At 56.3% G+C, this 66,154-nt stretch overlaps 6 protein-coding genes and 1 long non-coding RNA gene across 17 annotated transcripts; 4 read left to right on the top strand and 3 right to left on the bottom strand.

Moving 5' to 3' along the window:
• Positions 1–746: 746 nt before the first annotated feature.
• IKZF3 (IKAROS family zinc finger 3) lies at positions 747–32,182 on the top strand. 8 transcript variants are annotated; one of them, XM_062629946.1, is made up of 8 exons: positions 747–899; positions 5,914–5,967; positions 6,420–6,530; positions 18,513–18,773; positions 19,450–19,617; positions 21,267–21,383; positions 26,985–27,104; positions 30,752–32,182. In XM_062629946.1, the coding sequence occupies exons 1-8, from the start codon at positions 893–895 to the stop codon at positions 31,453–31,455; spliced, it is 1,542 nt and encodes a 513-aa protein (XP_062485930.1). In that variant the 5' UTR covers positions 747–892; the 3' UTR covers positions 31,456–32,182. The 8 variants fall into 8 exon arrangements, with proteins under 8 accessions (XP_062485930.1, XP_062485934.1, XP_062485929.1 ...); XM_062629943.1 differs by lacking the exon at positions 747–899 and adding an exon at positions 2,323–2,740; XM_062629944.1 differs by lacking the exon at positions 747–899 and adding an exon at positions 2,328–2,740 and having other exon boundaries at positions 26,988–27,104.
• On the top strand, positions 8,170–8,662 carry LOC134169448 (uncharacterized). Its single transcript, XR_009966891.1, has 2 exons — positions 8,170–8,401; positions 8,481–8,662. It is a non-coding gene; the product is annotated as an uncharacterized LOC134169448 (long non-coding RNA).
• A 5,890-nt stretch (positions 32,183–38,072) lies between the features above and the next one.
• Positions 38,073–41,240, bottom strand: LOC134169436 (retinol dehydrogenase 8-like). Its single transcript, XM_062629938.1, has 6 exons — positions 41,111–41,240; positions 40,864–41,025; positions 39,758–39,937; positions 39,571–39,664; positions 39,301–39,484; positions 38,073–38,312 (listed from the first exon to the last, which is right to left on the bottom strand). Exons 1-6 carry the CDS (start codon positions 41,205–41,207, stop codon positions 38,073–38,075), a joined length of 957 nt encoding a protein of 318 aa, XP_062485922.1. The 5' UTR covers positions 41,208–41,240.
• Positions 41,241–42,199: 959 nt separating this feature from the next.
• GRB7 (growth factor receptor bound protein 7) lies at positions 42,200–49,605 on the bottom strand. Of its 4 annotated transcripts, XM_062629934.1 has the most exons (15): positions 49,467–49,605; positions 46,819–46,960; positions 46,574–46,718; positions 45,970–46,126; positions 45,257–45,378; positions 45,087–45,164; positions 44,841–44,996; positions 44,657–44,767; positions 44,428–44,526; positions 43,391–43,471; positions 43,190–43,306; positions 43,039–43,099; positions 42,850–42,937; positions 42,477–42,570; positions 42,200–42,390 (listed from the first exon to the last, which is right to left on the bottom strand). In XM_062629934.1, the coding sequence occupies exons 2-15, from the start codon at positions 46,950–46,952 to the stop codon at positions 42,244–42,246; spliced, it is 1,590 nt and encodes a 529-aa protein (XP_062485918.1). In that variant the 5' UTR covers positions 46,953–46,960; positions 49,467–49,605; the 3' UTR covers positions 42,200–42,243. The 4 variants fall into 4 exon arrangements, with proteins under 4 accessions (XP_062485918.1, XP_062485920.1, XP_062485919.1 ...); XM_062629936.1 differs by lacking the exon at positions 49,467–49,605 and having other exon boundaries at positions 43,039–43,096; positions 46,819–47,005; XM_062629935.1 differs by lacking the exon at positions 49,467–49,605 and having other exon boundaries at positions 45,087–45,161; positions 46,819–47,004.
• A 913-nt stretch (positions 49,606–50,518) lies between these two features.
• MIEN1 (migration and invasion enhancer 1) lies at positions 50,519–52,248 on the top strand. Its single transcript, XM_062629981.1, has 4 exons — positions 50,519–50,624; positions 51,408–51,505; positions 51,595–51,671; positions 52,142–52,248. The coding sequence occupies exons 1-4, from the start codon at positions 50,560–50,562 to the stop codon at positions 52,223–52,225; spliced, it is 324 nt and encodes a 107-aa protein (XP_062485965.1). The 5' UTR covers positions 50,519–50,559; the 3' UTR covers positions 52,226–52,248.
• A 961-nt stretch (positions 52,249–53,209) lies between these two features.
• ERBB2 (erb-b2 receptor tyrosine kinase 2) lies at positions 53,210–62,714 on the bottom strand. The gene is made up of 27 exons (XM_062629933.1): positions 62,516–62,714; positions 60,503–60,654; positions 60,224–60,410; positions 59,996–60,133; positions 59,830–59,898; positions 59,394–59,506; positions 59,147–59,288; positions 58,951–59,067; positions 58,720–58,846; positions 58,570–58,643; positions 58,397–58,487; positions 56,937–57,136; positions 56,726–56,858; positions 56,563–56,653; positions 56,325–56,485; positions 56,176–56,223; positions 55,908–56,046; positions 55,694–55,816; positions 55,508–55,606; positions 55,234–55,419; positions 54,978–55,133; positions 54,807–54,882; positions 54,572–54,718; positions 54,378–54,475; positions 54,107–54,277; positions 53,757–54,027; positions 53,210–53,670 (listed from the first exon to the last, which is right to left on the bottom strand). The coding sequence occupies exons 1-27, from the start codon at positions 62,598–62,600 to the stop codon at positions 53,348–53,350; spliced, it is 3,717 nt and encodes a 1,238-aa protein (XP_062485917.1). The 5' UTR covers positions 62,601–62,714; the 3' UTR covers positions 53,210–53,347.
• A 2,316-nt stretch (positions 62,715–65,030) lies between these two features.
• LOC134169456 (post-GPI attachment to proteins factor 3-like) lies at positions 65,031–65,398 on the top strand (the record flags this gene model as incomplete). The annotated part of the gene is made up of 1 exon (XM_062629980.1): positions 65,031–65,398. A coding segment is annotated over exon 1 (307 nt), but the record flags the coding sequence as incomplete, so codon positions are not given.
• Between the last annotated feature and the right edge of the window lie 756 nt (positions 65,399–66,154).

Here is a 66,154-nt window from a genome sequence, read left to right as displayed (position 1 = left end):
ACCCTGCTACGCTCTCCATATGAATAGCTGGTGTCCCTTGAGTGACCTAACCCAAGCCATCGCAAGATTTCCAGTGCTATTTTGGGGTAAAGGCGCTTGCTGCAGGCTTTACAGATCAAAGGCTCCCTAAAATAAGTATTCTGGGTTAGCTGCCCATGATGGGCTGTGGATCTGTGCACACAACCTGGGAGCACTGCAGGAAACAGAGCAGCTTCTTGTCAGATCCACTTCTGAGGGGAACTGTGGGTTGAAGGAGACCCTGGATGTCGTAGGAGCATGGTGAGCCCTCAGGGTGAGGTTACTCCTGTCTTGTTGGTTTACATCCCCTGGAACTGCTCCCCTCAATCCCATTCCTGCCTGTATCCCTGCCCAGGGACTCGCCATGGCTTTCTCACTGATGGAGCCATGTCTCATGGTGGGGACAGAACTTATCTCCAGTGATGCTGAGGGAGGTTTCCTCTAAAGCACAGGGCTTCCAGGGTTTCCTTTTGGCCCCTTGGTGCTTTGTGTGGGATTCACCCTCTGCCCATCCCATCTCCCAGCCTCTGGGGGATGGCCGAGTGATGCTGCTGCAGAGACCCCGGCGCTTTGCACTGCTGCTGGCCTCCCGTTTCGGAGATGCATCCCTCAGCCCCTGTACCTCTTTTCTCCCCCCGCTCCCGAGGGGCCTGCTTCTGCCTGTGTCATCGCCGAAGCACCAGCAGCGGCCTCCCAAGGGAGGGCAAAGCCCCCGGGGCCAGGTCGCCTCCTCCGGCCGCCGCCCGGCGCCGCTCTCCGCCCGCCCAGCGCCTCCGCCGGGCCGGATGTCGCGGTACCCGCGGGAGGCGAGGCCGCTGCGCTCTGACAGCCCCGAGCCCGGGCGGGCAGGTGGAGCCGGGACCGCGGCCGGAGCATGGAAGGTGAGAAACGATCCCGCTCGTTCCGCGGGCCCGAGGCCGGGGAAGCGCCGCCGCTCGGGGGCTCGGCCCGGGCTCCACCTCCCGGTGCTCGCGGAGTCTCCTTCTGCAGCCGTGAGGAGAAACCTCAGCGCGTGGTGCAATTAAACAGGAAACGAACGGGGCTCTTTGCCCCCTCTCTGTTTAATTTCAGCACCGTCACAACGTGTAGGATAAAGTCGGGCTTTAGAGCCTACTGTATCCGCTGTTCATATTGCAGGTTTTAACGAATTAAAGGGGGTGTTGGTTTCTTTTTGCTTGGAAAACGTGCAGGTAACTTTCAGAGCCAGCAAACCCCAAGCTGTATGTTAATTTTGGGCTGCAGTGTAATTTGATTTGGGAGAAGAGGAGCATTAGCAGAGTTTGTAACAAGCCTGGCAAAGCATCACTTGGTTTGTTGTGTCAGAGTTGAACGGTTTTATTTCAACTCATCATTTGAAGGACTTGAGTTTAGGTTCTTTTCCGTTTCAGTGCCCTGAGGTCTTTGGTTATTGTCAGTTAGATGCAGTTGCCTCTTTAAAAAGTGTATTCTCCTTTGCTAAAAGCTTTAAAAATGTTTGTATTTAAAGAATTCTTCTCCTAGAATCTGACTGAATCGAGAGACATAACTGATGTTGAGACAGACTGGGTCTGGTGCCAGTTGGGCAGCTTCATTTTCTTGGTCCCCCTGGGTCCACTGTGTGTCTATGGGAGAAGGAAGATCTTTAGGTGTGTCAGTGGAGTCTGGTTAGAATGGGAGCATGTTTTTGGCATTCCAACTGAGGTTATTGAAGTCTCTTTTCTGTGTTCCTGTTTCTTATATGCTTAAAGTTAACATGCAAATAACCCTTTGGGTTTTGGTTCTGTCCATGGGGATTAAGAGTATCAGAGGATCAGTTAATGTGCCTGAGCTTGTTACATTAACTTCATGCAGAAGGTGAAAGTGCTGTTCTGTGTATCTCAGGCTACAGTAACTGAGCAGTGTCTCTGTTTCCATGGGTCTTGGGGAAACCTGAATTCCCCTGGATGAAGGGGGATTTTCTGTTGAGGAAAAAAGGACACCACTTTTGTCCTGGATTGTCAGTGTGAGGAGGCCCCGTATGATCACTGCCCAGGACACAGGCACCAGCAGGAGAAGCTATTTGAGACCTGGGGCCAGGAAGCCAAAACCTGTGATCAGCTTGGTCGTGTTGGGGGATTTGCTGCACTGGGATGGACGTGTTGATCTGGATGTCAGAGTTACTCTGCTGGGTTTAGAAGGTTGCATGCTACAATGTGAAAAAAACCCCAACATTATCTTTAGTTACTGCTGGTCAGGATTTCTTCCCCAAATGGCTTAAAATGCCCTTGTCACTTCGAGCATTACATGGTGCTTAAGAACAGGAAAGTGTAAGAGACCATGTAAAGAGTTTCTTTGGTGCCTTCTTCAGAAAGCCATTGAGAGTGGAAGTGCTGGAGAAGGCCATTCAGTGGGGAAATTTCCTTTTCCCTCTGTTCGGCCTGAAAGCGAAAACCACATTGGGAGAGAGCAGTTGAGTGCTGCACATCACAAAGGTGCTGGCTCTGCTGTGAGCATTTAGGGGTAAGGCTGGAGGGGGTCTACCTGTAGGGCAGAGGCCAGGGTTTGGTGTGTGTTTTATTTTGCCTTGCTTGTGCCTCTGAAGATGGCACGAACAAGGAAATGAGCTGTGATTGTTCCACGTGCTGTGCTAGAACTGAGAGCACACAGGGTTTGAAAAGAAGTCCCCTTCGTGATGCTATTGCGTTGAAACCTGCAGCTGGCAGTAAAAAGACAACGTTCTGGGTTTCACTTTGGAGGCAAACAGGTAAGGTTAGAATAATTCAAGGCATCCCTCACGTTTTGATGTCTGCACTGGTGATGGAGGGGTATCAGTGTTATCCTTTATTTGAAAAACATCCTGTTTGGGGGTGTTTAAAATACGGGTAGGTTTTGCTGCTTCTATTAGCTGGTCAAATACTAGGATAAAGCGTGAGTCCAGTTCCGTGTTATAATGCCCCAGTGCTTTCTTTGCGAGTGATTTGAATATCTGTGCTCACTTTGGCTGTTGGGAGGACACAGGATGCCTGAGGATTGCTCTCAAAAGCACACGGACTTTACTTCTGCTTTGCAAATGCACATCGAGCGCCCGTTGCAGCACACACAGGCACGCGTCTCCTTCCCGTGCACCCGGGTCAGTGCATCCCTTTGAAGCTCAAGAAGACTTAATGTGTTCTGTAAGTGATCTCCTGCGATGTTGTCCTCTGAATGCTGGGTAGGAACATGGTCTTATTTGTACAGCATCAGGGCTGGAAGTTTCCTAGACCTCCTTCCAGCATGCTTATGTGACATAGTGAAGGATCCGGCTTAAAATACTTTATTCAGGAAAGAGACCTGAGCCTGAATAGTAAAAGACCACTAGGGCTTTAAGAAGCTGCTTGGGACTAATATAAAGAAACCAGACTCTGATGGGTGGATGTTGGAGGCTTGAAAGTGATGGGAAGTCTGGTTTATTTCTCAACAGAAAAGAGAGATATCATACGGTTGTTCTTATCTCATCAAAAGGAGGTTTAGATTGGATATTGGGAAGAAATTATTCACTGAAAGAGTTGTTAAGTGTTGGAACAGGCTGCCCAGGGCAGTGGTAGAGCCACCATCCCTAAAGGGATTTGAAAGGTGTGTAGATGTGGCACGTGGGGACATGGTTTAGTGGTGGACTGGGCAGTGCTGAGTTAACGGTTGGACTCAGATGCACTTAAAGGTCTTTTCCAACCTAAACGATTGTGTGACTGTGCTGCCCAACAGCCCATGATGGCCAGGAGCCTGTTACACTCAATAATAAACCCAGAGGCCATCCCGCTAGGAAGCAGATGGGAAGCTGAGGGCTGAGCAGATCCAGCTCTGCAGTCGCGTGGGTCAGGCAGTGCTGATCTCTAGCAGGTTGTCCTGCAGCTGCAGGTCAGAGTTGCGCAGAGCAGGATGGTGCTTGGACTGTTCAGGGCACACAGAATCTTGTGTGATGTGATTTAGCAATGCAGCCTCCCTGGTGGAATGCCTGTGATGTCCTGGGGAATCCCATGGTTTCTGAACCAATAGAGCTACACAGGAACATGTGCAGAACTATGGACTTTGAATCATCATTTAGGGGCTCTCACTCTGCCTTTCAGGACCTCCTGCAGCCCAGGGCAAGGCAGAATTGCTGTGTGTTCCCACCCACACCTCCCCCTGCCCTGGCTGGCACCTTTTGGGCTTAATTTTGGTTTTGGCCAGTTCAGGATTTTCTCAGCCCAGGATTTCAGAATGCAACTAAACCCCAACTCAAGTATTCCAGAGAGATGGGGAATTGTCTTGCCCAAAGCCTAATTGTTTGCACAGTTCCAAGGGTTTGTGCGATTGAAATGTCTATATTCTTGCAATGTAAAGTTAAAATCGAGGCTAGAGAGAATTTTGGTTGTGTATTTACTGATGTTTCCCCATCGGTATTGGTCTGTTTGCTGCTTTGGATCTCACTTCTACTGGTGTGATGATAGATGAAACAAGGACAAATGAAGAGCTCTAACCATGGACTTCCTTCTTCTAATGTGTTGATTTTAAAAATACAAATTTAGTAAATACTTGAGCTTTTTGTCAGTAAATTCCAATCCTATCTTTAGGCCCCAAAGCGATGTTCTTAGCTCTAATAAAAGCCACTTGATGAAAAGCTCCCACTCATGCTGTATTTAGTGGAAGGAGAGGAGCTCTGGTTTCATTTTAGGATACGTTTCATAAGTGCTAATGGCTTAAACCACTTGTCTCCAGTCAGGAGTTCCACCCTGAAGAGCTCAGGCCAGCTCTAGTCATTGTGTTTGGTTTTCCTTGCCCTTCTTTGGTAACAGCCAGTTAAGAGTAATGGGAGCTACTGCATAATGTGACCCTGAGGCCCACTACTGAGAGATGGGAGCTGAGTGCTTTCAGTTAGGAAACAATGAACCAAAGAAGGAAAAGCTCCCTTTGGAGAGTTCTGTTGTCTTGGCGTTTGCCTTTATTCTGTTGGAGGCATCAGCCCCTCCTCTGCTGCTGCAGGTTTTTGGAAAGCCTCCTCTGCTACCAGGCTGCTTTGCTGTACTTAACAGAGCTGTGTATTTTGACGTTGCAGAGACCACAGAAATGTTCCATAGGCAGCGAGGGTAAAGAGAGAGAGCTCTGGGTAAATGTCAGTGGTGGTTAACACCTCGCAGCCACTGTAAGTGCACTGCAGTTACGTAACTATCAGGAAGGAATTCTGCCAGGCTGGGAGCTGCTATTTGATATGGTCAAAGATGAGAAAAGATTTTATGGCATATAAAAAATAGAGAAGGGAGGAAGGAGGCAGGTAGCTGTGACACTGAAGAAAACCAACCCTTGCATCAATGACATCTCAAGACATCAAGGTGCTGAGTAAAGCCTTCACTGGACAGGTCAGAGCTGTCTCCAGTTCACCTCACCACCCTGAATTCAGGCACTGCAGTGGGAGATGGAAAAACCTGCAGCTTGTCTTCAGGCGTTCTTTTGAGTGCTCAGAGCTTTTGGAAACCACACATGTAGCCCTCTAAATTCCTTCAAAAATCCCTATCAGAATCTCTAAATGGGAATTAAATATCATGGAAGGTGTCATGAAGATAGGTTTTCCCTTTGTGTTGGAAAAGGAATGTAAAACACCTTTGTGCTTTATAGAAATTCACTTCCTACAGAGTTACTACCCCTCCACTGTACTTGCAGGACGGTACATTGCAAGGGTAAGTTACTCTGTTCTGCAGTAGTTCAAAGTCAGAAAATAACATTTAATCCCTTTTCTGGGCACATGCCACTGCTCAAGGTTGTCCAATGAAACAGAACAATGAGTTGGTATTTATTTCTGGGGAAGTTTTGCTTTTTCACTTTTGCTTTCAAGCAAGAAAATGGGAATTTATAGGCTTAGAGCAACTGTGTCACAAATGGTTCTGAATATTAAACAAATCCGGTGGCTTTTCTGTCCTTTTGCAGGTTCAGAGGCAGGTATGGACCTAAGTAATCCTCAGGAACAGCCACTGGCTGCAGGTACAGTGCTTTGAGTTATGTTCTTTCACCCTCTTATATGGAGGAAAATGTCTGCGTTGCAGCTTATTTCAATTCCCAGGACACTGAATAGCACCAGGACAAAGATGGGTGCTGAAGGCAAAAGGGAAATTGCAGAACTGAAATAAAACTGTGGATATTCAACATAATATTGGAAAATTATACTAAAAGCCAGGGTGGGGGGAAGACTGTAGAGTAGGGAAGGAAATGTTTCGGGAGACACCTGGAAGTTTGGATTAGGGAAGCAAGAATAATGTGATCCTATGTGAGAGTTTGTCCATGACTTTGAGAAGCAAATCCATCTTAATGCCTCTGCAAGCAGAACACTGTGGCCATGATGAGTAGCACCAGGAATTTGCAGATGCTTTGAGGGAATCACTTGGAAATGCTCTTGGAGCATAAATAACAAATTGTTGTGTTGGGGTGTTTTTCAGAAGGACAGGAGGTTTTGACAGACTGTAATCTGAGCAAATCCCAGGAAATGGAAAGGATGGATAATGCAGCAGATATGAAGGAACACAATCAGTCTAATGAAGAAGCAGAAGGTAAAGTGGAGACTGAGTTCTGAAAACTAACAGTTATATTTTGTCTTTTGAATTATCTGGGCATGCCCTGAGAGTGATTAGGAAGTTTATTTTGGATCATGGCTCTGGTTTTCCTGTATGGCTGCAAAAGGATGTACAATGCAATTACTTTAGAGTGTTTCAACATGCTCTGGAGGAGGAGTAACTGTATCCCACCAGGGAACCTCACGTGCATTTCCTAAAGGTCACTTTTACAGGAGCAAGATAAAAACCCTGTGCGTAGGGTGAGCTCTTCAAGATGTGTTGGAGCATACAAGTTCTTAAAAGTAGTTTGCATATGACAAATGCACTTTTTATTAATGTTGCTGAGCCACTCTGATATCTGAAAAATAACATGCTTTTTGTTTTAAAGAAAGGATAAATTACCTCAAACTCCTAGGACAACCCAGCTCTTTAACATGTCAAACTGTGGCAGTAATCCTGTGCTTTAAACTGTGGGTGGACAGAAGGTTGGCCAGTTTACCATGGTGTTTAATTTGAGCAGTAAACCCTTCCTATACAGCTCTGAAATAAGACACAGGTATGAACAAAATGTTAAACCAATTGGTACTATTTCTCATTGAAGAGGTCCTACGTAAGTGTGTATTTATGTGTAGCTTTAAAAACTAGTAGCCCACCTTCATTTAATAGCTAAAAGGTAAAAGAAGCAGCTCCTGGATATGGCAGTCTTGCAGCCACTCAGGGTTCAGGAGCTGTGCAGATGACAGATGTAGAGCAAGAGACTTTCAATCCCTTCCTCAAGGTAGAAGCTGCTAAAGTGAAATCACAGCATGAATAAACCTTCCTGCCAGTTAGCTGAGCGTGTTCATTTATGCCAGTTCTCAACCACAAACAGTGAAAGATGCTGCCTGGTGGAGGATGTGGTGTCCATATCCTGGGGAAAAGGCAGGCTCATGTGGCCTTTCAAGTGCTGCATGGCCATGGCACTGTGGCACTGTCAGGACAAATGAGGGCTGTGGCTTTGATCAGTTCTGAGGTAGCATTTATGTATCACTAAGGAATTGTCTCTGTCTTGGATGCCCAAGTAGCTTTGGGTTGTGTCCTGCAATGGAAATGCGATTATTTTAGACTAACATGAAATGTTCAGGATTAAACATTATTAAAGCTCTATTAAAGATGGAACTTTTCCTATTTATTAACAAAGTAGAAAACATGAAACCCTCAAGGGAAGTGCTGCACTAGCAAGAGCCCATCAGGAGGGAGAAGTTATCTCCCTTGGGTATCTATGACCTTGGTGTCTAGGTGAACTGCACCAGTGTCTGGCCTTGCTTGGCAGTTGGTGCAGTGAGAGCTCACAGGTTCCTCACCAAATCTGGCTGTGTGACAGGGTGAAATGCCTCCTGTCCCCAGAGCAGCTGCTTCTCGGCAGGACTCCATTTATAGTCAGTGGAGAGTAGCTTAGTGTACGTCTGCAATGTGGGATGTAGCTTGGGCAGGTGAGTTCTGCTCTGCTTACCCCAGAAAGAGAAGTTTAATGTTTTTATCCACAAAATGTGGATGGGTTTGAGCCTTTTCTTCATCCAAGGCGCCTGATCTCTCTTTCGGATCTCACAGCACATAAAATCTTTTCATCCGTGTTCCAGCTATTTGTCCATCCCACTCATATTCACTCACTTCCACCTCTGCTTCCCCAGTGTCCCTGCCCTTCCCTGTCGCCTTCCTCCATCCCTAAACTCTGCATGGAAGAAGCCAGGGAAGGGTTTCTTTCACAACCTCCTCCAAGAGGAACTGGGAATATTGATCATCCAAGAGGAATTGCTTTAGCTTCTCCCCGCCTCCCCATTCCAGGAGCACTGTCTATACTGCTTGCACACTCAGCATCATGGCATCAAGTCTCTTTTTCCATTCCTTGACTGTCCTATGTCACCTTCAGCACCTTTCCTCAGGCTCTTTTCCACACACATACATCAGGTGCAACTTTGACACTTGTGAGAGAATGTTGATGCTGACACTGCTCTTGTGCACCATTCGTTGTTCTGCATCACTGCTGATCTCTTGCACTCTCTTTGCAATTTGTTCTGGAGTGCAAATATGGAGAATTCACATTTCAAAGATAACATTGTAAATACCAACAAAACCTCATTTCCCTCTGATTGTCTCCCTTACCATGAGAGCATTCCTTCATTTTAAAGTGAGTATGAACCTAGTACCGTGGTGCTCAATTCTTTGATTCTCACTGTAGGAATAAAGACACAACTGCTGGGAGAAAGCTGTTAGAAATGCACAGAAAAGCTGCAGTATCTCAGTGTGAAATGGCACAAACTAAAATCCATGTGGTGCTTACTCCATTGCTTCGCATACAGTTCTCCACAGTCATTCTGATACCAGAAGCACGATAAATCTGATGTCTTTACGTGTGCTGAAGTCCTCGAGGCTGTGTGAGCAGCAGGAGCTGTGTCCAAATTCCTGACAAAGCCAGGATGCTAGAATTCCCAAATAATCTTAGTTGACATGTCATGCCTACTCAAGAGCAGGAGCAGCTCCGTTAGGAGCAGTGCTTGTGGCTCAGTAACTATCTGTTGTGCTTCTGGGTAAGTGGAGCCACGCTCTGGTGGTGCTGCCCGGGTGGGAGTGTGATCTTTCAGGATCACTAACCCTGGTACAAATGAGTATGGAGTATTCTCCAGAATCACAGGATAGAAATCTCAGGATGAGTGATTGCTCTTGGGAAATGGATTATGTCCTGTGTGCACCTGAAAAGTCTGTCTGTTGAAAAACCTAAAAGCTCTACTTGTCCCTTTTCTTGATGTGATCACTAACACCCTCCTTGCGTGTCAAATGTATAGAGGAGTCTTGCAAAGATGTTGGTGTGGTTCTCATAAATGTTAATCCCGGTATCCATGATCCATGCCTTTTGTGAGTAAGCAATTCCACTTCAGCATCCTTGCAATTCATTGCAGATGACAGCCTGCAACACTGCAAACTCTTTAATCCCAAATCCCTGCATATGAGCTGTGCCCACAGGGTTTGTTCCGTCTGCTGAAGGTGAGACCACTGACTAAGAGAGAGATCAAGCATTTGATAACCTGGTTTCCACTGCCTTAATATGTCTGTAACGTGTGTTTCTTCAGCACGATGATGTGTTTTTTCCATGTTTTGCCAGCCATTCAGTAGTGATCTTCCATTCCTTGGACTATATGCTTTTTGTGAAGCTTCCATTATTAATGGCTGATGCTCTAAATACACTGTGAGCTTTATAGAACCATAGAATGGTTTAGGTTGGAAGGGACCTTAAAGGTCATCTAGTTCCAACCCCTGAGACTTTAAGCAGAAGTTGGAGCCTGGTCATATCTAGACGTTGCCTGACTCTAGTTTGGTGGGGTTTTATGCTAAGCTGCAGAAAGTGGTACTCTGATCCCTTCAAAAGGCTACAGAAATTTCATAAAGGCACTCAGTAATGGTAGAGGCTTCAACCTGTCTTGCTTTTGAAAGGACTTCAGCCATGCTGAGTGCTAAGTACAGGGCAAACAATTAGGCAGAAGGCTGGAGTAATATGTTAATTAAAAGCCTGCTGGAGAGCAAGGAGGAAAAAAAGAAAGAGCCCCCCCCTCTTTTTGCCTCAGGGGAATGAAGCTGCATGCTGTGGTGCACATGGTGCACGCTTGCCTGCAACCATAAAAATACACTGTTCCCATGGTGCTTCCTGTGGCTGGGCTGAGAAGAGGCAAACCCTGAGCCAGAGAGGGGAGGAAGCACTGAATTTCTCTGGTCTTTTTATGTGTCCCCAACACTTACCTTTGGAGGCCATAGATGAGGCATCTTTCGTTTAAAAATGAAAGAAAAAGGCCACATTCTTCCCTATGGGAGTCAGAGTCAAGTTTAATTATGTCTAAATTCCCTCCTCTGTTGAGGCTGCTGATTTTGGGGGTGTTCTGAATGTTAGTGAGCTTTCCTGGTTGTGAACTAAAAAGCAATAGAAGCCACATTCGTGGTTTCTGGATGCTGACTGCTGCTGCATTTAGGTGTGTGAAAGGGGGGGTAAAAGGCTGAAGGGAGCCAGGAGGGGATGAAAAGCCCTCGCCTCGATGCACTGAGGTTCCAGTGGTGCTGCTCACACACTCACTTATCTGCTCGAAAAGGAAGTGCCGTTTTTTATCAGCTATTACATCTCCCAAGCCCAGATCGAGCCTGGCTGCTCATGGGACTCAGGGCTTATCTCACAACATCAGCAGAACCGTGCTGCAGAAGTTCACTTAACAGGGGATTTCTGTAAGTGTTAAAACCAGGCAAGGAGTCTGTGCTGCTCTGCTGTGTCAGGCCGCTGCTTTGGTGGCTACACATGAACCCAGAGCTGTGTCTGAGTCTTATCACCAGAAGATCCTCTTGACTTTGCTTTAGCTCTCTGTACTGTACCAGCAGCAGCAGGGGTGCACCCAAGAACATTCAGTGACATCAACAGTGGGTTGTCTCACCGCAGCCTTAAGTGACTGACATCAGCTTGGCCTGTCCTGCACGATGGGAAGCCCAGAGCTGATCCAGGAGCTCAGATATTCTGATGGCCTTGAAACAGCCAGAAAAATGCAGCTATTTCTTATTCCAATTAACCTGTCATTGTCAGCAGAAAGTGGAATTTGCCTGGGAGATATCATGGAATCCCACAGAGGTTTGGGTTGGAAGGGACCTTAAAGCTCATCTGGTTCCAAGCCTTCCCCTCTGCTCTGAGTTTGGGTTTGGTGGACAGGCTTGGACATTACTGAGGAAACACTGAGAAGAGCAGGCTAAAAGTAAATCACAAGTATTTAATTATGAATCCCTAAATTTGGAGAGAATGTCCTTGAAATCTCAAATTCAAGTCTTGAAATCTAGTTATATACTGCAGACAAATAGTTTATAGTTGAATCAAATCAATACACTTGGGTTTGTGAAGTTTATATTGTTTAAGGAATTCGAACAACTTCTTAACCCACCTCTTGTCTTCAGTTAAAACTCGGTTGAGATTGGTCACAGATTTCCCTGTTCTTCATATTATTAGACTATGTTTTCTTTTCATATGATACTTTTTTAGTACCAAACACAAGAGGATGGTGGATTATAAGAAAAGGCTGAATGAAACTCTTCAACTTCTTAGCTTTGATGTTCATTTGCAGAAGCAGTTGACCAGAGAGGCTCGTGCCTGAGTGGTTGCATTAGTAATAGGTCCCCTGATATAACTAATGAAGGTGATTATCTGCATTTAACATGTGCCCTTTCTCAGTCTGACTGTTGGGTCCAGATGTTCTCTGATTAAGTGTCTAATTGCAGCCTGATTTAACGGTTGTGGTTGTATGTGGCTTTCTGGACTTCAGGAATTGTCATTTTACAAGTGTTTTCTGTGAGTGTGGTTCTCTTCCCTGGCACAGAAGGGGAGAACTCATCCCGTTTCATATTGTTACGTGTGGTTTTTAAGAGGCAGGCTTTCAAGCTCTTGAGATTTGAAAGGGTGATGTTAACAGGTGTCAGAAATGAGCCAAGGTTCAGCTGGCCTTTGGAAAAACTGGGTGCTGGTAGGCCTGGGGATGGGGGGTGGCATTCCCCCGATCCTCTGTGCTCCAGTAGAGACAGCTGAGGGAAACCAGCAAGCTCTTGGTGCCTTTTGTAAGTAAAAAAAACCCACAAGTAAAATCCTATGGGAGTTACAGCACGGCACTGACCATATCCAGCCCCTGGTCACGTTGTCTCAGGTGATGGCATTCTGCCTCCCCAGGTTTTGTAGCACCAGTTAAATGCCCTGAGCCATGACCTGGGGCTGTGGGTTGTCCTGCTCAGCTCCAGCTCTGGTAGTGCTCCCTTTGGAGAACGTTTCATTTCTCCCTGTTTCTGTTAGTAGAGTTTTAATTCCTGCAGCAACATTTTGAAAGAAAGTCAAATAATTCCCACTAGATGATGATTAGGCAGAAATTGGGAAGAGATGGGAAATACTGGGTGTGAAATGATAGATTTATAGAGGAATATACATAATTACAAGAAAAATCTTTGAATACGATGCTTGAAGGCCCAGTTACACAATTCAAGTTTCCTGGCTCACATAAGCTTGGAGATGATGTGTGTTGTTTCATTATGTTTTATTGAGTTTTGCTTGTGATGAACAGGACAACTAGAGAAATTATTCTGTGTTTTAATGCTAGAGAGACCCTGGTATTAATGAAGTAGAAAATATGCATCCGACCACTTGGAAAATGATGCCTGGGTCAGGTTCTCTTTTTTCCTTTCCAATCCTCATGCTGCATTTCAATTTTGTTTGTTTCTATTTTTTGTTTCAAGTCACAATAAACCCAAAGAAGCACATTACCACAGAGTATTTTTAGAGCGACATTTCCACCAGGTGCATACCACATGGGTTCCTTTGGGAATTACCACCCAAGGGTGCTTCAGACAGTGTCTAAGCAGCATAGTGCTTGGGTGTTGCACAAAATGGAGACTGAACAGCAGTACTGGAAGGCACAAAGATAAAATAAAGCAAATATAGGATCCCAGACTGGTTTGTGTTGGAAGGGACCTTAAAGCTCATCCAGTTCCAACCCACGGGCAGGGACCCCTTCCACTGGAGCAGCTTGCTCCAAGCCCCTGTGTCCAACCTGGCCTTGAGCACTGCCAGGGATGGGGCAGCCACAGCTTCTCTGGGCACCCTGTGCCAGCGCCTCAGCACCCTCACAGGGAAGAGCTTCTGCCTGCTTTGTCCAAGTAATAATAAGTGGAGGCAGTGAAATCTGTGGATTTCCAGTGATTTCCTCAACAGAACAGAGGTGGTGGATGCCACACTTGGGATTTTTGGTGCTAAAGACCCTAGCAGGCCAAGCCTGGTGCTGTACTCACCATGGGTGGGAGCACATGGTTATTGCCACTGTATCTTTGCCACCGTTGTGGCCACTGCTGTCTAGCTGGAAGCTGATAGTGCTCCTGGGTGATCCCTCCCTCCCTTGGTGGCAAACAAGGCTTCAGAAAAGCTTCAATCTCCTAAAAGCATTGTTGCGGTTGTAAAAAGGGAGCTTATCACTGGAGTCCATGTGAGAAACAAGGCCAGGTTGGGCCACGGAACCTGGAACTCCTTTTGCTTCCCTAGAACTGAACGCTGCAGTGGGGTGAGACAGACATGGAGAAAAGTTCCCTTCTCTCTGTGTTGCCTCTATTAAAACCCCAACAATCTCACGTTGCTCTTGTGTCACTTTGCGTGTTATAATTCCCCATTATAGTCTCCAGATGTTCAATATACACATGCATGTGTGTGTCCTTGTTTTCTTATTATTTAAGGAAAACCCCTTAGGTACTGCATTGCTGACTATTTTGATGTTTGTCATTCCGATGCAAACCTCTCTCTGTTCATTGAGGAATAGGGTTGGGTTTAATTCATGGCAAATCTTCCCCCCGCGGTGTGTTAATTCCATGGCAGAGGTGTTTATTGTGACTCGAATCTGGAAATTCTGCTGCCTTTTTCAGTTTCCACACGTAGGGCTGTTGTGTTTCAAGCTGCCTTAGGTACAGGAGTCTCACATCCTGGGAGGAGAGCAGCTCTAGCAGGACTACGCTGGGTTTGGGCTTTATACTGCTGTTTCTGGGGATGATTTGTGAAGGGAACAGTGCTGAATCCAGCAGTTAATACCTGTCAAATCCAGGTAGGCACCAGAATCCTTCAGTATGTGCCTGTATCTACTCCCTTCTTGTTCTTTGGCATCTGACTCCTATTAACAGCTGTCAAAACCTGGTAAACTATTTATGTGCTTTCACAATTTGTTTAATTGCATAGTTAGGAAATGGCATACAAGAAAAGCTTTCCCTTTTTCTTTTCCCCCTTTAGTCTGCCTGAACATCTGTAGCATTAGGGGCTCATTATCTCGGAATTGGCACAGCAAATCAGCAGCAGCATTAAAGTGCCACATTAAGATGATGAAGTTTCTTTGTTACCCAGCTGACTTCTTGCATGTGCTGAGGATTTCACGATTATGACCCCGCTCCTTGTAAAACACTTGAGTAACATCACCCTTTTGTGCTGTTGTCTTTAATAGCTTCTGCTTTATATTCTTTGTGCTTTTCAGAGCACTGCTGGTAAACTTTGCTTAACAACAGGACCAAACTGATGTTCTTTTCTCTAGGTTTGATGCCAAGGTGTTGGATTAAATACAGGACTTGGAGGGGGGGGGTTCCTTCCAGGGCCTCCTCCTGGGGGGAATAGCCAAGATAATGCTATGGCCTGGCCTGTTTGCTGCTGGTGCCTCCTCTCTTTAGTCATGCATTTTCTAACGTACACAAGCACTGTTCATGTGGTGACTCAGTCTGCAGTTGCCACCACAGCTTTATTTTGGATTTTTTCCAGAACCCATTGTTTTTACAGTGTTTCGGGTGAAACAAAAATATTACTCTGGAGTAATGCCTTTCATCTTGTAATCATCTCCCCAGGAAATGAAACCATGTGCATCAGCCTTAACACATCACACTGGTGCTTTGTTGTGTCAAATCCACAACAGCGCTGTGCTGTGCTGTTATTACCTTCCTGAGCTGCCTCAAGAAAAATGGGCTTGGACACCATGGATGTTTTTTCCCTCTTACAAGCTCTTTGCTCTCCTAAGCAGGGAGAGATGACAGCACTTTTGTTCAACTGGGGGAGCTTTGTGTGTGGTGTTGGGGATAATGGTGGTTTTCCTCTGTCAAATTTCCCTGTTCTGCTTGAAGTTACAGCCACTTTCCTCTGGCTGAAGACCCTGCTCTCTTTGAAATACGAGTTTTGAGTGACAGATACAAACCTTTGCATGCAGCTGCCAGTTTCATGATCTCCCAGGGTTCCCTGTGCTGCCAGTGTACAGAGCAAAAGCCAGGGCTGCCAAAGGGTGCTTCGGACCTCTGCAGCTACTTGGTTCTGTGACCTGTACCGAGTTGGCCTTTCTTCTGAGTGCTTTGTACCAAAGCTTCCTTTTGTCATATTCTAAAGAATAACAGGAGCGTTAGGAGAGAAAAATCCCAACCCTTCTAACACCTATCCCAGGCACAGCTACAGGTTGGGCAGAGAAGAGATTCAGAGCAGCCCAAGGAGAAGGACTTGGGGGTGTTGGTTGATGAGAAAATGAACATGAGCCGGCTTCAGTGTGCGCTTGCAGCCCAGAAAGCAACCGTATCCTGGGCTGCATCAATGGCAGCGTGACCAGCAGGTCGAAGGAGGTGATCCTGTCTCTCTACTCTGCTCTTGTGAGACCTCACCTGGAGCATTGTGTGCAGTTCTGGGGTCCTCAGCATAAAAAGGACATGGAACTGTTGGAACAAGTCCAGAGGAGGCCACGAGGATGCTCAGGGGCTGGAGCAGCTCCCGTATGAAGACAGGCTGAGGAAGTTGGGGCTGTTCAGCCTGGAGAAGAGAAGGCTGCGTGGAGACCTCAGGGCAGCCTTCCATTATCTGAAGGGGGCTATAGGGATGCTGGGGAGGGACTCTTCATTAGGGACTGGAGTGACAGGACAAGGGGTAATGGGTTCAAACTGAAACAGGGGAAGTTTAGATTGGATCTAAGGAGGAAATTCTTTCCTGTTAGGGTGGTGAGGCACTGGAATGGGTTGCCCAGGGAGGTTGTGAATGCTCCATCCCTGGCAGTGTTCAAGGCCAGGTTGGATGAGGCCTTGGGTGATATGATTTAGCGTAAGGGGTCCCTGCCCACGGCAGGGGGGTTGGAACTGGATGATCTTAAGGTCCTTTCCAACCCTAACGATTCTATGATTCTATTTGGTCAAAAACCCACCTCTTCCCTCGTTCTTTCTGTTGTTCTCAGTCAACCAAAGGTGAGATTTTTCTATTGAGGCTCTCCAAATGCCTACATGGAAACTGAAAAGCAGGGGAGCTTTGGTGGGACAGCACCACCAGCTGAAGTGGGGGTGAGGGTTGCTGGGGGAGGCAGTGGTGGGAAAGCCTTGCTCAGAACTGGGGTGCATCCTTCTCTGTTGCTGTCAGAACACACAAGTATCATGAGCAGTCAGTGATGCGGAAAATGCAGAGATACTCATTTTCCAAGGGGGAGCTGTAGGATGGTTTGCCCAGTTTGTGCCAGTCAGTAAGTGCTTGCCATGAGGAACTCAAACTGGTGTTGGTGCCACGCTGCAGGAACGCTGGCAGGACTGTAAAAGAGTGAAAACCTGTGAGCTTGTGGTGAGAAACAGCAGAAAACGGTAGAGAAGCCTGCTCTGGTCCTCCAGCACTAAGCAACTGCCTTTGATGCAGACCAAAGGTGAGACGTTAAGTAGAAAGTGGGAATTGAAATTGCTTCTGAAAGTACCACCAAGGTGCAGCTGCAACGTGCACTTCCTTTCACCATGCTCTGCAGGATGTAGCAAATTAGTTTGGAGCTGCCTCCTTTTGAGAGGGGAAAAAAAGACAAGCAACAAACCTTGGTTTGGGGGTGGGGGAGAGATTCTTCTGAAAGCTGCTTTCAGGAATTGGTAGGAATTTTTCCTAAGAGTAATGGAAATGGGTGTATAACCTAATTTTAAAGGAGTCTTCAAAGCAGGATCACTCTCGCACCCTCGGACATAAAGTTGGCAGCAAAGGCACCTGCAGAGGAAAGCCTGTTTGAGAGGAAGCAGGAATCATAGAATCATGGAGTGGTTTGGGTTGGAAGGGACCTTAAAGATCAGTCCTGAAGCCAAACTCTGAAACCCATCTGAGATAGGGGGATAAAACCGCACAGAATGGGTGGAAAACCCACCCTGATGTGGGTATCATCATCTAGGGAGAGCACCGAGAGGAATCTTGGAGTTTTCCACACTGCTGTGGATTCTCACATAGGCTGAAGAAATTACCACTCGCCTGTTTCTTCTGCCTCATTTCAACCCAAAGGGGCTCAGTGCAAACATCTGAGCTTGAGGAGGGAATTTACCCCTGAAACATAGTTGAAAATGTTGATTTCATACAGCATGGCTTGCCAGATCTTTCTTTTTCAGGGCTGCTTTCATGTTGCCACCTCATTTTCGCTGTTACCCATTGTTTGTTCTCTGCATTTGATGTGGTTTATTACTCAGAACCAGAGTTAATACATATTCAGCAGTCCATGGTCTGTACTTTGGAGAAAGGACAAGTGATTCAGTGCCAGATTTAACTGTCTAACCCTCAGTCTGAGTGAGGAGCAGGTGGCCAGAACAGTACTTTCAAACAGGAAGCTTTGTATTTGATCTCTTGGTGCTTTTCTTCGATTGGTAGCTTGAGGCATAACCTTCAGCTCTTGTCTGGATGGAAAAGTCAGCTTCAAGCAGAAGGAAAAGCTATCCTGGCTTTTAATAAGGATTTGTGTGCAAGTGCTGGTGACGCTGGGGTTAATGGTGGAAAGGAAATCCAACAACAGGACTTGGGAATCCTCAGGTGTTTATATAGTGGGACCGAGATGGAGCATTATTGCTACGTGTTGCGTTTGCCTCTTTGTCATGAAATGATAGTCGTTTAAGGCAATGGCTTTGTTTTCTCTGGACATGGCTCCAGAGCCAGGAACCTGTCTGAAGGCCACGGATCTTCAGGAGTCCTTGGGTTCTTTACTGTGTACTTGCAATATGACTTTGGGCAAATCTTTTCCTGTTTCTGGGGGGCATTTATTTATCGGGAAATCGCCTTTCAGGCACCAGAGGTTCCAAGGGAAGATATAAATATCCTTTTTCATTCGTGTCTTGCTAGATTTCCAGTTCACAGGAACAGCCTGGATAGTGCCCTGTCACTGCAGGAGTTTATATTGTGATACACTTTATACAGTAGAAGGAAATTATCCACCAATGGTAAATAACAGGCAGCTCAGTGTTTTTAAAGGTTCTCTTGCTGTGACTATCACGAAGTGTACGTGACCCATGAAGATTCACATCTCAACTGCATTTCCTCATCTACGGGGGTTTAAATGAAACTTTTAGGAAGGTTGATAATGTCATTTGCTGCAATACTTGTTTTTTTCCTAAGCTACTTCCTTGTGCCTAAAGATGAGCGTTTTTCACTTTTGTGCTTTGTTTTACCTGCAGATGATGTGGTTAAAGTGAAAGGTGAATACAGTGAAAGAGAGGAGAGTGCTTTACATTCAGAGCCAATGGAAACCCCTGAAGAATCTGAACTGCCTTACACCTATCCCAGAGAATATAATGAATATGAAAGCATTAAACTGGAAAGACATTCGGGTTCATATGAGAACATCAGGCCAGCTAGTGGGAAAATGACTTGTGATATCTGTGGATTAGCATGTATTAGCCTCAATGTCTTGATGGTTCATAAGCGTAGCCACACTGGTAAATATCTCTCTATTATTCTTGTAAGAGCTGACTACTGAATTATTTGTAATCTAGTCTATTTATTTTTATCAAAGGATACTAAAATCAGGACTTCCTCCTTCTGTCCTTGATGCCACATGTGATCTGTAGCAAGTTACCCACTTTTCTGTGCCTCACTTTACCCCCTTTTCTTCCTATCAGGATCAAATGTCAGCCCAAGTGTGTTTGTGGGGCAGTTTAAGGATTTTGGATGAAAGGCACTACGTAATTGAAGTGTTTTAGACACAAAACACAAGTTAGATTGGTTTTGTGCTGCCGTTTCCAGTCTGTGTGTGTATTTCTCTTTGTGCTACACTTTGGCAACAAACCGGTGAGCATCTTGGGTTTCAACGTGCAGTAAGATAAGCCCTTCTTTTTCTAAAAGTTGCTAGCTTGTTGGAATCAGCCTCCTCCAGAACACTTATTTCCATGGAAAAACTGTACAGTGTTTTCCATGGTCTACATATGTTACAAGAAGCTCTGACACCAGAGCTGCAGTAACTCCCACTGAAGTCAACGGAAGGGCTCTGTGTGTTTCTATAGAAAGAAATTGATCCAGTCTCTCATTCTTTCCCCTTCCAAAGAGGAAAGGGTGTGAGGATAAACATGATACCCACATAACCATTAAATGTCCTTTTTTGTATGTCATTTTAAGGTGAACGGCCATTCCAGTGTAATCAGTGCGGAGCTTCCTTTACTCAGAAGGGAAACCTCCTCCGCCACATTAAACTACACACAGGGGAAAAACCTTTTAAATGTCATCTTTGCAGTTATGCCTGCCAAAGGAGGGATGCGCTAACAGGTCACTTAAGGACACATTCTGGTAAGTGACTTCAAAGGCACTTCATGTGTTTTAGATGTGTGTCACTAGGACACGAGGCGTGGAAAATGGAGAGCTCGTCAGCAAAGTCAGCTCAGCCGGTCTGGTTTTGAGGAGTCAGCAAATAGCAGTGACCACTCACCTGCCTGCTGTGCTGATGGAACCATCTCAGGGCTCGGCTCCCCTCTTGATGCACAAGGAGGGCCCAGGGAACCACGCTGTGTGCTGTGACAAACCAGACCTCCCAGCACAAAATAACTCCTTGGTGTTTCCAGAGTGGAGCCAGCTGTGCCAGCAAGCTCCATATTTGAGGAGTGCTTTGCTAGGACTTCCTTCTGTTCCTACACTGAGCTGGTAGGAGAGCTCTAGGAGCATCACCCAGGACAGCATGACCTTATTGGCAGTTAACACCTTGCTGTTGTGTAGTGCCTTTCATCTGAATGTCTTAACATGCTCAACAAATGCCAGGGTTTTTTCCCCAAGACCGGTAGCGTGTTCTGTCCATTTTCCAGATGGGAGAAACAGAGGCACAGACTTGAGGTGACTTGAATAACAATCCAGGTATAAATTGATTAATGTTAGTTCCCCCAGAGCCAGGCTGTGCTTCCTCTTTGCTTTGTGTATATCCTGTGTTATGCAGGGACCTAGGCACAAAACAGTTATTCTAAATGATAGATGCTACCTCTGCACTGCACTTCGCAGGCAAAAAAAGTTCAACCTCCCAAAGAATCAAAGTTCAAAATGAGATTACCTGACATGAATAAATGAGGTTCTGGTTTAGTCAAGCCCCAGCACAGTGGTGGTCACTGTTCCCCACCAGCACAATGCTAAAGCCATCATGCTTCAAACACACCATGTGGTTGTCGTGACTGAAGTCTGCAAGAGCTGGCTTATCAAATGGGAGAAAGAAAATCTCTCCAAGTGTATCACATCAAGAAGTGAGCAATTGCATTAGCAGCAGGGAGCACAGCATCCGGTGCAAGGCTAGTTGTATTTGTGCTGTACAGGGCTGATATTTTGCCTGGGTGTGTTAGAGGATGTCTGTTCACAAAACAGTAATGAGACAGTTTAGAAGGTGCTGCCAGTCCTTGTCCATGAGGCACTGGGAAAGGCTGTGTGGGTATCTTGAGTTTCAAACAGGTTTGCTTTAGCTTAAATGAATTAGGAAAGTCATTCCCTTTACAATATGTGTCTTTGGATATTAAATGAAGCTCACATATAGTTTTGAGTTGGTTTAAGTTCTTCAGTTTCATGAAATCCTTGAAAAAGTCTGTATAGACAGGAGCTAGGTGAGGCAATTGGGACAGCAGCAGCCCTGCTTTACAGCAGAACAGTTGCTCTTCCCTAAGGAAGTTAGGCCAAGAAAAGCCATCAGTTAGAGTAAAGCTCCAGTAACCTGAGCTCCTAGGAAGAGGGTCTAATCCTAAATCCTCTTCTTTCCTGGTGCTGAGTTTAGGGGATGAAGAGGAACTCTGTGCCTGGTGGGTTGCACCCTTGTGTAACCCTCATTTTTTGATGATCACATAAACTTAACAGAAGCTTCAAGCATTTTCAAGCAAGAGCTGACTGCATGCTATTAGTAATGATACACTTGAACGCCAGCGTTTCAGGAGTCTCTGGTGGTTATTTATGCTGCACTCTTCCTTTTCCAGTGGAGAAGCCATACAAGTGTGAGTTCTGCGGGAGGAGCTACAAGCAGAGGAGCTCGTTGGAGGAGCACCGGGAGCGGTGCCGTACGTACCTGCAGAACGCTGGCATGTGTGAGCCTGGTGAGTGTGTCACGCTGCAGTGGCTTTAGAAAAGGGCATCTGCTAAGCTGCTAATGGACAGCCTGAGAACAGTTTTTACTCCAGTCATTTTCAGGAGCCTCAAGGTCTATAACATCTCTGGAAAGGGTCTGGTTTAATGCATCCCTCAGGCAGCTAGTTAAAGAATGCTGTTATCGTAATCACTTTTTCATTTCACAGTTACTTTGGATAAAACATCTAAAGCACCCTGCACACAGCATTTCTGTAGGTGACACTCACAGTAAGTTAAATGATTCCTGCATTACTGCCATTTCCTGGCTTGTTTTATTGGCCAAGTTGGTGCCTACGACTGTTGACGATACTTGTTCATATGTCTCAGTCCATGGTCTGCCTGGAGCCTTCTCTTCTCCAGGCTGAACAAGCCCAACTCTCTCAGCCTGGCTCCAGAGCAGAGCTGCTCCCGTCTTTGGAGCATCCATAACTTGAAGGACTCGAGCTTCCTAGTTTGAGTTTGAATTTTCTTTGCAAAGAAAAGGCTAAACTGAGTTTTCACAGAAGAAAGCTAACATGTAAAAATATACTTAGATGACAACATTTACTAAGGCCCTTGAATAATGACAATAACTTAAAAACTGCGTTTAGTGAGATGACTATCAAGCAAGGATTGTGCAGGCTCATCACAAGCCTGGCCTAAAAATCAGTGTGAAGACCTGTTGATACACAACAGTAGCCATGTGGGTACAAGAGTCCTTACCCTGAGCAGAGTGAGTAGCTTGGTGTGTCAGGCCTTAGGTCACATGCATACACACAAGCCTCCATAAAGAGACAATGATTTAAAGAAGTTTGAGTTTTATAGCTTTCCATGGGCTATTTTCTTTTCAGCAAATGACATGTTTTTGTAGTAAAATTGAATTACGATCAGAGCATCAGCAAGTTTTGGGTTTCATGAGAACCCATACGCACCGTAACTGTGGTTTGATGGTACAGCACATACTCCCCTGATGGCAATCACTCAGAGATGTCCATACCATGTGGAAATGGAAAACATGATACCTACCACAGATTTATGCTTTGAAATCTGCTTCATGGTAGATATTCATTTCAGAATAGCAGCATTTCACTTATCCAGAATATGCTCTGTGTACTTGCTGCAGCGACACAGAGGAAATGTGAATTTCCAGTACGACGTAACATACCCCTGCCTTTGAGACTTTGCATCTTAAAAATGCAGCCCTGGTTTTAGTGGAGCACTGAGGTTTCTGACAAACAGGAACCCCACTCTTGCTGAGGCTTTTCCATTCCATTCTCTGCTATCAGCACTCTGTTAGATGACAGAGCCCGAGCGTGGGAAGGCGGGAAAGGGCCTCAGGAGCTCATTTAGTGCTTTTGGTTTGATTTTTTTCCCCTAAATGTAGCATTTTGTGCTTGTGTTTAGTGAGCATTTGTTTTACTTTCTGACCATTCCCCTACTTATCCACATCCCTTTGAATTGGGGAACTTCCCAATTCAAAGCTCAAGCACACTCTCCACGCCATCATCCAATAATTCACGACAATATCAAAGAGCAGCAGTGGTAACCATTCTGGTCACTTTGTAGTGCAGGGTTTGCGTGCTCCAGATGTGGAAATATCTCTGAACAAAGAGTTTTATGTAACAGTATTGTCAGAGCGTTGCTCAGCCCCTGATAGCAATCTCTGCTCGCATCGTTCTCATTGCACAAGAGCCCACCTCTCCGTTCCACTCTCCAGTATTGAGTGACCACATAGAAATGCTACAGGAAGCAATGCCTCTAATTTGAGCTCTGCTTTGTGCTTTAGGGGTGTGTTAGCAATGCCCACAAGTTCTAAAAATGGCACTCACATTTCTGGGGGGACAGACAGAAACCACACCATGGAAACAGCTCAGCAGAAGTTAAATCATTGTGTGTGCTCGTGCCCCGGGCTGGAAGGACAGTATCTGCTCTGCATGTCTGCAGAGTGACATGATGGTGAGGTGACAGCACTGTTTGAGAGAGGTGGCTCGTCCCTCAGTCATACATAAGTAATCATTCATGGAGATTTAGGTTAGATATTATCTAATTATATCATTATTATTAGATTATTGGAAGGGAGACTGAGATGAGCTCTTAGGCAGAAGCTCTTCCCTGTGAGGGTGCTGAGGCGCTGGCACAGGGTGCCCAGAGAAGCTGTGGCTGCCCCATCCCTGGCAGTGCTCAAGGCCAGGTTGGACACAGGGGCTTGGAGCAAGCTGCTCTAGTGGAAGGTGTCCCTGCCCATGGCAGGGGATTGGAACTGGATGAGCTTTAAGGCCCCTTCCCACCCAAACCAGGCTGGGATTCTGTGATTCAGCAGTTTTCTTCTGGAAATGCTTTATAAAGAGAAGCTCACAACTGCAATGTTCACAGCCCTGAGGCAGGCAGCAGTGCGCTGAAGCACCACAGACACCTCTCTGGTGGTGGTGAGGGGAGGCTGTAATCAGTGTTAGCTGAGTAGGAGGCAATGCCCCAGGTTTAAAAGCAGTCAGGACATTGGAACTAAACCCCATCCTACTACTGTAAGAAATCCTGTGGTATTAGTGGGTCAGGTAATTGAAGAGGGAGACAGGGCCTGATTGTTTCTCTCTGAGAAGTCTGTAGAGGATTTTAAGTGATTAAAGCCAATGTTTCCCAAATACTAAATATTATTCTTGGGCTGTTTAATAAACAGTCCAGAAGAAAGAGGTGGGGGAGATAATTTTAAGTTCACTTTTGGGTAGAGAGCAGTGTTGTGGGATGGAACCAGTGTAACCACCTGTGTGTCAGTGGGAGCAGAGGCTGTTTCCCTCAGGCTGCTCTATGAAGAGGTTGTCAAAGACCCTTTGTGGCCCATAAATGGAGATGATTTTTTTTTCTTGAGGAAAAAAATGGCTCTTAGCAAGGAGTAGAAAATCTTAATGTGCAAGAAAAGACTCCCAGCCTTTAAGTAAAATGGCAGAGAGACATCAAGCTGGGAGACTGATAATTACAGATGTCCTAGAACATCTTATGTAGGTCAGTAGTTACTGTCTCCTCAGCAGTCTCCTCTGAGTAAAGACTCTTGTTACCTCTGCAGGAAGCTGCTTGCCTGCCCTCTTGACACTAATTTAATGACATTCCCTTGGTGGCACTTAAAATACCATTGACAAGACAAGCAGTCAGTGACACTGCACCCAGGCTCCAGCCTGCGTCTGGGCTGGCTGATAAGGCTCCAGAAGCTTCACTATCAAGAGCAAAAGAGTCTGCAAATGTGAAATTAAAGCTGGAGTAGAGCATAAGTGCAACTGGTGAAGTTAAAGGTTGAGAAAAAGCGGAACTAGAACAAAACAAGAACCGTGAAGGAATGGTAGGGACCAAGGTGCTGCTTTCTGACGTGGATGAATCGTGTTTCCTTTCTTTATGTGTTTTGAATATACAGCACCCTTTGTGTTATCTTGTTCAGGGCAGTTGTGGGTTGCTGGGGGGGGAGGGGGGGGTTAAATTCAAATTACTACTGCTTTGTGCAGTGATCTGACAAGTTGACAGCTTTCTGCCTTGGGGATAGTTCCAGCCTTGAACTGCAGTTGTTTGCAGACTATATAAGGAGCTCGGGAAGCATAGTCCATCTTTCTGGGGCATGAGTGTTAAACAGAAGCTCTGAAATCACAAATCCCATCACAGCATCCTCAAGAATTAACTAGAGCTTCTGGCCAAAATCCAAAGGGATGATCATGTTCTGCTACCTCACTTTCCTTTACGGTTTCAACTTAATCTGATGTTTTGCTTCACTTTATGTCAACTATTACGTAGTGTCTTGGTATTTCATGCTGGCAGCAGATGCCTTTTAGCAGCTAATGAATATATTCATTCTAAGTATAATATGAGTTCTATTTATTCTAAGTCTTTAAACATCCTAGGGTAATTTAGAATCAAAATCAGCCTAGGAAGGCAGGATGTTATTACCTTTCAGGCTCTGAGCATGCCCTTTGTGGGTCTCATTATCACGTACATCACGGGGTTACAGCCTGATGAAACAGGGCTGAAGTGAACCCTGTTCTCCATCTACCCTGAGTCATACTCAAAGGCAGTATTTGTGGCATTGAGTGCTTCTGAAGCACTTTACATGTTTAAAATGCTGAACAAACATTAACAGATGCTTCTGGCTGAGGTTGGTGCTGACTGCAACTCATATGATATCAATAGCAGCACTAATAAACAGGGGTGACTTTGGCATTTCCAGGGAGATGCTGCATTTTTATCACTTCTTGTACTGGGCAAACTGCAATTTAAGCCCAGTACTTAATGAAAAGTGCATTTAACAGGACTGCAGTGATACCAAAGCACTTGGGTCACTTTCCTCTGGCATTACTTCCGTCTTACATACATGATGCTTCATATATTTAGGTACAAAAGTACAATCACACGCAACCAGGATTCTTTCACAGTGAGAGCTGACCTTTAGTATTACCTTGGGAAAGTAAATTACCCTGCCTTGCCTTTGCTTTCCTCTACTTAGATACCAGCTCTTAAAGGCATGGGCAAGCTCTTGCAATGTGTCCAGTTTCACCACATTTGCTCCCTGACACTGAAACTCTTTGTGCTACTTGTTAATATAAAAACACCACAACTGCTGCTTGTTCTGCAGGCGAGCGGGAGCTTTGGGGGGGGGGAAGCCACAGCAGTTACACTCAGTATTAGTCTGGTAGTAGTGATATGAGGTGGCTGATCCACCTCAAAAGCCTGTGCAGCCTCCCTGAGGTGAGAACAAGCAGTCATTTCCGTGAAATGGGGAGCACCGGTGAGCTCTGGTGAGCACGGCTCAAGGAGACTCTGGAAAATGGTCCTAGCCTTAAAGCTGTCGGTGGCCCTGGGTCGAGGGAGCGATCGTAGGGCATGGTTTCCTGGAATTGGAAATTATGGAGGTTGTGATGAGCTTTAAAGCACCTCATGCTTAGGAGCGTGCCAGGGAGCAACGTTCTGAGGATGTTTGGGGCAAAAAAGAAGTGATAAAGGCACCTGGGGGGAAATGAGCTGGAAGAGACTCTTGAAAGGTTTTATTATTTGAATCATTTTTTGCTATACTTCATGCCAGTTTCTTAGTGGTTACTGAAGACCTCTAAGTGTGAGTGATACCTAAAGCAGTGTGGCAAGAGGACCGAATGTCTTTTACTGCAGCACTGGAGCATGGTGGCAGCCTGCAGATGTCCTGGTCTTACTCAGAATAGAAAAGGCAGGCTAGCAGAGGTTGTATCTCCAGCTACATTTTGTAACCAGCCCTTCCAGCCAGTTGATTTTGCACTTCCTCTTGCTAATGAAGACACTGGGTCTTACGGTTTCTGCTCCCTTTGCATGAGCTCAGGACTGCAAGATCAGTGTCTGCCGCCGCGCTTGGTTCCACTGACCGCAACTGGTGCCCAAGACGCAAAGAGCAAGAACAGCAGAAGCAGCAAAACAAGCTGACATCAGATCTCCAAACTGTTTCCTCCCAGTTAGCGTGGCAAACTCCGGAGATTAAACCATTCATCTCCTCCTTTATTATTTTAATTTCTTTTTTTTTTCCTTTTTTTCCCCTTTTCACCTACTTGTTGTGTTCTTGTTTTTTTCTTGTCTTCCTTGTCACATTTCGGAAGTAGCGAGCGTGGAGGGAAGGCACATCAAGGCAGAGATGGGGAGTGAAAGAGCCCTTGTGCTGGACAGGCTAGCGAGCAACGTGGCAAAGAGAAAAAGCTCAATGCCTCAGAAATTTATTGGTAAGAACAAAAAACCTTTTCATGTGCAACAGTTTAATGTGCGCGAGCTGGTTACTTCTAGGACAATGCCTCTGCTTCTTTTAAACAGCCTGCTCGAGTTTATAACCTAAGCTAATACAAAAGAGTATAAATAAAGTAACTTGGCTGATTCTGATGTGGTTTTAGTGATTTGTTGTAGGGGGTTGATTAAAATACAAAGACTAGATACTTAAACTGGATGGAAGCTACTGCTGTGCTGTGTGTCTGTCTGTGTAGGCAATGTAGAGGTCTGACAAGCTTCCATGTGCTGTTTTCTGTACCTGTGTGTTTGAAATGTTCTCTGCTAGGCTCTTCCCAGGAAGAGAACAGGAAGGCTCCATGCTGTTAAGAGCAAGGTGCTCTGTCTGGTCAGCAGGAGCTGAAGATACTTAGGATGCATGTGTGGCATAAGGCCTAGAGACAGAAAGGTATTGAATTTCTGTTAGTCATCCTGCTGCTGAATTTGAATACGATTCAGAAAATATCAGATCCTTTCTTGTGGTAATTTAAGCAACAGGATGTTTCCATAGTATTTTCTTTGCATTTAATTTCCTATGATCAGAGTTTTACATGCCGGGGATCTCACATACTAGTTTGGCAGGTTCTGTGCTCCAGTGAACGCCTGATCCTCTCGGCTAGGCTGCTTTCATTAACTCGCCTTTTAAGAAAGTGAAATGCAACTCTTGTGTCCTGAGTAAAGACCTGACTTAGTCAGCAGTTACATGAGACTAGTACTAGCAATGCCTTGTTTATGTTCTGTTTGGGCATATAAGGCACTGAGTGATGCTTTTCTTACTATGAACTTTATGGTTAGTGCAGGGTCTGAGCAGTGGCTGGTGCTCACACACATGACCAGGGAGGGAAGAAGCATGGGGCTGAGCACACAGGCAGGGATCAGGCCCATTTGGCAGGGGATGTGCTGAGGACCTGGCCTGAAGGCCACGTGTCCCTGAGGTCCAAGCCTAGGTACAGGAATGCTGCTGAATCCATACAGACATAAACCCAGAGTGGTTTCTGAAGGTAACATAGCTCTGGGTGGATTTGGTGGGTAGCACTGGACTTTCACCCATGAAAACTGCTAGTTTTTATTAAGATACCTTAGTATGGCTTTAAAAAGGTCACCTCTTCACACGGGAGTGAAGTAACACTCCATGTGAGTGCCTTTGGGTGCTTCATACTGAAACTGTTGACTATGTGACTTCAGCCTTACATGTCCTGCTGTGATTCAGAAAGTAATGCTAATGCAAATGGGTTTGAAAATCTTTTAGCTTCCTTTTTCTTAGCACAGAGATGAGCTTCACCCTACCTTGGTCGACACTTGCTACCGTTTCAATCGTGGTGTACTTTATTAATCACACACGCAGCATACTTCACTTCAAGTGAAGCGTGTTTCTTGTTTGTTTTACCAGTTTAGCAGTTACCATATGGAACAGATCCTTGTCTGATTTGTGATGGAGCTCAGTAACGCACTGGGGTGATGGCATGCACTCATGCTGCATCACGGGGAGGGGGTTTGTGGGGAAGTTGGAGGACCCAGGAACAAAATAGCTGATTTCTGAAGCTTAAAGTGATTTTCCTGAACCTGTGGGGTTCTTGTTAAGTTGCATGTGAAAACATTACTTGGTCCCTTTTATCCTTGGGAAGTGGATTATCCTTGGGAAGAGGGGTCTGTCCGACCTCAGTGTGACTCCTGTGACTGTCTGAACTGCTCGTGTGGGAGTGCAGATCTAAGAGGACAGCTTTGGGGTTCCTTGGGAAACAGCGTTGTTGGAATGGGTGCTGATTTTTCATGCTGTCAGGGAGGAGGGATAGCGATGTGTACTAACAAGGCCTCTTTGTTAGGCTCAGTTCTGTGAATGAAGTCCATTGATCGGGAAATAAAACTCAACTGCATTATTATTTGAGGGCTCTGCAGAGGTTCATACAAGCACCAGGAGTTTTGCCCACTTTGTTTCTCCCATTTTCATTTGCAGGAGCTACCTCGTGTGCATAGTAAGTCTCAAATAAGGACACAGATCAGCAAACCACCTACTTGACTCTTAACCTCTGCACTACGCCCCTCTCCAAAGCCTTCTCCCATAAAGATTTAGTTTTTCCCTTAGTGCTGAGGGAACAAGGATTTAAATGGAAGTTTATGGTTTTGTGTTTCCTGTTTTGCTCTGGATCTCTGTTTTGCATGTGTATGGAGCAAAGTACAAGCCTTGGCTTTTTGTACTTCCTGGTTTGATTAATGAACAGATACTTATAAAGAAAACAGCCCAGCAGAACAGCTCGATACCTGCTCGTGGTTTCACTGCTCTCTAGAGCACTCATAGGGCTCTATCTTCAATTGGTGCAAGTCAAAGTAACCGCTGCAGTCAAGGCATTGCTGCAGTGTACCTCAGCTGAGCATCTCAGCCTACAGACTTCTATTTCTTCACTTTAAAAACAAGTTCTCCCAGAGACCAAGAGCGAAAATCTATTTCTGATAGTGGTGGAAGTGTCAGGGCAGCTCCAACGCAGCTCCACACACCACTGTTCCCTGGGGTGTGAAGTCTCATGAGAAATGGCTGCTTTGGTTAGCAGGGTGGCAGGAAGCAGGTTCCCTCCCTCTTCCCAGTGTCCACACCTCACCAGGCTGCAAAATCAAAGTGGTTTTGAGTGAGTGAAGAGCCACAGAGCAACCAGCACACGAGAACATGTCCCGCACTATGGCTCATGTGTGGATGTTGAAAGGGAAAGCTTTAGCATTGCTTACAGAGACAAGCAAAAGAGAGGAAAGATGTTCTGCTAACCAGTGGCTGCGTGGCCAGTGAAGACTGGAGAGCCAAGTCTGCATCTGATGCCTTGTTGCCTTTTGAAGGTGTGCAGCACCACAAGGCAATAATGTTCTGGTGTCAGAAGAGCTTTTGGGTGTTTGCATTTCATTTGATACAACCTTGAATCAAAGGGCGATGGTCGTGAGGACTTTCAAAAGCCACCAGGATAGTGGGATAACAGCACGTGAGAGCCTCAGAGATCATATGTTGTGGTTTTTGTCTCTTCTCTTATGACAATGAACCCCAAATTCACAGGGAGTCCCAAATATCTATTTTCACTTCTGTTGCCTTTTTGTTCACATTTTTCATTCTCTTGGAGCTGGGTTTGACTCATACAAACATGCTCTATGGTCTGGTTTCCTCCTGTGTGAAGTCCTGGTGAGGGCTGGAAGCAGTTACACACTTTTGGTTCACTCACCTTTTTGAGTGTTTTTATAAGAGAAACGTGAGCTCCTGGGTTTCTGCCTCTGCAGTGAAACCTCATGAGTTTCATATCCATTGAGTCATGGTGTTGACAGGTGACTGATAAACATCTGCACTATCTGAGTTACCGTAACTCAAAGATTGGTGGATCTGATGTTTCCAAGTCAGTAACCATCCTCACCTCCTCCTCTATGAGACTTATTTTGCTTCCAAGCCTGAGCTTTACCAAATGAACAAAACCCATCCCTCGCCCCCAAAAGCTACTTGGGTGTGTGAAGAGCCTCTTTCAGCAGAGAACATTTCATGCCTCTTTGCTTTCCAGAGACTGCTGCCATTTAAAACAGACCTCGTGGAGTCTAAATGCTTCTTTACCCACCCAGGTGACTTCATGCCTCTCCTCTCTTGCAGGTGAGAAACGCCACGGTTTTGATGTTAATTATCATTCAAGTTTCATGTACGAAAAGGAAAGCGATGTGATGCAAGGACGTATGATGGACCAGGCCATAAACAATGCCATCACCTACCTGGGGGCTGAAGCCTTGCGCCCTCTTGTGCAGACACCACCAGCTCCCACCTCCGAGATGGTCCCCGTCATCAGCAGCCTGTACCCCATTGCGCTGACCCGCGCTGAGGTGCCCAACGGCACCTCGCAGGATGCTGAGAAGAGCCACCCCCACCTAAGGGACAAAAGCCTGTCTTCAGACAGAGGCCTCTCCCCCAACAACAGTGGCCAAGACTCCACAGACACTGACAGCAACCACGAGGAGCGGCAGAATCCCGCTTTCCACCCAAGCCAGATGCTCCCCGCTCAGGCCCGCAACGGCCTCCAGCCCTTGAAGGACTTCCCAAGGCCGTACGACATCATCAAGCCGCCTGCCATATGCCCACGAGATGCCTTCAAGGTCATCAACAAGGACGGGGAAGCCATTGGGGTGTACCGGTGTGACCACTGCCACGTCCTCTTTTTGGATTACGTGATGTTCACCATCCACATGGGCTGCCACGGCTTCCGTGACCCCTTCGAGTGCAACGTCTGCGGGTACCGGAGCCACGATCGCTACGAGTTCTCGTCCCACATAGCACGAGGAGAGCACCGGGTGGTGCTCAAGTAAAAGGACCCGTTTCACAAGGTCAGAGGGGAGGCTCGTTGGGTTGTCATTAGCAGGAAGAAACCTCTTGAATATATTTTTCTATGCCAGAGTGTCATGGGGCAGGTGACACCTTTTTACACGTTCCTTTGCAAACCAGTCAGTGTTCTGTAGCATCTCTGCCTCGCTGCTGTGCTGGCTGGGACTGAGCAAATCCCAGGAGCAGAGACCCGTTTTTAGAGGAAGTTTATTTTTGTGCAAATTAAGAGCCATTATTTTTTTAACGTGCATTTGTGTTTCCTAATGTGTGCTTTAACTCAGCTCAAAAGGGTTTGATGCCCTGCTGATGCTGGTCCCATGTGTAGGAGCAGGAATATAGGAGGAGCTTTGTTTTAGCTGTTACAATCCCAACGGGCTTCAAATCACTAAAACAAGGCAAACACACTGGGAGGGATTATTAATTCCTCTTCAAAGGTTTTCCCCTAAGTTTTAAAGAGCATGTGGCCCCACCACACTTTCATTTTTCTTCCCCTTCTGTTCACCTGCTTTAAAGTCACTCCCACACGTGTCTCAGTAAGAGCAAAGCGAGAGATGAGACCTGGGTTGGGGGTTTTTAACAGCACGCCTTTTTGGGATACCCAGTGAGGTCACTGCTTGGCTCACCCATGCAGTCTGGGGGGAAATCCTGCCTTTCAGTGATGGGAAGTCCTCCTTTCCGATGGGTGCCAGGACCAAGGAGGACACTGTGTCTGGTGGGGGGGGGACACAACACCCTGAAGTTCTCTTTCCCAATGGGTGCCAAGACCAAGGAGGCAGCGACGGGCTCGTGGCGGAGTCACCGGCGCCGTGAGAACCTGCACCGGGGTGTGTGGGAGCCGCCAGCTCCGTCTGCTCTTAGGTGGGGATGTCCCTCGGTGTGAAATGTGCTGTTTTGCAAAATGACTATTTACCATGACTTTGAAGCTGGGTTCTAAAATAGCTCTTTTAATCTAATCGCTGCTCTGCAGCTGTATTACTACTCACTGCGCTGGAGATAGGAATTTGATAGCAGTTTTGCTGAGTGAATGTTTGTTCTTTGCAAAGTATTTTGTGTAGCGTGGAGCCAGGTGTGTGCTGGTGGACTTCCTGCATCGTCTGGTTTGATAGCTACAGCGCTTCTGTACTCCTTTTGGTGTTGCTGTGCCAATATCCCTGGTGACCCGTGAGGGAGGGTCGGGTGCAAAGACCTGGGTAGAGTGCTGAGGGTCGAGAACTACTGAATTTCCTCCCTCCCTCTGACCTGGGCTCACTCTTTGGCCTCAAAGACTTTCTCCCTCCCTGAATTTTAAGGTCACAAGTGCTGTGGAAGAGCTAGATCCTCGATCCAGCTCATTGCAGGGGGTGAGAACTGGTTTGTACCTTGTGTGCTGTTACATGTGTAGGGATAAAATAGGCTTAGGATCTTTTCCCAATGACCAGTTTCCCATTGTGAGGCACAGTGAGCGGGTGGATCTTGCCTCTTCCCAATGCCGTGGCGTGACAAAGATCCTTCTGTGAGCGAGGCTGCAGTTCCACCACAGTCATCCAAGGACTGACATCAGGCAGCAGCCTGGGTTTGGGAAGCATTTGGCCAGTTCCCCGCTTCACCTGGTGTAAATCCTGCCACAGCTCCATCCCTCCTGCTGCATTCCTGGGGAAAGCTGAGCTCCTCACACACCGTGGCTGATGAACAGCACTCCTCATGGTTTGCCAGCGACGAATAAGGTCACCCACCGTGAAGCATCACTTGTCCTTTGCACTGGAAGCTCCTCACAGCACCGTGACCGGTTCCTCACGCCGCTGCCCAGTCCTTGAAATCCCTCTTCAGATGAACTCTTGCCACTTCCCTTCCCGTCAGACAGAGCTGAGGCCACCCCCAGCTGAGGGGAGCCAGCACCATCCACCGTGGTGCCACCAGCACCATCCACCGTGGTGCCACCAGCAGCTCGGAGCACTGCTGCCGGGTTGGGAGAGGAAGGAGGGAGGTTTCCCCACCGCTGCTCGGGCAGAGCCATGATTTCCAGATGGGCTGAACCAGGAGCCATTCCCGGCGCTGCCTGCAGCCTCATTCCAGCTCCGCTGTTGAGCAGCCCTGGGGTGGAATTTCAAGCCAGTCGTTCATTAAAACCTATCGCTGTGTTTTGATGAGTTTAGCTGCTGCGTGGTGCCTGAGCCGTGTCCCCAGAGCAGGATTCACCGGCGCCGAGCCGGGCTCAGCCCCCTCCAAGTGCTCCCCTCCGCACTGGGAACACCACCAGCGTGGCAAACCCCATCCTACTGCACTGCCCCACGAGCTCAGCACCCTCCCTCGTCGCCAAGCATAGGGAAGCCCATTGAGACGTACCCATCCATCCAAGAGCTCCGCTCCATCCTGGGCAGGCATCTGAGGTTTGCAAATCCCCCCATCTGGGAAAGCAGAGGGATGAAAAGCACCGGTGTTTGTTGTGAGCCTGGTTCGTGCTCCTCCTGCTTTGGTTATTTTTGGTACAAAGCAAATTTTGGTGGGGATGGTTCTCTTCGACCACTGCTTGGTCTTGTCTCACTTGGGTTCTTCGTTTACTGATGAATTAGAGCCCAACAGTGGGAGCACGGAGGCAGCTCAGGGAAGTGGCTTTTAGCACTAAGAAAGCAGCCTCTGGGGCCTCAGAGTTGATAGAAGTTCTTTAAAACTTCAATAAACTCTCATGTACGTCATGGTTAAAGGCACTGAAGGCAGCTTGGATGGGACTTGGAGCAACCTGGTCCGGTGGAAGGTGGCCCTGCCCATGGCAGGGGGTTGGAACTGGATGAGCTTTAAGGTCCCTTCCAACCCAAACCGTTGTGTGGTTCTGTGAAAGCAGAGGTGATGGCAGTGCTCAGGGCTGGAAAATGGGGGAAAATGGTGGCACATGAGGGAGGAAACCTCTTCCTCTTCTCTGATCAGGGGCTGCTCCTGGCTTCCCTTGGCCCCCCAGCCAGCCCGGGACAAGCGTTTGAGGGAGGGGAATGGCCCAAATTTGCCCTGGCAGAGCAGAAGTTCTGTGTCCAGCTCTGGGGCAGCAGTGCAAGAGGGACGTGGAGCTGTCAGATGAGGCCAGAGGAGGCCATGGGGATGCTGCAGGGCTGGAGCAGCTCTGCTCTGGAGCCAGGCTGAGAGAGCTGGGCTGGGTCAGCCTGGACAAGAGAAGGCTCCTGAAGGGGAGACCTGAGAGCAGCTCCAGGGCCTAAAGGGGCTGCAGGAAGCTATTCCCGTGGCATGCCCTGGCTGCCTGCCCTGCTCCCAGCCTCAGGACACACTCCTTGGTGTCACCAAGCTGCATCCTGCAGTGTCACAGTCCTCCGTGACCTGCCCATGGACAGGTCTATGGGGTGAAGGCAGCTCCCAGCCCACTGCAGGATGGGCCCAGCTTTGCCCTAAGGTGAGGCTGGAGCCAGATGGAAACATCCTGGCTCCCACCACCCCTCCCACAGCCCTTTCTCAGCACCTCTTCAGGCAGGGTGACGTTGTTCACGCTCATTGCACGCTCTCCTGACACCTACCACGAGGAGCTGGGCAGGCTTGAGAAACAGAAGGGGAAAAGCAGCAAGCCAGAGGATCCTTTTTGCCTTTTACCTCCACATCCTCCCTTGCCTGGGGGCAGCACAAGAGCCAAGAGGTGTTTTCCCTGCGTTGTGCTGCTGCCCCAGCCTGGCTTTTCACTCAAGAAGAGCTGGTTTGATGCCACCCCCTCTCCCCAGCCCTCTTCTGGAATCAAATGCTTTTAAAGCCCCGGCTTTATGAAGACGTTGGTGTTATGACAGGGAGATCCTTATCTGCTGATATGCTGTAATGAGGATAGAGCAGAGAGGAACCCGTTTCCACCGTCGTGTCGAAACACGCTTTGTGCCACACACCGAACTCCCGTCAGACGCTGCATCCCCGGAGCATCCCATCCGGCTCCTGCTGCCGCCCCGGGAGAGCTCCAGAGCCCGGCGACTGGGAGAGGGGAGAGCAGGGCAGGGAGGATTTGAGTCACCACCAACACCTCCTCCTCCTCCGTGTCGCGACGCTCCAGGCTGAGTCACACTCCCCTGCGCCGGCCCGGTGAGGAGCCGCCGCCGTTCTGCGTCCTCACCATGGGCTGGGATCCTCTGATCCCAAACCGGGGGCATGGGAACATCCCTGCGCTTCCCCTGGGGGCTGAGTGACAACGGGAGGGGAAAGGGAGCAATGAATGGGATGGGATAAGAAGGGATAGGAGGGAGTGGGGATGGGATTGGAAGGGATGGGAGGGGGTGGAATGGGAGCCTCACACATGCCCCCATGCAGAGCCTTGTGCCCAACACCGGCACCGCCAAGGCGCAGTGTGGGGGACACGGGTGTGCAGCAGGGCCATGGCCGGGCTGTCACCGCGTCACCGCGCCGGGGGCAGCAGGTTCCTGTCACCCCCCGTCCCTGAGCCCCCCGGGGAGCCTCCTGCTCCGGTGCCATCCCCTCCACGGCCTATATCTGGCTCCCCATTTGCATGGCAGCGAAGCAGTGCATCTGGGCAGCGACACCGCGCGTCCCAGGCGGCCTCGCCGGGGACAGGAAAGTCCCAGCACGTGGTTGGGTGTAGAAGAACAGCTTCAACCCCTTGGGTTCAACCCCTTCACCCCCGCAGTGGGATGGGGATCACGGAATGGTTTGAATTGGAAGGGACCTTAAAGCTCCTCCAGCTCCAGCCCCTGCCCTGGGCAGGGACCCCTTCCACTGGAGCAGCTTGCTCCAAGCCCCTGTGTCCAGCCTGGCCTGGGTGATGCTCTGCAGCGGTGCTCCATGAGCAGGGAGGATGCTCCCAGGCTGGGGCTGATGCTCCTCAGCCATAAGCACGGCCCCGGTGCCTCCCATCAATGGAGGAACCCCTCGCCCAGTTCCGTTTCCCCCCTCGCTTTTCCCACCGCAGGCTGTGAGCGGAGCCAAAGCCACCACAGGAACGTTGGGAATGATCCTGCTCCCCCCCCAGCCACAGCCCCACTGCTGCTCCCCTGCTCCCTGTGGGGCTGGGGGTACGTGTGGGGGGGTCCTGCCCTCCCTTAGCCCCATTTCCCACAGCTGTGGCTGTGTGTTGGGGGGTGTAGGGGGGGCTGAGCCTCCCTTGGGGCCCCCCCCAGGCTGTTGCAGCCCCCCCCGGAGTGGAGAAAGTTACTCAAAGGTGCAGAAACCACAGTGCGGGGGGGGGGGGGGGGAGGTTGTGGCTCTGCCACCGCTTTGGTGTCACCCAGCACGGCCCGCAGGTGCTGCACCACCGCCATAGCCCCAGCTACGGAGCTCGTGCGAGAAGGGGGGGTCATGCAAAACGTGGGTCCTCCTTCAGCTCCTCCACCCATCCTGCCCCCGGATGGGCCACGTGCACGGCACGGCCTGGTGCACAGCACCATCCATCCCATCGCACACACGGGGGGGGGGTTAGGGGCTGCACCCACATCACACGTGCGGCCGCTCGCCATCCCGGGCATGGGGGAGCACTGGGGAGCACGGTGGGAGCTGGGATGGGTTCTGGGGAGCGCGGTTTCCCCTTGCTCTCACCGTGTGCAGTCACAGCAGCACCCACACAGCAGCACCCTGCTGGGGCGCCCTGACACATCTGCGCCTGGCGCTGCACCCACCGTGCACCCTGCACCCTGCACCCTGTGCTGTGCTGCACGTGGGGACGGGGCTTTGCCCTTCCTGTGCACATCGTCACCCCATCCCCATCCCACCTCATCCCCATCCCCTCTCCATCCTGTCTGGAGCTCAGCTTCACCTCCATCCCTGTTCCCATTCCATCTCCTTCACATTCCCATCCTATCCCTATCCCCAGCTTCTTCCCATCCCACCCCTCTGTCCATCCCATCTCATCCTCATCCCCTTTCCATCCTGTCTTCAGCCCAGCTCCACCTCCATCCCCATTCCTATTCCATCTGCACCTCAGCTCCACCTCCATCCCCATTCCCTTTCCATCTCCTTCTCATTCCCATCCTATCCCTATCCCCAGCTTCTTCCCATCCCATCCCTATGCCCACCCCATCTCATCCTCATCCCCTTTCCATCCTGTCTGCAGCCCAGTTTCACCTCCATCCCTGTTCCCTTTCCATCTCCTTCACATTCCCATCCTACCCCTAACCCCAGCTTCTTCCCATCCCATCCCTGTACCCACCCCAACCCATCCTCATCCCCTTTCCATCCTGTCTGCACACATCCCATCCTGATCTCCAGGTCCATCCTGCATCCCTTGGCACCCCCCATGCACCCTCCATGCACCTTGAGCACGCCACACACCCTCTGCACCCTGCACCCATTTCCCTGCAGCCCCAGGGCTGTAGGGCTCCGTGCTGATGGGGGGGTGACACCGGAGCCCCCCAGCAGGGGCATTGCCAGTCCCACAGCAGTGCCCATGGGGACAGAGGGTGCAGCCATCGGGGGACGATGACCAACCCAAGGGCCTCGGGGTGCCATGTACCCATGGATGTGGGGCGCTGGGTGCCCTTCCCAGCACCATCACAGCCGCTGCTCTCTGCTGCTCACCGGCGCGGCTTAAAAACACCACTCCCGGCTTTAATGCGGCACGATTTGGGGCTGGGAGCAGCAAGTGAAACCCCACACGGGTCCCGGCCCCCCCACCTCCGAGCTGCCCCCTATGGGGCTATCTGAGGCCCAGGAGCCGGGCTCCCTCCTTCACCTTGCGGATGTTCCAGCGGAGCAGGCGGATGGCGCGGAGGCCGAGCCTCAGCACCGCGTCGTGCTTGAACACCAGCTGGTAGAAGGCGCCGGTGACGAGGGTGCCGCCGGGGTCGGCGTGTTTCAGTGCCGCCATCGCCGTGAACGCCGCGTTGGTTCGGTGCCGGAAGGGCGGCCGCTGCGCCGCGATCACCCGCAGCGTGTGCTGCGCGTGGGGACGCGGCTGTGCCCATCGCCACACGCCGCCAGCCCCAGCCCTTTGCCGTCCCATCAGCCCCCCACCTCAACCCCCATTGCATCCCCTTCTCACTCCCATCCTATCCCCATCTCCAGCTTCTTCCCCTCCCATCCCTATGTCCATCGCATCTCATCCCACCCCATCCCCGTTCTCATCCCGTTCTCATCCTCATCCCCTTTCCATCCTACCTGCACTGCATTCCAATTCCTCTGATCCCATTCTGATCCCATTCTATCGCCATTCCAATTTCCTTTCCCCTTCCCATTCCCACCCGCATCCCTTCTCCATCCTATCTGCACCACATCCCCATCCCCAATCCCACTCTGATCCCATCCTATCCCCACCCCTATTTCCATTCCCCTTCCCATTCCCATCCCATTCCCATACCCATCCCTTCTCCATCCTGTCTGCACTACATTCCCATCCCCAAACCCATTCTGATCCCATCCTATCCCCTTCCCTATTTCCATTCCCATCCCATTCCTATCCCCATCCCTTCTCCATCCTGTCTGCGCCACATCCCCATCCCCAATCCCATTCCAATCCCATCCCCATTCCTATTTCCATTCCCATTCCCATTCCCATTCCCACCTCCTTCCAATTCCCATCCTATCCTCATCCCCACCCACTTCCAGTCCTATCCCCATCCCATTCCCATCCCCATCCCCAATCCCATTCTGATCCCATCCTATCCCCATCCCTATTTCCATTCCCACCTCCTTCCCATTCCCATCCTATCCCCATCCTCAACCACTTCCAGTCCTATCCCCATCCCCATCCCATCCCCATCTCACCCCAGCCCCATTCCCAGCCAGGCTCAGCCCTATGAGGATGGAGCTCAGGAGGAAGGAGCTCTCATGGTGGGACCCCAGCCCTGCTGCTCCTCATTAGGACTAATTGAGGCCCCTCTAAACAGCCCAGCGCGGGCGGGGGACAGCCCCTGCTCCTTGGTCACCTCCGCGATGTCCTCAGGGGTCTGCCCCAGGCTGGCGAAGACGTCCCTGGAGTTCCTCAGGTAGAGCTGGGTGAAGATCTCGGCCGTCTCGGGGTCGGTCTGCGAGTAGTCGGCGCGTTCGGCTTCTTGGTACAGCTTCGTCTCGAACTCCGTCGTCACCGGGCCCGGCTCCACGAGGCTGATCCTGCCCAGGGACGGGGCACTGGGGACCCCGGTACCCCCAAACCCTCCCCTGCCCCTTGGGAGGGCTGCCGGGCCCCTTGCACTCACGCCACGTCGAAGCGCCGCGCCTGCACCACGAGGCTCTCGCAGAACCCCTCCACGGCGAACTTGGACGCTGCGTAGATGTCATTGAAGACGATGCCTGGATGGGGTGGAGGGTCCTGGTCAGGGCATGGAGGGGGATGTGGGTTATTCCCATTGGGGTGCCCCATTGCCCCCCTCCCCATCGGTTTACCCTGCAGGCCCATGATGCTGCTGATGACCACGATGTGCCCCCCGCGGCGCCGCTTCATGTCGGGCAGCACCTCCTTGACCAGGCGGACGAGGCCGAAGAAGTTGGTGTCCATGAGGCTCTGCATGGCCGCCAGGCTCTGGCACTCCAGCGGTCCCACCATGCCCACCCCGGCGTTGCTGACTGGGGGCACAGGACATCACTGGGGCATCTATGGCCCCACTATGGCCCAAACGGTGCCCAGTATGGGGTGCCCTGCGTTTGGAGGGTCCCTGGCACCTAGCGCAGAAGGTCCCCAGTGCACTGAGGGTCCCTGGTGCAAGATGCCCCTGGCATTGGGGGTACCTGGTGTGGAGCATCCCCACCACTGCATGAGACATGCTTGGCATGGACAGACCCAGGGCACTGGGGGGGTCCCAGAATGGGGGTCCCTGGTGCAGGGTGTCCCCAGAATGGGGGTCCCTGGTGCAGGACGTCCCCAGAATGGGGGTCCCTGGTGCAGAATGTCCCCAGAATGGGGGTCCCTGATGCAGGACGTCCCCATAATGGGGGTCCCTGATGCAGGATGTCCCCAGAATGGGGGTCCCCGGTGCAGGACGTCCCCAGAATGGGGGTCCCTGATGCAGGATGTCCCCAGAATGGGGGTCCCTGATGCAGGACATCCCCATAATGGGGGTCCCTGATGCAGGATGTCCTCAGAATGGGGGTCCCTGATGCAGGACGTCCCCATAATGGGGGTCCCTGATGCAGGATGTCCCCAGAATGGGGGTCCCCGATGCAGGACATCCCCAGAATGGGGGTCCCCGGTGCAGGACGTCCCCAGAATGGGGGTCCCTGATGCAGGATGTCCCCAGAATGGGGGTCCCTGATGCAGGATGTCCCCAGAATGGAGGTCCCTAATGCAGGACGTCCCCATAATGGGGGGTCCCTGATGCAGGATGTCCCCATAATGGGGGGTCCCTGTTGCATGGGGTCAGGGTTTTGCTGGTGCAGGATGTCCATGGGGACTCCCTGACACAGAGGGTCCCCAGCATGGGGCTCGCATGGCACTGACAGTGCCTAGGGCATGGGGCTCCGGTGCGGCGGTGGCAGGGGTGTCCGGGGCTCACCCAGGACGTCGATGTGCCTCCCGGGGATGCTGTCGATGCAGGCGCGGATGGAGCCTTCATCACACACATCCAACTGCTTGATGTGCAGAGTGGTACCCAGCGCCGGCCCCGCGGCGGCCACCAGCGCCGCTCTCCTGCCCGTGTCCCGCATGGTGGCAATGACTGCGGCAGAGGCGGCTCAGCCCCACGCAGGATCTCCCCCCACTTTTGGCAATGGGGGGGGGGGTCCCCCTTGCACCCCGCTCACCTCGGAAGCGGCGCTGCTTGTCCCGCGCCAGCCGCGCCGCCAGCGCCAGCCCGATGCCGGAGGAGCAGCCGGTGATCAGCACCGTCTTGGGAGCCATTGGAACCGGGGGGGGTCACAGCCCTGCTCCAGGCCCCCCAACCTTTAATAGCGGCTTCTCCAGCCCCCCCCCCCCCCCCATCCATCCATCCAGATCCAGGCTCTTAATCCTCTCCCGTTAATCCCCATCCCGGGATTTGCCGGTGGCCGCGTGGCCGAGCCGCACGTGGTGCACAGAGGGGTCTTTGTGTAGGACCCGGGGCACTGTGAGGACACGGGGACCCCCCCCCAGCACCCCCGTTTTGAGACGGGAGCTCTGCAAAAATAACCTTTATTCTCAGTGGTATAAAACACGTCACAGTTGAACTGGCCTTGTGGGGACGGGGGACGGGGGGGACACCGGGTGCTGGGTGCCCCCCGCACCCCCTTCCCCTGGGACCCCCAAACCCGCCTGGCCTGGGAGTGAGAGGAGCTCCAGGCCCCCCCCCCCCCCCCCAACACGGGGACCCTCGGGGCTGGCGCTGTGGGGACGGGGGGTGGACAAAGTGCTTGAGTTGGGGGGGACCCGGTGGCGGTGGCACCCCAGGACCCCACGGGCAAAGCCGGCACTGGGGATGGTCAGTGGTGCAGGAGCCATCGTGTTCCCTGCACCGAGCTGGGCCCATCCTGCTCCGGCACACCCGAGCCATGGCTGCAGTGCCGGGCTGTGCCATGGCGGTGCTGTGCTGGTGCTGTGCCGGTGCCAGGCTGTGCCATGGTGGTGCTGTGCCGTGGCGGTGCTATGCCACTGCGGTGCTGTGCTGGTGCTGTGCCGGTGCCGGGCTGTGCCACGGCGGTGCTGTGCTGGTGCTGTGCCGGTGCCGGGCTGTGCCATGGCGGTGCTGTGCTGGTGCTGTGCCACGGCGGTGCTGTGCCGTGGCGGTGCTGTGCCATGGCGGTGCTGTGCTGGTGCTGTGCCACGGTGGTGCTGTGCCATGGCGGTGCTGTGCTGGTGCTGTGCTGGTGCTGTGCCATGGTGGTGCTGTGCCATGGTGGTGCTGTGCCATGGCGGTGCTGTGCCATGGCGGTGCTGTGCTGGCGCCGTGCCGGTGCCGGGCTCAGAGGGCCACGCAGGTGCAGTAGTGCCTCAGCTTGCAGGGCAGGATGCCGCGGTTGATCTGGTGGAACTCCACGAGCTGGATGAGGTCGGCGAAGCGCGTCTGCCCATCGTCCATGGTGAAGTAAAGCCGCCCCTCCTCTTCGCTCTGCCATGGAGGGGGGTGCAGGGTCAGGACCCCCCCATACACACACACACACTGCGGGCCCCCCCCGGCCCTGCTGCGGCACTCACCGGCAGGATGAGATAGTGCTTGACCCGCTGCAGGTGGCACAGGGACAGCACGAAGCCCTTGGGGTTGCGCTGGCTCTCCCGCACCAGGAACACGCTGCGAGCACCGGGGGGGGGTCACTGGGCCCCCCCCCCAAACCCATGGGTCCTCTCCCCCCCCATTCCCCCCTCCCCAAGGGTTCCCCCCCCAAATCCCATTTCCCAAGCCCCCCACGGGCTGCAGATCCCATGTAAACCCTGGGAGGGGGGGGTGCCCTGGGATCCCACAGCTCCCCACATCCCTGCAGTGCCCACGGGTTCGAGTCCCCATGCATGGAATCATGTGTGTCCCCCCCACAATGATCCCCAGGGCCCCCCTCACCCCATGGCCCCATACCCATCCACCAAGCCCTGCCGGCCGATGAGCTGCTGCGTGTCCTCCCGGGAGATGCGCCCATGGAACCAGGGCTGGGTGCGATGGATCGCTGCGGGGACACGGGTGTCAGGCTCGGGGCTGACCCCAAGAAGGGACACCCCCCCCACACACACACACATCCACCCCATGGCACCACATGGTGCTGCTCACCGGCGCTGAGCGGGGAGCTGTGGCACGCTGCCGGCAGGCTGTACCGGTGCGTCGTCTTCTTCTGGCCATGCAAAGCAAGGAGCAAGGTGTTAGGATGGGGTTTGGGGGGGGTGTGTGTGTACGACCCCTCATCCTGCACCCCAAAACTCACCCTCCAGGCCTGCGCCTCCTCCAGGGCCACGCTCAGCACCTCGCTGGGGTTCTCGATCACCCGGCCCGTGCACCCCGAGAAGTCCATGGCCACGAGCGCGTTGTCCGAGACGCTCCGCTGCGAGGGACCGGGGGGTGATGGAGGGGTCCCCCATGGGATGGGGGCTGCAGGGTGAGGGGGGGGGGGGTCACTGGCACTCACCAGGGGCGTGGGGCCGATCCAGTGGGGCTGGCTCAGCCGCGCCTGGGCTTGCTGGTAGTTGCGGTAGAGCTGCATGCCATACTGGGGGGCAGCCCCGTGAGGGGGAATGCCCCACAGTGCAAGGGGGGGGGACACAGAGACCTCCACATCCACCCCGTGTGGGGATGGGGACACCCATCCTGCATCTCTTGTACCACAGTGATGGGGACATCCCCCACCATCCCATTGGTATCCCCCCAGCATCCCTCCAGCATCCCCCTAGCATCCCATTGGTATCCCCCCCAGCATCCCTCCAGCGTCCCACTGGTATCTCACCAGCATCCCACCAGCATCCCCCCACCATCCCATTGGTATCCCCCAGCATCCCACCAGAATCCCCCCAGCATCCCATTGGTATCCCCCAGCATCCCACCAGAATCCCCCCACCATCCCATTGGTATCCCCCAGCATCCCACCAGAATCCCCCCACCATCCCATTGTTATCCCCTCAGCATCCCACCAGCATCACCCCAGCATCCCATTGGTATCCCCTCAGCATCCCTCCAGCATTTCCCCATCACCCCTCCAGCATCTCCCCAGCATCCCATTGGTATCCCTGCCAGCATCCCTCCAGCGTCCCACCGGTATCTCCCCAGCATCCCACCAGCATCCCCCCAGCATCCCATTGGTATATCCCCAGCATCCCTCAAGCAGCCCATTGGTATATCCCCAGTATCCCACCAGCATCTCCCCAGCATCCCATTGGTATATCCCCAGCATCCCCCCAGCATCCCTCCAGCATCCCTCCAGCATCCCCTCAGCATCCCACTGGTATCTCCCCAGCATCCCTCCAGCATCCCACTGGTATCTCCCCAGCATCCCTCCAGCATCCCACTGGTATCTCCCCAGCATCCCTCCAGCATCCCACTGGTATCTCCCCAGCATCCCTCCAGCATCCCACTGGTATCTCCCCAGCACCCACCAGCATCCCCCCAGCATCCCATTGCTATCCCCCCCCAGCATGGGACCAGTAACACCTCGTTGTGCCCGGGGCTCACCTTGAAGAGGCGGAAAGCCGCCATCCAGCAGCTCCGGCTCTGCTCATCCTCACTGCAGAGCAGCTTCAGGCCCTTCACCCCACTCCGCACCTTGTAGGGCTGTGGGGAGAGGCTGAAGCCGTCATGGAGCAGCCCCGGATGGGTCTTGGTGGGGAGCAGAGACCCCCCCCCTTGGCAAGGAAGGGGACAGAGAAGGCCCAGGCCCCCCAGGCAGGAGCCACATCCCCACCTTGATGCAGAAGCCAAACTCAGTGGGTGTCCCGTAGTGCTTCTTGCCCTGCGTCACGTAGTAGATGTTGGACTCGGAGAGGTCAGCGAAGTACTGGAGGTGCCGGGGGTCCTGGGATGGGGACAGGGGTCAGGGCTGGCCCCGCTGCACCCCCTCCCCATGGTGCTCCCTGCCTCATCCTCACCTTGGAGGTGCCTTTGGTGGAGTAATAGAGCCCCGAGCGGCGCAGCGAGAAGTAGAACCGCTTCCAGACCTTGCGGCCCGGCTCCCGCAGCTGCAGGAAGCCCTGGACCTCGGGGCAGCTCCCGGAGTTGAGGAAGTTCTGGGGGGGAGAAGAGGGCTGAGGGGCACGGTGGGGGCCCCATGGCACGGCGGGGTTCCATACACCCAACGCTGGGACGCAGCCCATCCGGGCACGCTGGCTCCGTACCTGGATGAGCTCGGAGTGTGCCATGCTCTTGTTCGCCTCCAGGCAGCTGGACACCATCACCTCGGGAAACAGGGACTGCTGGGGGGGGGGGGGAGAGGGGGTCAGGGTTGAGCTATGAGGGGCTGGGGGTGCTCCTGGGGTGCTGGGGTCCCCTGGGTGCAGGCGCCTACCGCGGGGCTCTTGAAGAGCTCGTACTTGGCGAAGTTCTTGCGGAAGACGAAGCGGGCGTCAGCGCCGGGGGGCCAAGAGCTCTGCACCTCCAGCACCAACTCGTGGTCCTCCAGGCACCGCTCTGCGGGGGGGACAGGGCTCAGTGGGGCGGCAGGGGGGGGATCCCAGCACCACAGAGTGCCATGGAATCATGGAGCTGCAGCCTGGTTTGGCTTGAAGGGAGCTTAGAGTGGATCCAGTCCCAACCCCTGCCACAGGCAGGGACCCCTTCCATAGAGCAGCTTGCTCCAAGCCCCTGTGTCCAACCTGGCCTTGAACACTGCCAGGGATGGGGCAGCCACAGCTTCTCTGGGCACCCTGTGCCAGCACCTCAGCACCCTCACAGGGAAGAGCTTCTGCCTCAGAGCTCATCTCAGTCTCCCCTCGGGCAGGTTAAAGCCATTCCCCCTTGTCCCGTCCCTACATCCCTTGTCCCAAGCCCCTCTCCAGCTTTCCTGCAGCCCCTTCAGGCACTGGAGCTGCTCTCAGGTCTCCCCTTCAGGAGCCTTCTCTTCTCCAGGCTGCCCCAGCCCAGCTTTCTCAGCCTGGCTCCAGAGCAGAGCTGCTCCAGCCCTCGCAGCATCCCCTTGCCCTCCTCTGGCCTCATCCATCAGCCCCACATCCTCACCCCGAGGACCCCAGCGCCGCGCTCAGCACCACCCCAGCCGCTCACCCAGGCCCAGGTGCTGGTGCAGCTCAACCAGAGCCCAGCTGTGGTCCTGCAGCGCCCGCGTCCTCCGCACCAGCGTCTCGCAGAGCTGCCGCGCTGTGGTCCCCGCTGCCGCCTCCAGCGAGCGGCAGGCGCCGTCCTCCCCGAACACCTTCACCACCTGCACGGTCACGGCATCAGGACCCTGACCGGGGTCAGGAGCATCCCCATTCCCATTCCCATCCCCACCCAACCCCATCCCCATCCCCATCCCCATCCCATCCCATCCCCATCCCCATCCCATCCCCGTCCCCATCCCCATCCCATCCCCGTCCCCCTCCCCATCCCATCCCCGTTCCCTCCCCATCCCATCCCATCCCATCCCCATCCCATCCCCACCCCATCCCCATCCCCATCCCCATCCCATCCCATCCCCATCCCCATCCCATCCCCATCCCCATCCCCATCCCCATCCCCATCCCCATCCCATCCCCATCCCCATCCCATCCCATCCCCATCCCCATCCCCATCCCCATCCCCATCCCCATCCCCATCCCATCCCATTCCCATCCCCATCCCCATCCCATTCCCATCCCATCCCCTGCCCTCTCTGTGCCACACAACTCACGTGCAAGGCTCCTTCGCGGGGGGGGCCCTGCCCCAGGGCCGGGCTGCTGAGGATGGGGGAGTTGGAGGGGCTGCAGAGCTCGGGGAAGGGGTTGGGAATGCTGGGGAGCGACGAGGCCCGCGGCTCCTCTTCCAGAGGCTGCCGGCTGCGGGCAGAGAGGGGCTGAGCGCTGAGCACCCCGCGTCTCAACGCGCTGACCCCCCCCCCCAGCATCCACAAGGGACCCCCCCCACCGCCCCACCTACCTGCTGCCATGGATGAAGAGGGGCTGGGAGCGCTTGAGCTCGGGGGGTCCCTCGCCCCCATCCCGCTCTTCCTGCTCCGCGCTGCCCGGCCCGGGGGGCTCCCGGAGGCTGCTCTGCTGAGCCCCCCCATCCATGGCATTATCTGGAGGGGACGGAGGGACCGGTCTAGCACCACACCACGCTCTGGCTCCTCGTCCCCCATGGGACAACACCCAGGACCCCCCCCCCGCACCCCGGGGGGTGTTTTGCCGGCGCCCAGACGCGCCGTGACTCAGCCTGCGGTGCCCTGAGCCAGCTGGGGCCGAGCCCCGAGGGGCTGCCCGGGGCTGGGGTGTCCCCGTCCTTCCAGCCCCATCCCAAGGCAGGAACCGGGCTGCGGGGGGGGGGGACGGGACGGGACAGGAGCGAGAGCACAGCCCCACCATCACCCCCCGGGCACCGCTTGGTGACAGCGGAGCCACCAACCCAGGGTGATGGAGACCGGACCCACGGGGCCGAAACGAGACGGGAGCAGCAGCGCGGGACTGCAGCGGGGGAGCAGGAAGCGGAGAGCGGCGGGGACCGAGCCCAGGCACGGCCCCGGGTCCGGCCAAACCGGTTCTGGGGCCGCTCCCCTCCGCACCTCCCAGCGCTGGCATCCGGGCCGGGCTCCGCCGTGGGAACGGCCCCGAGCTCCGCCGCCGGCCCCGGCTCCCCTCGCCCCCGGTCCCGGCCCGCCCGGTGCCGGTGCCCACGCGGGGTTCGGAGGGGAGGGCCGGGGGGAGCACGGACCCCGGTTGCGATGTCCCCGCCATGGGGAGCCCCACGGCACCGCTCGGCGCGGCCGTCGGCACGTGGCACACGTAATGCACGCACGGAGCCCGCCAGCACCACCCAGCACCGAGCTGTGGGGCACGGGGACCACAGCCACCGAACCTAAGGGATGGGGACCAGGGCCACCGAACCTAAGGGATGGGGTCCAGGGCCATGAAACCAAAGGGATGGGGACCAGGGCCATGAAACCAAAGGGATGGGGTCCTAGGGCCACCGAACCTAAGGGATGGGGTCCCAGGGCCACCAAACCTAAGGGATGGGGACCAGGGCCACTGAATCAAAGGGATGGGGTCCCAGGGCCACCGAAACTAAGGGATGGGGACCAGGGCCACCGAACCTAAGGGATGGGGTCCTAGGGCCACTGAACATAAGGGATGGGGTCCCAGGGCCACCGAAACTAAGGGATGGGGACCAGGGCCACCGAACCTAAGGGATGGGGTCCTAGGGCCACTGAACCAAAGGGATGGGGTCCCAGGGCCACTGAACCAAAGGGATGGGGTCCAGGGCCACTGAACCAAAGGAATGGGGACCAGGGCCACCGAACCTAAGGGATGGGGTCCCAGGGCCACTGAACCAAAGGAATGGGGACCAGGGCCACCGAACCTAAGGGATGGGGTCCAGGGCCACTGAACCTAAGGCATGGGGTCCAGGGCCACCAAACCTAACGGATGGGGTCCCAGGGCCACTGAACCTAAGGGATGGGGTCCCAGGGCCACCAGCTGTGGGAACACCAACACCAGGTCCCATCAGTCCCAGGCTGACTCACAGGACCAGGTTAAACATTCACCCATCCCCATCCCCTGCCTGTCCCCGTGCCCGTCTCCTGCTCCCTGGCCTGCTCAGGGTCCAAGTCCAGGACCAGGCAGGACCAACGCCATCATCATCCTCATCCCTGTCCCCACCACGTCCCCATCCCTGCCCTGGCTGTGCTGGAGGGGCCGGGATGGGGTGTCCCTGCCTGGCCAGGCCCTACGGCGAGCACAGGGCCATAGGGGACAGATGGGGTCATGTGGGGTGATGCTGCCTGAGGTGGGATGTGGTGGAAGACCCACACAGGGGACACTGGGGCGGCTGATGGGGACGTGACAGACAGGGGAGCCCACAGGGTGCTGGGTCAATGGCACAGCCCTGCCACCAACCCGCCAGCCCATCACCGTGGCCTCAGGTCACCCCGATGGCAGCCTTTGTCCCTGTGGCGGTGACACAGGGCTCTGAGGGGATGGTGACGATGATGGGGGACCATAGGCTGTCCACAGGGTCTGGCACAAACAGCGGGGGGGGGGACCAGGGGCTGTGGGTCAAGGGGACCAGGGCCACCAGGGTTATGGAGCAGGGGAACCAGGGGCCACCGGGTTTAGGGGACAGGGTCCCAGGGCCACCAAGTCTAAGGGATGGGCTCCCAGGACCAGCAGAACTGTGGGGCAGGGGGACTGGAGGACGTTCAGGCTAAGAGATGGGGTCCCAGGGCCACCAGGGCTATAGGGCAAGCTCCCAGAGCCACCAGGATTAGGACACAGGGGCCCAGGGCCACCAGGGCTATAGGGCAGGGGGCCTGGGGCCAGCAGGGCTCTGGGGTGAGGAGCCAGGACCCCGAGCTGTGCTCAGAGGTGCCGGTGGTTGCCGAGGCTGTGGGGCAGCAGCAATGGGGCCGTGCCGGGGCGGGCAGAGGAGGAGGAAGAGCCGGGAGGAAGGTGGGAGGGAAGAAGTTGAGGGGCAGCGGGGGGCCGGGGGTCGTGCGGATGGGATGGGGCCGATATCCGGGGCTGTCCCCACAGCCCCACGGCTCCGGGGGGAAGGGGGGGGGGGGGGGGTGCCCATCCCGGCCCCGTTCCTACCTGCAGGCTCCCGCCGTGTCCCGGCACCCTCCCGCCCCGCCGGACCGGGGATTCCTGTTCTCCACGGCTTTATCTACCTGCGCCAGCTCCCGCCCCTGCCTGACATCATGCACCAGCACCCAGGCGGGCCCCCCCCAGCCCCTCCCGGCCTTGGCATGGGGCCTTGTGCCAGCCCCCATGGGGGCGAACCCCCCCCCCCCAAGGCTCCATCCCACCGCCCCATGGTGGTGATGGGGAGTTTCCCACAATGCACTGCGGTGACCCCCTGGAAGTGGCCTAACTGGGTGGGATACGCACACACACAGAGAGGACCCTGGCTGGTTTTGGGGGATGTGGGTCTGGCTCACCCCAACCTGTCCCCCTCTGGGGGTCACTGGATGCTCAGGTTGTGGGGTTTGGGTCTGAGAGCCCATGGGAACCCCCCATGTGTTCCTATGGGAGGTTGGTGTCTCCATGGGGAGCTTGGGGTCCCCATGGGGCCAAAGACCCCTCACGGGTGTCCCCATGGATGGTTCAGGGGGGTCCCTGTGGGGGATGCTGAGGACCCCATGTGGGTCCTATGGGTCTGTGGGTCTGTCCCTGCAGGCTGTGGGGCGACCGAGGCGCTATGGGACTCCCACGGGGATGTTGGGGGGGGGTCAGCGGGGGTCCTATGGGTCTGTGGGTCTGTCCCTGCAGGCTGTGGGGTGACCGAGGCGCTATGGGACTCCCATGGGGATGTTGGGGGGGGGTCAGCGGGGGTCCTATGGGTCTGTGGGTGATGCCCATGGCACCACAGAGCTCCTGCGGGGGTCTGGGAGGGGATCCCTGGGGTCTAAGAGCGGCTCATGGGGTCGATGCGGGTCCCATAGGGGTCGATGCGGTTCCCATAGGGGTCGATGCGGGTCCCATAGGGGTCGATGTGGGTCCCATAGGAGCCGATGCGGGTCCCATAGGGGTCGATGCGGGTCCCATAGGGGTCGATGTGGGCCCCATAGGGGTCGATGCGGGTCCCGGCGCTGTGCGGTCCTCCCGCCAGCAGGGGGCGCAAGCGCAGCGCGGCCGGAAGCGGTGCCCTAAGCGCCAGCACCCGGAAGAGAGGGGCCCGGCGGCGATGGGGGACGGGGACGGGGCCGGTACCGGGGGCGAGCGGCGGGTCCGGATCGTGGTGGAGTATTGGTGAGGGGGGGTAAGGGGGGGGATGTGGGGTGAAGGGGGGTGTGGGGTGTGGGGGATGTGCGGTAGGGGGAGTTGGGGGGTGAAGGGGGGATGTGGGGTGGGGGGAGTTGGGAGGTGAAGGGGGGGATGTGGGGTGGGGAGAATGGGGGGTGAAGGGGGGATGTGGGGTAGGGGGAGTTGGGGGGTGAAGGGGGGATGTGGGGTGAGGGGGAGTTGGGGGTGAAGGGGGGATGTGGGGTAGGGGGAGTTGGGGGGTGAAGGGGGGATGTGGGGTAGGGGGAGTTGGGGGGTGAAAGGGGGAATATAGGGTAGGGGGATCTGGGGGTGAAGGGGGGATGTGGGGTGGGGGGAGTTGTGGATGAAGGGGGGGATGTGGGGTGGGGGGAATGGGGGGTGAAGGGGGGATGTGGGGTAGGGGGAGTTGTGGGTGAAGGGGGGGATGTGGGGTGGGGGGAGTTGGGGGGTGAAAGGGGGGATGTGGGGTAGGGGGATCTGGGGGTGAAGGGGGGGATGTGGGATAGGGGGAGTTGGGGGTGAAGCGGGGGTGCGGGGTGGGGGTTAAAGGGGGGGATGTGTGGGGGTGAAGGGGGGATATAGGGTAGGGGGAGTTGGGGGGTAATGGGGGGATGTGGGGTAAGGGGATTTGGGGGGTGAAAGGAGGGATGTGGGGTGGGGGGGTGAAGGAGGGGATGTGGGGCAATGGGATACGGGGGGGGGGGGATGCCATGGGTCAGGCTCTGGGGGTGCCAGCGCTACCCCCCCCCATTCCCCCCCCTCCATTAGCGAGCCCTGCGGCTTCGAGCCCACGTACCAGGAGCTGGCGAGCGCCGTGCGGGAGGAGTACCCGGACATCGAGATCGAGTCCCGCTTGGGGGGCACCGGTGAGGGGCTGGGGGGGGAAAGGGGGTGCAGGGAGTTGGGGGGGGGTCCCGGGGCCGTGCTCACAGCTCAGCCCCCCCCTGCCCCCAAGGTGCCTTCGAGATCGAGATCAACGGGCAGCTCGTGTTCTCCAAGCTGGAGAACGGCGGCTTCCCCTACGAGAAGGACGTGAGTACCAGGGGGCTCTGCCATGGGGGCCCGGGGGCTCTGCCATGGGGGCTCTGCCATGGGGGCCCGGGGGCTCTGCCATGGGGGCTCTGCCATGGGGGCCCGGGGGCTCTGCCATGGGGTCCCGGGGGCTCTGCCATGGAGTCCCGGGGGCTCTGTGATGGGGTCCCAGGGGCTCGGCCATGGGGTCCCGGGGGCTCTGTGATGGGGTCCCAGGGGCTCGGCCATGGGGTCCCGGGGGCTCTGTGATGGGGTCCCAGGGGCTCGGCCATGGGGTCCCGGGGGCTCTGCCATGGGGTCCCGGGGGCTCTGTGATGGGGTCCCGGGGGCTCTGCCATGGGGTCCCAGGTGCTCAGGAGCCCCCCCCCTCCAGCACAGCCGTGATCCGAGCCCGTGCTGCACCCCAGCCTCTGCGTACCCCCCCCCTTTCCCCTTTCCAAGGGCTTCTGACCCCTTCTCTGCCTCCCCAGCTCATCGAAGCCATCCGCAGGGCGAGGAATGGGGAGCCCCTGGAGAAAATCACCTCCAGCCGCCCCCCCTGCGCCCTCCTGTAGCCCCACGGCCTCCGAGCCCCCCCGCTTCGCGCCTCGATGCCGTCCTCAGCTCCCTGCGTGGCTTTGAATGGCAGAGCCCCCCCCCCCAGCACTGCCAGTGGGGCACCGGGGGGGGGGGTGTCACATCCCTGCTATGGGGTGCAAGCGTGGTTCCCCTGCAGCACCCAGCAGTGTGGGGTGGGGGGGGATTTGGGGGTCAGGGGGAGCCAGGTTGGGTGCTTGCAGGCTCCTGTGCGCAGGGCCGAGCGCTGGCTGGGACTTGTTAATGATTAAAGCCTCTCCTGGCACTGTTTAAACCAGTGCGAGGCCACGGGAAGCCCGGCCCCATAGCCAAGAGGTTTGGTTAATGCCCCCCTCCCGCCCCATTCTCAGGCTCTTGGCTCTCCCCTGCTGCCTGCAATGACTCTGCCCTTTGCCATGGGGCAGCTGAGCCAGCCGAGGGGTCCCCGTTTCTTCTGTACCGGGTGTAAAGGCAGGAATAAAGGATGGAGGAGACCGTGGCCCCTCTCGTGTCCCTGACGGGCCCCAAGGCACGGGAGCGGGGTCAGAGCAGGTCCTGGCTCCTGCCTTGGGATGGGGAAAGGGGAGATGAAGGCTCGGAGCCTGCAGGTAAAGGTGGGTCCTGCCCCACGCTGCCCCCAGGGGATGGATGGGCTACGCCCGGGAGCTGGCGCAGGAACCACAGAGACCAGGGGAGTACAAAAACCCAATGTACAGGTACCAAATATACATCTCGGCTTCCAAGGAACCCGCGTCGGGGCCGGGCCACGCGCCCGGCGCCCGCCTCAGTGCAAGTCCGGTGTGTCCCGGTGCTGCTGCGCACCGGGGAAGGAGGGCAGCGGTGGCGGGGCACAGCGGGAGCCCTGCTGCCGGGGGAGCCATTGGGGCGATGCTGACAGCGTCTCCTGCTCCCCATTGCAGTCCCAGCACCATCCAGCTTGTGGGTCCCCCCCCACACCAATGGGGGGGGGGGGGTGTGTCCCCCACGCCTCGCTGCCCCACAGCATCCGTGCCCGGTGTCACCCCACAGCGCTGGGCACAGCCGCCGGCCCCACATCCGTGTCTCGCCTCGTGCTGGCCCTCCCCAAGCTGCCTCTGTGAAGTGATGGGGGCTCCGTGGCCCTACGCCGCGGCGCTGTCAGGGCTGGCCAGGCCGAGGTACTCGGGGTTCTCGGCCGTGGGTGTCGTGCCAGGGCCCCCCTCGGGGCCGGGGGCTTTTGGGGGGTCCTGGTTCCAGTAGTAGGGGTTGTCGAAGGCCTGGCTGAAAGGGGCACTGGGGGGTGCCAGGTACTCGGGGTTCTCCACGGCGTGCCCAAAGGGGTGCTTGGCTTCCTTGATGAGCCCGTTCTTCAAGCCCTGGTGCCCCTTGGGCTTATCCGGGGGGGACGGGGGGACACGGGGGTGCCGCGGTGGCGACCGCCGCTCCTCGGCCTGGTTGACGTACTCTGTGGGGAGCAAGGGCTGCGTTAGGGGCGATGGAGGCTGCTGATGGGGCAGCAGCTCCCGCATGGCCCCATCATCCCCTCCCTACCCGGCATGGTGCTGCAGGGCGCCGGGCTGAAGCCCTCGGGCTCCTCGCTGTCCTCGGTCGCCAGCGCAGTGGGGTCCTCGCTGTACCGCGGCGGCACGGTGATGGGCTCCCGCGTCGCCAGCGGGCTCTGCAGGGCCGCCTTCACCCCGGCATCCCCCTCCGGGGGCTCCAGCACGGGGCCCTCCGGCCCCTCCGCCAGGCCCTGCGGTGGGAAGGGGAAGGGGGCCAAGCCCTCGCCCTCCTCTGCGTCCACCGGGGTCTCTGCTGTGCTCTGGGTGAGGAGAGGATGCAGTTGGGTGCTGGCACCGAGGGCGCCGGCACCGTGGGTACCTCACCCCAACCCCTCTTACCCGCATGGAGGAGATGCAGCTGCGGTAGGTGGTGGAGGTCTCGGCGCTGAAGAAGCCGTGGTGAGGGACCAGGTACTCCTCAGCATCCACCAGGTCCTCCATGTCCTCCTCCTCCAGCAGGGCCCGGTAGAAGGTGCTGTCGATGGAGCCGGGCAGCCCGGCCAGGTCATTCTGTGTGTGTGTGGGGTGGGAAGCAGAGCGCTCAGTGCCCACATTGGGGTGCTATGGGGTGGGGGGGGGACACACAGGACCCCATGGGGACCCCATGTACCTGGATGACCACGAAGCGCTGCGGGTCCCGGGCCATGCGGGAGAACTCGGTGACCAGCTCCCGAAACTTGGGCCGGCTTTCGGAGTCGATCATCCAGCCTGCGGCAGAGCCCAGCGCCATCAGGGCCAGGAGCCGGGGGCCACCGCGGCGCCCCGGCCCCATCCCGTGTCCCGTCCCCCCCCCCGACCCCGTACATTTCACCATGATCATGTAGACGTCGATGGTGCAGATGGGCGGCTGCGGCAGCCTCTCGCCCTTCTCCAGCAGGTCCGGGATCTCCCGGGCAGGGATCCCCTCATAGGGCTTCGCCCCAAACGTCATCAGCTCCCATACGGTGACGCCTGCAGGGATGGGGCCATGGGTCAGCGATACCCCTGACCCCCCCCCTGCTTTCCCCCCCAGCACCAATGTGGGGCCACCCCAATGTACCATAGCTCCAGACATCGCTCTGGTGCGTGAAGCGCCGGCGGAGGATGGACTCCAACGCCATCCACTTGATGGGGACCTGGCACAGGGAGGATGTGGGGGTGAGCGGGATGCGGAGTTTGGGGAAAGGGGGGGCACTGCGCTCCCCCATGGCTGCCCCCCCCCAGCTCCCACCTTGCCGCCGTCGGCGTGGTACTCGGTCTCATCGATGTCGAGCAGCCGCGCCAGCCCGAAGTCGGTGATCTTGACGTGGTTGGGGCTCTTGACGAGGACGTTGCGAGCGGCCAGGTCCCGGTGCACCAACCGCACCTCCTCCAGGTAACTCATCCCCTGGTGGATGGGGGGCACCGCGGGTCAGGCTGGGTCCATGAACCCCCCCCCACCACCAGCACCACCACCACCAGCAGCACCCCAATGCTCCCCACCTCACCTTGGCGATCTGCACACACCAGTTGAGCAGGTCCTGGGAGCCGATGTGGTCCTTGTTCTCGCGCACGTAGTCCAGGAGGCAGCCGTAGGGCATCAGCTGCGTCACCAGCTGCACCGTGGAGGTCAGGCAGATGCCCAGCAGCCGGGACACGTAGGGGCTGCCCACCCCTGCCATCACGTAGGCCTCCTGTGGTGGGCAGCAAGGGGACGGGGTGAGGACGGGGCAGGGGCCGCCGCCGGCACCGCTCGCCCGCCGGCACCGCGGTCGCACTCACGTCCAGGATCTCCTTGTTGGCTTTGGGGGATGTGTTCTCCCGCAGGACCTTGATGGCCACCGGGATCTTCACGCTCTCCCCGTCGGGGATCCAGATGCCCTGCGGGGGGGACACCCACACACACAGGGGTGAAGGGTGCGGAGCGGGGCCGGCGGCAGCCCACCGGCGGCACCCACCGCCCCTCACCTTGTAGACGGTGCCGAAAGCGCCCGAGCCCAAGACCTTGACTTTCTTGAGCTCCGTCTCCTTGAGGATCCGCATCTGGGCCTGGTTGGGGAGGGCCCCGCTGGGCGTCAGCGGCTCCACCAGCTGTGGGGTACACACGGATGAGGGGGGACCCCGCTCCTGGCACCGCTGGGTGCTGCGGGGTCCATCCCCATGCGGGTGCCAGCATCCCCACCTCGGTCTCCTGCAGCAGGCGCCGCATGGTGTGCTTGCGCTCCTGCTGCCGCCGGCGCTTCACGCACACAACGGTGATGAGCAGCAGGACCACGACCAACAGAGCCCCAACCACGCCAGCGATGATGGACGTGACCTGGCTGCAGGGCAGCACCAGCAATGGGGAGATGGGTGATGGGGTGGGGGGGGTCCAGGCTGGAGGAACCCCCCCCCCCCCCGCCACCCATAGTGATGGGGGTCAGGGTGGCACAGGGCACCCGCGCTCGTACCTTGGCTTCTGGTCCACGGGACAGCCGTCCTCATCCCGGATCGTGCACCTAGGGACACAGCGTGCAGCATTGCCACCATCAGCAGCCCCCCCACAGCCCGCTGTCTGTGCTGGGACCCACACACCTCCCCCCCCCCCCCCCAAACTCACGAGTGGGTGCAGTTGGTGGGGCAGAGCTGGCAAACGCCGTCTTCATCCGGATACTTCCAAATGGGAACGAAGGAGGCGTCCGCCTTCACCCCGCTGGGGCACCGGCGCACGCACTGCTGCGCGTCCTTGTAGTGGGCACAAGCCACACACTGGTCCGCTTCCTACGGGAACGAGGTGGTTGGAGGGAGCTGGGAATTCGGGGACACCCCTTCTTGTGCGTGTGCCCCCCCATGCTCACCGGTCCGAAGCAGGTCTCGGTGCCGTTCTGGGGCTGGCACTCGGGGTGGCAGGGCAGGCACCGCGTGCCGTTGACGTGCTCCCGGATGGCTCTGTGGGGAGAAGGGAGCATGGGATGGGGGTCCCGGGCCCCCAAAGCGCTGTCCCCTGGGCTCAGTCCTCACCCCTCCAGGAGGTTGCAGGAGGCGACGCACTCCTGGCCCCGCAGGAACCGCTCGCAGGCCACGCACTGGGTCGGGCCGGGGCCCCAGCAGTGCCCATGGGTGCAGAGGTGGAAGCAGACCAACCCCTCGCTCTCTGCACCAGAACACAATGAGCATCAATGGGGGGGGTTCCTCCAACTCCCGTCCCCACCATCCCATGGGTGCCACTGACCGCACTGCTCGGGGGGCTTGTTGTGGGTCTGGAAGAGGCGCTGCCGGGGGTTGCGGAAGATGCTGCCCCACGGCACCTTCTGGAGGAAGCAGAGCTGGGGGTTGTGGTGCACCAGCACCATCCCGCTGCTGATCTCCTGCAGGGACCGCAGCCCCAGCGCCCGCACCGACAGCTCCCGCAGCGTCAGCGAGTAGGCACCGCTGCGGGGACAGCGACGGTGGGCACGGGTGTGCGGCGGGCGTGCGTGTCCCTGCATCCCCCCCGTGTGTCCCTGCATGGCCCCCGCGTGTCCCTGTATCCCCCCGTGTGTCCCTGCATCCCCCCCTTGTGTCCCTGCATCCCCCCCTTGTGTCCCTGCATCCCCCCGTGTGTCCCTGCATCCCCCAGTGTGTCCCTGCATCCCCCCCCTTGTGTCCCTGCATCCCCCCGTGTGTCCCTGCATCCCCCCCGCATGTCCCTGCATCCCCCCCTTGTGTCCCTGCATCCCCCCGTGTGTCCCTGCATCCCCCCCTTGTGTCCCTGCATCCCCCCCTTGTGCCCCTGCATCCCCCCGTGTCCCTGCAACCCCCCCCTTGTGTCCCTGCATCCCCCCGTGTCCCTGCATCCCCCCGTGTCCCTGCAACCCCCCCCCTTGTGTCCCTGCATCCCCCCCTTGTGTCCCTGCATCCCCCCGTGTGTCCCTGCATCCCCTCCTTGTGTCCCTGCATCCCCCCTTGTGTCCCTGCATCCCCCCCCGTGTGTTCCTGCATCCCCCCGTGTGTCCCTGCATCCCCCCTTGTGTCCCTGCATCCCCCCTTGTGTCCCTGCATCCCCCCCGTGTGTCCCTGCATCCCCCCCGTGTGTCCCTGCATCCCCCCGTTGTGTCCCTGCATCCCCCCCTTGTGTCCCTGCATCCCCCCCTTGTGTCCCTGCATCCCCCCCGTGTGCCCCTGGGTCCCCACATCCCCCTGGTCCCCACATCTCCTCCCTGTGTCCCCTCATCTCCCCCTGTGTCCCCACATCCCCCCTATCCCCCCATGTCCCCACATCCCCCTGGTCCCCACATCTCCTCCCTGTGTCCCCTCATCTCCTCCTGTGTCCCCACATCCCCCCTATCCCCCCCATGTCTCCACATCCCCCAGGTTCCCACATCCCCCCCCCGTGTCCCCACATCCTGCCTGGTCCCCACATCCCCCCTGTGTCCCCACATCCCCCCTGGTCCCCACATCCCTCCTATCCCTGCCATGTCCCCACATCCCCCCGGTCCCCACATCCCCCCATCCCCACAATGTCCCCACATCCCCCCCTATGTCCCGTTCCCCCCCCCCATCTCTCCTGGTCCCCACATCCCCCCAATCCCCACGTTCAACCCTGATCCCCACACCCCCCCAATCCCCACACCCTCCTGTTCCCCACATCCCCCCCTATGTCCCCACATCCCCCCCAGTCCCCCCATCCCCCGTGTCCCCATCCCTGCTCACTTGTGCAGCACCCTGCCCCGGATGATGCGCAGGTTTTGGAAGACCCCCAGGTCCTGCCAGCCGGGCGGCCAGGCAGCGATGTAGAGGTAGCCTGTGGGGTGCACCGAGTGTCACCGCACCGTGGTCCCCCCCATACACACACACACACAAAGCCCCCAGCGCCCGGTCCTCACCCGTCAGCTCCTCCAGGCTCTCGAAGATGCGCAGCAGTTTGGGGTCCAGGGGCGCTGTGTTGGTGCTGGGGTCCCTGCCAGGACGGGAGGGAGGTTGGGAGGGGGTCCCCACCATGGGCTCGAGGAGGAGGGGGGGGAACCAGGAGTTACCCTGCGAAGGTCTCGGGGAGGAAGGCCAAGCTGCCGAAGATCTTGGTGCAGCCGGTGAAGTGCTGGATGTTGGAGGCGTTCACAGCACGGACGCCCTTGAGGAAATCCACTCCCAGCCCATAGCACACTGCAGGGAGGACGGGGAGGCAGAGCAGGGCTTGGGGTGCTCCATCGGGACCCCCAAAGCCCCGCTCCTTCCTGCCCCATGGACGGCTCTGGGGCGCTGCTCACCCTCGGGGCAGGGCTTGCTGCACTTCTCACACTTCTGCACGTTGTTCACCGTCACCTCCTGGCTGTTGTGGGGGCACACGAGGGTGCAGGACCCCACCTCGGTGGCGAGGTAATTGTCTAAGGGGAATGGGGGGGCACAGTCAGGGCCACGGTGAGCACCGGACCCCAACCCGGTCCCCATTGGCACGGTGCTCACAGGGACATTGGCTCACGCAGCTGGCCCCGAACGTGTAACGTCCATCGCGGTTGGGCACCGACTCGAAGGTGTCCGAGTTGTAGATGACGAGGGGGGGGCAATGCAGCTCGCAGATCCCACTCCGGTTGAAGTTCAGGCACGCCTGGGGTTGGAGGGGGGGGGGGATGAATGCACAATGGGGTGGTGTGAGATCCCGGCATCCCATCCCATCCCGTTCCCGGTGTGCCCGCCCCATCCCGGTGCGCACCAGGCAGTCGGAGTGCTTGGGGCCGGTGCAGCCGGCGGCGCATTGCTCGTGGCAGCAGTCGGTCGGCTTCGTGCCCTTGCAGCGCGGGCACCCGTGGCAGATGCTGTTGGTCACTGGGATGGGAGGGGGGGGGAAAGGGAGCTGGTGGGGATGGGGACCTCGATAAGGGGATGTGGGGGTGCCCTGGGGGAGGAGGTGGGTTCCCAGGGCAGGGATTTGGGGGGGGGGACAACAAATGGGGATGCGCAGGCAGGGGTTTGGGTGCCAAATAGGGGTGAGAGGGACAGGGACAACCAAGCAGGAAGTCCAAGGGGGGGGGGGCTCCATGACCATTGTTCCAATGGGATCAATGAGGCAGGAGCACGCAAAGGGAAAGGGGGAAAGGCTTCCCATGGGTTTTGGGGGTCCCGGGGGGGGCTGCAGGCTCCGTACTCACGTGTCTGGCAGTCCCGCGGCCCCTCGCCCCAGCAGTGCCCCTCGGCACACAGCGCCCGGCAGTCGGGACCTGCGCCGGGAACGCCGTGAGCGGGCGATGCCGTGGGGCAGGACCCCCTTCCCTGGGTACCCCCCTCAACCACCGCCACCACCACGCCGGGGCTCACAGGTTCGGCTGCGGGTGCTCTCCACACGGATCTCGCCCCGGAGCTCGTTGTGCCGGTGGCAGATGTCGGCCCACAGGATGGTCTCCTGGAAGCAGAGCTGCGGGTTCCTCTCGATGCGCACGCCTCCCTTTAGGATCTCTGCGGGAGATGGATGGGGTGGAGAGGGGGCCGTCAGCACGGGGACAGCCACGGGGAGCACCCAAGAACCCCCGGGGAAGGGTCCCTGACCCGTGAGGTGCCGCATGCCGAGCTGGCGCAGCCCCTGCGCGCCGCCGGGGCCGCCGTTGCCCACCACGGTCAAGGCGAAGCGGTCCTGGAAGAGCTGCGTGCCCCGGATGATGCGCAGGTTCTGCAGCTCCAAGCCCATCACTTGGTTCTCAGCGATGAGCACGTAGCCCTGCACCTCCTTGATGTCCTATGGATGCGGGGACAGGGGAGAGAAGCAGGATGGACCCCGCTGCGTGCCCCCCTGCTCTCACCATGGGGTGTTCTTCCCCCCCTGCACACCTTGAGGAAGGCGGTGTCGGCGTCGGCGGGCAGGTAGGTGAGCTCCAGGTTGCCCTGCACCACTTGGCAGCCCTGGTACAGGTGCCGCAGGGTCTCGTAGTGGCTCTCGGGGCTGGAGGGCCGCAGCAGCTTCATGTCGGTGCCCGTGCACACTGTGGGCACGGAGCAGGAGCTCAGCGGGGTCCCCTCGCCCCGTCCCATCCTCATCCCTGAGGCCCCCGCAGGAAATGCCACGGCTCCGTTTATCTCCGGGGCTGCTCCCAACAGCTTCCGATGGGCTTCCTGCATCGCTGCTCTCCCAGCCCGGCACGCGGCGAGGCTGCTCCCGCTTTGGCAACCGGCCCCACGCCAGGGACAACCGGGGGGGGGGGGGCAACATCACCGCGGTGCCCACGCTGGGTTATGGGGAAGGGACCCATAACCGCGGCCATGCGGAGCAGGGGCCGGGGGGCAGGAATTGCTCTGCCCACGCTGGTTGGAAGGAGGGAAGAAGGGAGGGAGGGAGGGGGGGGGGTTGGAAGAGACAAGCCCTGATTGTTGTTGGGCTTCGATGGCCGCCGGAGCGCGACCATCCCCGTGGCGTCGGGGCGGGCGCCCCGGGCCCGGTGAGTCACGGCCGCGGGTGGCACCGGGCCCCGGCAGGAACCGCCTTTTCAGGTCGGGCGTGTTTGGGGAGCAGCGGTGACGCAGGGCACGGCGCAGCCCCGGGCACACCCGCGGCCCCCGGCACCGTGCGGAGCCCACACAACGGCTCCGGTGCCGCCACACCGCGCCCGGTGTCCTCGGTGCCGGCGAGGCTCCGGTGTCCCTCGGGGGCTGGAGGCTGCACCACGGCTGAGTGACAGCCCCCGGTGCGGGCAGCTGCGCATGGAGCCGCCTCCAAGGCCGCCGAGCCATGGAAAACACCCCCTTGGCACGGCCAGAAAGGGGGAGCCCCCCCGGGGTTGGGGTTCAGCTCTCGCCCCATGGCACCGGGGGGGGGACGGGTGTCTCTGAGCTGTCGGAGCCAGCAGCCAAAGCCCCAGGTCTGCCCCGCAGCGCGGGTAGGGGATGCCACCGGGTTCCCCAGGGAGAAGGGCAGGCGGGATGGTGGCAGGGCCAGATCCTGCTGGGATCCCGGCTCCATCCCATGGGCTTCGGGCCTGGCTGCTCCTCCATTGAGGATCACTGACCCAGGCAGCTCAGTGATCCACGCTGCCCGGACCCCGATCTCCATGGAAGACCCCGTCTGCCCAAGGGCAACCCCCGGAGCATCCAGCGGAGCCCATCGGCCACATGCCCGTGGGGCTGCCCCGGTTGCTCCCGGAGCTGGTGCCGCCGCTCATTCCCAACGCATGGATCCAGACTGTGGGAGCACCCTGCTGCGTTCCCAACGCACAGACCCTCAGAGCAGGGCGAGCTGTGGGGTGCCGGGAGCAGAGAGCACCCAGTGACCCCAAACCCCCCCCCCCCAACACAGGGCCTACGGCGTCAAACCCCGACGGTCACTTTGGGGGCCGCTCCCCCCCGCTCCTGCCCCGGTTCCAACGCTCCCCCCCGGCCGCTCTGCCGGGCAGGGCAGGGTGCGGCACGTCGAGAATGTGGATGGGAGCGACGGGGACGCACCCACCGCCACCCACCCGCTCTCCGTGGGGCACCGCGCCCGCCCCGAACCCCCCCCACACCCCCCCAAACCCCCGCTTGGGCCCCCCCCGGAACCCGCTTCTCCTCCGGTGCTACCGGGACAGCGCCAGCACCGACCCCGGGTTGGGGGGGGGGGGGTGTCCGCGCTCTGTGCGACCCCGGGGCTCCCAAACCCGGCCCGGGGGAGCGGACCGGGCCTCGTCCCGTCCGGAGCTGTAAAGCCGGGGGGGGGGGGGGGTCCGGTCACTTCCAACCGAGAGACCCTCGGGAGCACCGGACCCGGTGCCCCCCCCCCCCAATGCAAAACTTTGCTCAAAGTCCTCCCGGTCTCCTCCCCCTCCCGTTCCCGTCCCCCCCCCCATTCCCCGGTACCGCTCGGTCCGGACCCACCTTCGGCGGCGGCGGGAGGGGGGGTGCAGAGCGCGGCTCGGAGCAGCAGCAGCGGCAGCAGGAGGCAGCCCCCGGGGGGGTTCATGGTGCTCAGCGCGGGCCGCGGCCCATGGCCCCCGCCGGCCGCTCCGGGAAAGTTTGCGGTGCGGAGCCGCCGCCTCCCGCCGCTCCCGGCTCCGCCTCACGGGGCCGCGCAGCGCTCCCGGCCCCCGGGCGAGGGCGCGTCCCGGTCCCGTCACCCCCTCCCAGCTCCTCCGTGCGCGCTCCCGATGCACCGGACACCCCCCCACACCCCCCCATCCCCTTCCCGGGGTGCTCGTCCCCGTAACCCCCGGGGTGCGGAGGCTTTGGGGGGGGACGGGGGACACACGCACGAGCTCGGTCCCTGTCCCTTCAATTGGCCCGGTTGGGGGTGACGGTGACCGGGGCACGGCGGGGATGGGATGCTGCTGCCGGGTGTGGGGATCGGGGGGGCAGCGCTGGGGTACAGGGACAGTCCTGGGCATGGGGGCACTCCTGGGGTACAGGGACAATCCTGGGGTACAGGGAATCCTTGGCATGGGGGCACTCCTGGGGTACAGGGATAATCCTGGGGTACAGGGACATGGGGACACTCCTGGGGTACAGGGATAATCCTGGGGTATGGGGACAGGGGGACACTTCTGGGGTACAGGGATAATCCTGGGCATGGGGACACCCCTAAGGGAGAGGGACATGGGGGCACTCCTGGGGTATAGAGACAATCCTGGGGTACAGGGACATGGGGACACGGGGACACTTCTGGGGTACAGGGATAATCCTGGGCATGGGGACACCCCTAAGGGACAGGGACATGGGGGCACTCCTGGGGTACAGGGATAATCCTGGGGTACGGGGACATGGGGGCACTTCTGGGGTACAGGGATAATCCTGGGGTACAGGGACTCCTGAGCATGCGGACACTCCTAAGGGACAGGGACATGGGAACACTTCTGGGGTACAGGGATAATCCTGGGGTACAGGGAATCCTTGGCATGGGGGCACTCCTGGAGTACAGGGATAATCCTGGGCATGGGGACACCCCTAAGGGACAGGGACATGGGGACACTTCTGGGGTACAGGGACATTCCTGGGGTACAGGGACATGGGGACACTCCTGGGGTACAGGGATAATCCTGGGGTACAGGGACAACTGTGGGGTAAGGGGAGTCCTGGGCATGGGGCCACTCCTGGGGTACAGGGACAATCCCCATGGACCGGGCCAGTTCTAGGGCACAGGGCCATGGGGCCACCCCAGCATCACCCCATGACTCCCCAGTGAGGTGACCAGAGCCGGCGCTTGCCCCCCACCACAGGCACAAGCCATCGGTGCACCCTCAACCGCTGCTCCCGGTGAGGTTTTGGGGTCCCGCGGGAGCATCGCAGCCCACGATGGGCACCCCGCATGTGCCCAGCCCCATGCAGCCCCCCTGGGCAAGAGGAGCAGGGTGCACATAGGGACGGATCTCCAAGCAGGTCCCCATCGGCCACCTCATCCCCATGGATCACCCGCAGCCCCCAAGGGGGAGCAGGAGCAGAAGCCAAGGGGGTGGCACGGGGGGGGGCAGGGACCCCCCACTTTGGAACCCAAGCGGCCACCTCGGGGTCCTCGTCCCATGGTCCCCAGCCACGCTGCCCCATGGCCCCAGCCGGACCCCACAGCCCCTATCGGCCACAGGGGACCCCACAGTCCCCACTGAACACAGAGGACCCTGAGCCCTCATTGACCCTAGCGGACCCCATAGCCCCCATTGACCCCAGAGGACCCCATAGCCCCCATTGACCCTAGAGGACCCCCAGCCCTCATTGACCCTAGCGGACCCCATAGCCCCCATTGACCCTAGCGGACCCCAAGCCCCCATTGACCCTAGAGGACCCCATAGCCCCCATTGACCCTAGCGGACCCCAAGCCCCCATTGTCCCTAGAGGACCCCATAGCCCCCACTGACCCTAGAGGACCCCATAGCCCCCATTGACCCTAGTGGACCCCCAGCCCCCATTGACCCTAGAGGACCCCATAGCCCCCACTGACCCTAGAGGACCCCCAGCCGTCATTGACCCTAGAGGACCCCATAGCCCCCATTGACCCTAGAGGACCCCAAGCCCCCATTGACCCTAGAGGACCCCATAGCCCCCATTGACCCTAGAGGACCCCCAGCCCCCATTGACCCTAGCGGACCCCATTGACCCTAGAGGACCTCAAGTCCCCATTGACCCTAGAGGACCCCATAGCCCCCATTGACCCTAGAGGACCCCATAGCCCCCATTGACCCTAGAGGACCCCCAGCCCCCATTGACCCTAGCGGATCCCATAGCCCCCATTGACCCTAGAGGACCCCATAGCCCCCATTGACCCTAGCGGACCCCAAGCCCCCGGTACACATATGGGCCCCGGGTTGGGGGGGGGAGACACGGGACACATATCCCATGATCCCCTGCGCAACGTGCCTGGGGGGGGATATATCCCATGATCCCCCGCCCCGCTGGGGGACTGTATCCCACCATGCCCCGCGCCGCCCCCGTTTCCGGGCGGTGCCGGAAGCGGCCGTTGCGGGGCAATGGCGGCCTGTGGCGCGGCGCGGGCCGCGCTGCTGCTGCTGCTGGGAGCGGCGACGGCGCCGTCCCCGGCGCGGGGCTCGCAGGGGGACCGGGAGCCGCTGTACCGGGAGTGCCTGGGCCGCTGCGAGCGGCACAACTGCTCCGGGGCGGCGCTGCGCGGCTTCCGCGCCCGCCAGCCGCTCTACATGGGGCTCACAGGTACCGCCCCCCTGCGCCCATTGGCTGACGCGGCCCGCCACAGCGGGACACGCCCGCTACGGGGGCGGGGCTTACGCGAGGCCACGCCCTCGCCCCAACCAAGGGCGGGTGATTGGGAGGTGCTGGCGTGGATCGGGATGGATTGGGATGGACCGGGATGGGTTGGGATGGACTGGGATGGACTGGGAAGGGTTGGGATGGAGTGGGATGGACCGGGATGGGTTGGGAAGGACTGGGAAGGGTTGGGAAGGACTGGGAAGGGCTGGGATGGACTGGGATGGAGTGGGGTGGACTGGGAAGGGTTGGGAAGGACTGGGATGGGTTGGGAAGGGCTGGGAAAGGGTTGGGATGGACTGGAAAGGGTTGGGATGGACTGGGAAGGGTTGGGATGGAGTGGGAAGGGTTGGGATGGACTGGGAAGGGTTGGGATGGAGTGGGAAGGGTTGGGATGGACTGGGATGGACTGGGATGGGTTGGGAAGGACTGGGAAGGGCTGGGATGGACTGGGATGGACCGGGATGGGTTGGGAAGGGCTGGGAAAGGGTTGGGATGGACTGGGAAGGGCTGGGATGGACTGGGAAGGGTTGGGATGGAGTGGGAAGGGTTGGGAAGGACTGGGAAGGGTTGGGATGGATTGGGAAGGGTTGGGATGGATTGGGAAGGGTTGGGATGGACTGGGATGGACCGGGATGGGTTGGGAAGGGTTGGGATGGACCGGGATGGGTTGGGAAGGGTTGGGATGGACTGGGAAGGACTGGGATGGACCGGGATGGGTTGGGAAGGGTTGGGATGGACTGGGAAGGGTTGGGATGGCCTGGGAAGGACTGGGAAGAGCTGGGATGGACTGGGAAGGGTTGGGATGGA

The sequence above is a fragment of the Pezoporus occidentalis genome, unplaced genomic scaffold, assembly GCF_034315485.1.
Source record: "Pezoporus occidentalis ecotype Australia unplaced genomic scaffold, CSIRO_AGI_Poc_V1 ctg344, whole genome shotgun sequence".
NCBI lineage: Eukaryota > Metazoa > Chordata > Aves > Psittaciformes > Psittacidae > Pezoporus > Pezoporus occidentalis.
This window is presented reverse-complemented; position numbering and strand designations above follow the sequence as displayed.

What these genes read in the sequence shown, in the direction of transcription:
- IKZF3 (XM_062629943.1), top strand. Translation starts at nt 2,596, where the DNA reads ATGAGCTGTGATTGTTCCACGTGCTGTGCTAGAACTGAGAGCACACAG. An exon ending in GTCTAATGAAGAAGCAGAAG is followed by an intron (nt 6,531 to 18,512) that starts GTAAAGTGGAGA and finishes TTTTACCTGCAG; the next exon opens with ATGATGTGGTTAAAGTGAAA. An exon ending in TCATAAGCGTAGCCACACTG is followed by an intron (nt 18,774 to 19,449) that starts GTAAATATCTCT and finishes TGTCATTTTAAG; the next exon opens with GTGAACGGCCATTCCAGTGT.
- GRB7 (XM_062629934.1), bottom strand. Translation starts at nt 46,952, where the DNA reads ATGGATGGGGGGGCTCAGCAGAGCAGCCTCCGGGAGCCCCCCGGGCCG. An exon ending in AGCTCTTCAAGAGCCCCGCG is followed by an intron (nt 45,165 to 45,256) that starts GTAGGCGCCTGC and finishes CCCCCCCCCCAG; the next exon opens with CAGTCCCTGTTTCCCGAGGT. An exon ending in AGCACTATCTCATCCTGCCG is followed by an intron (nt 42,391 to 42,476) that starts GTGAGTGCCGCA and finishes CCTCCATGGCAG; the next exon opens with AGCGAAGAGGAGGGGCGGCT.
- LOC134169436 (XM_062629938.1), bottom strand. Translation starts at nt 41,207, where the DNA reads ATGGCTCCCAAGACGGTGCTGATCACCGGCTGCTCCTCCGGCATCGGG. An exon ending in GCGCGGCGCTTCGACGTGGC is followed by an intron (nt 39,485 to 39,570) that starts GTGAGTGCAAGG and finishes GTCCCTGGGCAG; the next exon opens with GATCAGCCTCGTGGAGCCGG. An exon ending in CCCCTGAGGACATCGCGGAG is followed by an intron (nt 38,313 to 39,300) that starts GTGACCAAGGAG and finishes CCCCACGCGCAG; the next exon opens with CACACGCTGCGGGTGATCGC.
- ERBB2 (XM_062629933.1), bottom strand. Translation starts at nt 62,600, where the DNA reads ATGAACCCCCCCGGGGGCTGCCTCCTGCTGCCGCTGCTGCTGCTCCGA. An exon ending in CGGCATGCGGCACCTCACGG is followed by an intron (nt 60,134 to 60,223) that starts GTCAGGGACCCT and finishes CATCTCCCGCAG; the next exon opens with AGATCCTAAAGGGAGGCGTG. An exon ending in GCCTGCTGCAGGAGACCGAG is followed by an intron (nt 55,817 to 55,907) that starts GTGGGGATGCTG and finishes TGTACCCCACAG; the next exon opens with CTGGTGGAGCCGCTGACGCC.
- MIEN1 (XM_062629981.1), top strand. Translation starts at nt 50,560, where the DNA reads ATGGGGGACGGGGACGGGGCCGGTACCGGGGGCGAGCGGCGGGTCCGG. An exon ending in CGGATCGTGGTGGAGTATTG is followed by an intron (nt 50,625 to 51,407) that starts GTGAGGGGGGGT and finishes CCCCTCCATTAG; the next exon opens with CGAGCCCTGCGGCTTCGAGC. An exon ending in GTCCCGCTTGGGGGGCACCG is followed by an intron (nt 51,506 to 51,594) that starts GTGAGGGGCTGG and finishes CCTGCCCCCAAG; the next exon opens with GTGCCTTCGAGATCGAGATC.